The sequence below is a fragment of the Parambassis ranga genome, chromosome 2 (assembly GCF_900634625.1).
Source record: "Parambassis ranga chromosome 2, fParRan2.1, whole genome shotgun sequence".
NCBI lineage: Eukaryota > Metazoa > Chordata > Actinopteri > Ambassidae > Parambassis > Parambassis ranga.
Window position 1 is genome coordinate 30,910,011 of NC_041023.1, and position 70,233 is coordinate 30,980,243.

Consider the following 70,233-nt stretch of genomic DNA (forward strand, 5'->3'; position numbering starts at 1 on the left):
GTGCTAAGTGCTGTAATAATAGTGAGCATGTAAGCTAAGCCTGCTAGCTGTAGCTGGCACTGTTGTTGGTTATTTCATAATATTTGCTGATAAAATACAGTTTTTTGCAAGCTTTTAGGTAGCTAGCCGTCTATTTGTGTTAGCAGGCAGTATTAAGATATCTTCATCTGGTTATGACAGCCTCTCCTCATATTTTAGAGTCAAAACAGTGTTTCTAACATGTCATATACTCCAGCAGGATGTAAAGACAACAGCAGAGGATACACCTGAGCATCATCAAGCCTACTTTCTCTTTAAGATGTCCTTCAAAGACGGCGTGCTGAGAGTGATTTCCAAGTCACAGACAGGTGAGTGGAGGAGAGACTACACTGAGAACTACAGCTGCACATGGTGGGAAACAAATATGATCCATTTCAGACTATAACTGTACAAAAAATACAGAGGTGATGTTAAAATATATTTCATACTCTTAAAAACTCCACTGGTGATGTTGACACACATGGAGAACGGCTAAAATCTCTCCAGCAATGCATCATCCCTGGGACACTGTCCTGATTACCTTCCCAGAACCTGCTGACAGCAGCTTTCAGCCGGGCTATTTATGAGGATAAAAGAAGAGTTTTATGACGAGAAGCCGTGTCTCAGAGAGTGATAATCACTTTTGTTTTGATGTGTTTTTTTAAGTAGACATTTTGACAGCTGGAGAAGTTGTAACTGATAACACTAAAAACAGATCTGACTTGAGGTGATTATGTTTGATGGAGCTGAGCCATCGTTAACAGAATTAGTTCCCCCTGTGTGCTTTCTGCTGCCATGAAGCCAGATGTCTGCTTTAAAATAAAGAGAGACGTTTACCATAAGCAGAACTAACACCAGGGGTTAGGCTGAGTTTCTCTTTTTGTTTACAGTTAACAACTCACACACACTACATTTACTAATTTAACACACTGAATGAAATTTAATTATCTCTATGGTTGTAACACTTTTAGTGTATAGTTTAAGGGCTAAATTGTGTTCTTACCAAAAAAAAATCATGGGGGGGGGGGGGTTACACACTGAAATGATCGTGTGATTCCTATCTTATCCATAATGCCGTGATTGGTGGAACTGGTGGTGTTACAACTTTCCACATGTTACAACCATACCCGATCTCCCCCACATTATGTTCTATTGGGAAGATGTAAGTTCCTATGATTGGCCACCAGATGGTGCTGTTGTCTCTCTGCAGCTGCTTCTCAAAGCTCTGATGGGGCCTTGAGGTTTAAATGCTACTGTAACATTTTGACATATTGTATTGTTTTTAGATACCTCCCTCTGAAAGTCAGACTCAAGAACCTCAATAAGCAGCATTTCCATCTGTGTGTGTGTGTGTGTATGTTGCATGTTGTGCGTTGGCTGAAGTGATTAGAGTGGCACAATCATATTCCTTGCCCCCCAAGTGTCATGCAGGTTTATGAATCTGCAGGTCCTGTTACCATGACGACTGTCCTTGAATGTGTCAGTCTGAGTGTTTAAAATACTTCACTCTCAGCTGTATAAAGAAGCCGTAGCTGTCTTGACCATTATGTTGGAGGGTTTTATTACTGCCATCTTTGCTTCAGGAGAGCTTCTCCACTGTCTGAAGTGCTTTTCTCTACATGTCTCCTCTCATATCTGCTTCTCGGAGCTATGTTTTTCTGTTTAGGGCAGATTTTGTTATTTTCTCCTGCTGAATAAACCAACAGTCAGGCCTTTAGTGTTATCTGCTGCAGAAAGCTAGAGATTATCAGGGTGTTTATGTGACATTATACTCAAGTTGTCACATCTAATAAGAGATTTTGAACCTTCGATCTCCCCACGTTGCATATGCATCTCACTCCTACCACATTGTGAGTTCATGCAGACCCATAGACTTCAATGGAAATGCTGAAAATCATTTCCCTCATCATCCTCATGTTGTGTTAATATGATATATTAAGACTATGGAAGAAATGTATTTGGTGATCTAAATAAAGTCTCCTGTGTCCCACTTGTGTGCCCTCATCCAGGCCAAGGGACATGGCTAACCAGTATAGGCCTCACATGCAGTAAAGCCACCTTTTGCATTTGAGTTATGTATTAATATTTTAGCACATAAGCTGACTAAGGGAAGGATTCAGTGAGCAGCAAGCAGCAGCTAACTGGTTACATTCTTTATCATAACACCCTGTTTATGTGCAGAGATAAAAGACACCAACATATTTTCATATTGCTTTAGGCTAAACACACATTATGTTAAATGAAGTACACGATAAGTGTGTGTGTGTGTGTGTGTGTGCGTGTGTGTGTGTGCATTGGACGCTGCTCACGACTCTTGAGAAGTAGGCTCTGCCTCAGAAGCTGACTCATTCTTTTTTGCCCAGAAGCTAGCCCAAGGGATTGTGGGAAATCATAGTCTGTGGGCAAAGGGAGAGAGGGGGAGATCTAGGTCAACCACAGGACAGAATAGCAGCAGGCAGCTGAACTCCTCCCAGTCATCCACGGAGGAAAACACTGAATGTACAGTGTGGTATCTCTGCCTGATGTCAGAGCTATAGTGTGCGTCCTTTAAAATGACAATATGAGTGGACACCGTGATGATCCAACCAACAGCCATCAACAGCAGCTAAATGTATTTTTATATTTTTACTCTGGCAAAAGCAGAGATGGAGAGCAACCGTAACCACAGTAAATGTAGCTGCTACACTGGTATCAAAATTGTTTGTGCAATTACTCACTTCACCAGAAGGGGGAGTTCAAGTGTCCACACTGTATCTTTAAAATATGTGTAATATCATATAGGCTAAGTATTATCTGATACGTATTATCACACAGAATTACAGTGTGTGAGCTGTGATGTGCATTTGATTAATCGTTGAATGATCTGATAATTAGGAACCCTGCAGGTGAGTGGCAGCTGCTGCAGAAACCATGGCAACCGGGGGAGGGATCTGATGCAGAGCAGCTCTCCATGATAGATGACATTTTCCTTCAGGACTGAACCCCGCTGTGTTCTCCAGGTGCAGCTTTCTGTTCTAAACACACTGATTACATTTACTCAGCACAGTCAACAACAGTGTATGAAAGCATTAAACTGCATGTAAATATGTTTTGGCCAATGAATGATCCAGTTGTGTAAGTACCCAGATTTTTGAAATCATTGTGTATTTTGTTCTTTTTTTCACAATAGTAACCTGACAGATAACTGTGCAGAGTCCAGCTGGATCAAGTAATAATATCACTAAACAAGTCACGTTCGAGACATTCAAAATAGCGTCACTTGCAGCAGAGGTGTCAGTTACAAAACAATACAATACAATAAAAATACACTGTAATAATATGTATTTATTCATTTATTGGTTGGTTAATTGAATTTTGCCAAACATTTATTTTTTATTTCATAAAAATACACACATCTTGCACCCTCCATACTCTTTATTTACTTTGAAAAGCAGTCAGTCTGTCTTTCACTTTCAAATCCTTGTGACATAATCAATGACTTTGTCTCACCGGGGTTTGAACACAGCGCCCTGTGGGAGTGCTGTTTCTCCGCCTGTTGTCAGGAAGCAGTGATTTATTGCTATGATCCCGCCCCTTCAACACCGAGCTACAAGGCTGGGAGTCATGAACAGAGGCACCTTACACGCAGCTGCACAGCCAGGCCTGTGTGTAGACGTGCAGACGTATGTACACCAAACACACTCCACTCACTGATTGCTTGGGATTGATGAGGTGATCAATGACCTATTCCTGTCTGTGTCTCTGGAGAGAATACTGATTCACACTGAAGGGCTGCAGTGTTACGTTCAAGGACTGCCAAAGCTCTGTGGTCCAAGCGTTGCCTTGGCAGCATTTACAAGCCAGGGAGACAGTTTTATCAGAGCTGTGTCAGTGTTTAGAGAGGCAACCTGCAGCCTGTGAAGACAGCCGGCTCTGGAGTATTTTATGTAACTGCCTTGTTCCATAATGCAGCATGTTTGTGTGTACATGCATGTTTGCCTTCAGTGTGACTCATCTGTGTTTGGTCTGTCTAAAACACAGGGGACTCTCCCCTCCGCCACCCCCTTCTGATGACGCCACACTCTGTGACGCACCACCTTGACAACAGGTGTGTGTTGTTAATGATTCATGAACCCCAGGGGTGTGTATATGACTTGATTGGCATTCAGAGCTACATTACGTTGACATTATCTCTCATCCCTCTTTCTAAAATGAGCATTTCACTCTTAGTATTATTATTAGTATTAGTATTAAGCCATTTTCTTTCAAATCAATCTAATCAAACTATGAAGCAAAACAACTTATTATAAACTAAACACCTTAACCAGCAAAAAAACTGACATATACAATGTGTCTCATTTCAGACTGTCCTCTTAGACTCACATGCAGGGCACCCTCTACCTACTTGTGCACCATGTGTCCTGAAAGGTGTAGTTGTAAGAACTCAGAAATGATGTTAGCAGCTACCGAGCTAACATTACCTGCTACAGACATACTTATCTCACAGCATTGCAGCTAAGCATTGAGTGCTAAGTCTTATGCTAAGCTAAACTAGCCAGGCTAAACTAAAGGCTAATATTGATCTCAGCAGACAAAGATCCATTCACTTTTTGTGCTTTAACTCAAAGTTTTCAGCATGTTTTCCCTCTAGAAAAAACAAAACTTTCCTGTATGTTTCCATTTCTGACTTCAGCTTGTGTGAAAACGCGCCGCTAATTAGCATGAGCCACCGCCTCTATTAAACAGACACAGAAATGACTGCTGTACTTGTGGGAATTCACACTTTCAAAGAACACGACATCAGAGTGCTGTCAGACGAGAGATCCCCGGGAAGTGCAGAGAGGGCTGAGTAGAAATAGTGACTAATGAAGGGTGTGGTTTAGGTATGAAGCTAATTATCACAGATGTAATATTTATACCTCACTGTTCCCCCTGTTTCACCTGCAGGCTGTGCATGCTGTAATGGCTTTGGAAGATTGGCTTCCAAACAGTGACCAGCAAATCCTATTAACAGTCTTGTTACCAGTTAAAGTCTCCTTCCCTTGCCCTTCACCCACACACACACAATCCATGACATCCTCCTTGAAACAGATCCTACACATGCTCTGTTTCACTATCCAAAAATGAGCTGAAATCAGTGTTGTAGACAGACAGGAGGAGCGTGTGATGCAGATGAGGACAGGTGACGACACTGCAAAGCCTCAATAGTGGCTTTTCTGCTAATGTTGTTCATATTTCACACCCTGACTGATTAAAAAAAACACAGATATCAACTCTTTTTCGCACACATGCGCCTCCGTTTCTTTGTACTTGTGCTGCTGTGTGTTTGTATGAAACAAAGGGACTTATATAACTTCGACAATGTGTTGAGTCGGGTGCCTTTGTGCGTCTTCAGTGAGCTTTATTCAGAGAATTTAGCTGGAAGGAAGCCGCTTCAGTGTGTCCTATTTCTCAAATCATGTATGTTTTCTGTACTGTTGCTGTTATGTCTCCCTCTTTTCTCATTTTTTGGATGCTGAACTCAACAGATGGTGGTGTCAGTGCAGTTTTTGTGGCCAAAGTACAAGTATTATAAGAGTGAATAATTGATACTGGAGCCTTTTTTCTGCTTGTTTTGCACTGCCGGTGAGTTAACATGACCCTCAACTGTGGCACACATGCACTACAAGAAAACAGCTTACAGTGCAGAGCAGAGCAGAGCGTGATTGGCCTATCTCTCAGAAGTAAAGAGGATTAGAGGCTGCTGCTTATGTCTTTGTGTGTCCGTGCCGGTGTTGGGTTGAATGAGTGTGTGCGTTGGCGGCAGGTGCACCAACGCACGCCTACCCTTGTTCACGCATGAATGTTGGGTAGAGCGAGGAAGGGAAAGTGGCTGCTGTGACTTTAAAAATATTTTTAGTCGGCCGTGTCGAACCGACCAGGAGGAAATTGGCGTTGAGGGCGGAATTAAGGCACGGGCCAGGATGCTAATAGGGATAAAGAGAGGCTCAGTCCTAATATGCCAGAAATTAAACGTCACTTGCAAGTACATCGTCACCTGGGAGCCATTTCACCTCACACACTCTTAAGACATAGGCACAGACACACACTCCTGCACGTTAAAACAGGTATGTAACTTGTTTGCACTTCTTTCTGATGAAAGCAGGGGATTATGGACTTTTAAGTTCTCATGGGAATGTTCTAGTAGTTTGTTTAGACAAGGGGAAAAGTAGTTGTGTACTCTCAGAGGTGTCAGCCTGTTAGTGTGTCTCTCAGTGCTGTTGTGTTCTGGAAGTTGTGGTTTTTTTTAACCAATGTGCCACCAATTTCAAGTGCAAAAAGAACTTGCCGTCTTTAATGTCTCCGCCTCATAACCCTACTGAGTATTCAACTTTAATGAACACAGCGCTGTGTGTGTTATCTGGTTACCGGACTCAAGTTACACCAGCGAACCTGCACAGCACAGACACACAAACACTTCTCTTCAGTGACCAAGAAAGGACTGCATGTTAAATGTGCCAAAAATATGCATACAAGGTCAGTTTAACCCTTAATATTTGACCACCAACTATCTATTGGAGTCTATTGAATATTTTCGCCAAGGTGTTATTTATAAGATTGTGGGACACATTTTTTTGAGGTCACAAGGACTTTGACCTTTGACCTCCATATTTAGTTGGACCTCAGTCTGTCAGTTTGTTTTTCAGTCCAAGCATGCATTTGTACAATACATGCATCAACTACTCAGGTAAGAATAACAGAACTTAGCCTTAAGGGCCTTAATAGCACTGTGGTGGTGAGTCTACACTGTGTGTGTGTGTGTGTGTGTGTGTGTGCTGGGTTTGTACATGCCTCAGAGAGCTTTTCCTCAGGCCTGTGTTTGATTATGTTGTGCCTTTACACCTGTGTGTGTGTCTGTTGGTCTGTCTGTCTGTCTGAATGGCTAAATATTTCAGTCAGTGGGATATACAGAGAAAAAAGAGAGAGAGAGGGGGAGAGAGAAAGAGAGCATGCATGTGAGAGCTGCTTCCGCCTCACAGCGTACAGACAATCAGGCCACGCTTCAGTGCTCAGTGGGAAGAAGAGGAGGAGCGGAGCAATCGCTACGCTGCCATCGTTTATCACTGTACACGAAAAACTCACCTCTGCCTACGCGTACTCATACACTGAGGCAAGCAGGAGGAGGAAGCGAGGGAGGGAGAGGGAAGGAAGGAAGGAGGGGAGACAGCATAAAGTGGGAGACGGCGATGATAACACGCGGCGTATCTATGCAAAGGAAGGAAATATGTGCAGAGAAAGAAAGGATGGTGATGGTGAGGCTGAACCCTGTGGCTGCAACACTCACTGTGGTCAACAGTGGAGTCACACAAGCCCAGAGTATTTCCCCCATTTAAAGAAACAGTGTGACATTCTGAGCATTTGATTTTTTAATGCCTTCAAACACCATAAATAATTTTACCATTCCACCCTGTTCCACCCAGTCTTTGTGCTACTAAGCTAAGCTAACTGGCTGCAGTGTGTCTAATCCCATATGTTGTGCATTTTGTATCACACAATTCCATGACAGGCTGCAGTGATTTAGCATGACTTGCACATATACATACACAGATTCCTTTTGTTATATTAGGGCAGAGCCAGACTAGCTAAGACCTATTGTCTCTGTGCAGAAGTGTTAGCTGTTCACACAGCGTGTGTGTCTTATTTTTGCCACTTTTTGGTCATTTTAAAAAAAATTAAATTAATTTAACATGGAGGTCAATAGGGATTGGGTAGGGATCCTTAGTCAGGGCCCCACTTAGTCAAACCTATTTTATAGAGGAAATGACTCGATTTTTGCATTTAGCTGTTATGCTAAGCTAAGCAACATCATGCATGCTCTGACACAAACTGATAGTTCCTTTCGGGTTATTGTAATCACCTATCTGTTGGCCCACAACAGCTAAAAAGAAAAGACAGAGGACAGAACGTTCCACCTCCAGGGGCTGTTATCACATCTGAAATGTAGCTTGACTGATAATCTGTGATGTCATCGTTTCAAACAAACTGGTGCAAATGTTAAAATGTTTTCAGGTTTGCACTGCTTCATAATCCCATCACCCCCGTCTTCCCCTCCGCCCCTGCTCAGGTAGTGAAGGCACTGAGTCGAACACATCGAGGACACATGTGCCCCTGAGCTCCACACACAACATGGCAAATGAGCACTTGCTGTCATATCACAACACATCTCCTTGATGTGCAGCAGAGCTGACGTATTTTAATATCCTACGAGCCGGATGATCGTGGCTGCTGTGTGTGCATTCTCAGGGCGACCGTGCCTAATATACTTGTAGGTTTGATTTGCAGCATGTGGGCTGATGTAATTTTGTTTATGGGTTCACATTGTTGTGTCAGTGTGTGATATTGTTAAAGATGCAACAGTCCCTGTGTTGTCTTTTCATTATGCTGCTTTCACATTACCCTCATTTGATCGCATGCTGTGTTTTCTATGATAACAGCAGCAATCAAATCTTCACAAGAGGAGATAAAGAATCCACTGGAACTTATCTGGCTGCTGTCTGCCAGCCTTCAGCTGCACATTAACATATCTGAGAATATGAAGGGTTTGGATAGAAAAAGAGGCATCGCACTGAGAGGAGAAAAAAAAACAAAGCATAAGAGATATTATTCATGTTGTGAGTCATCTGTAGACCTTTGCAGAAGTCTTATTGATGTTTTTAACAGCAGCAGTTTAGCCTAAAATTAGCTGTATGACATTTAGGACTGTTTCGGTGGCTCTCTGGATTGAATGACTTGTCCTGGATGATCATACAGTATACAAGAACATCTACAAGCAACAGATACTTGACCCACAAACATTATTTACAACCCTCTGCTTTGGTTTAACCTGTTGGGAAGAATCATTGTAAAGCACCACAGCTCCCCTTTCCTTCCACCTGTCCTCCATCTTTCCTCTCGGCCCTGGACTCTTTAGACAATCAGAAGACGTTTAGTTGAGTTAGTCCCCTTTAAAAACATATTTTCCTCCGCTGATGTCTTCGGATCGCCTGTCAGAGGCTGCGCATGCGCGGTGGGTAGTAGCAGGTTGGAGTATAACTGTCAAGAGATCCCCAGTTGTTTGGAAACAAAGCGGAAGTTAAACATTTTCTTTCAATATAAAAGCATCAATGTGTAATTTTCGCAGATTTTGCTTATTTTTAAGTCAAAAGGAGATTTTTCCTGTCATCATCTTGACATAACAAAACATTTATCTTACTACTTTTTTGCTGTAAACATTTTTTTGTTTACAGTGAGATCACAAAGGATTTATGTTTACTTGAGATGAGAAACAAACAGCATTATCACGGATAATAATCATGCATAGTGTACATTTATTCGCTGCTTGTCCCAATCTATATATTTTCATAGTGCATCTGCTCATTGTGCACTTGAATGTCTGCATACAAGCAGAGGCCTACCACATGCCAGATAATCATTGGGATTTTATTTTGTAAGCATGTACCGGAAACCACCATTGGTGGCTGTGAGCAGTAGTAAAACGGAGACCCCCCCTCACGGAAAAACTGTGGTAACTGGTGTACAGCTGCAGAGATGAGAGGCTCAGAAAAACATGAAGAAATGAGGGAAACGAGACGACAGCACACAGGAGGACAGTAACGACCGAGTCTAAACCATCTGAGATGCTTCTGGACACCGAGGAACTCCGTCTTCTCGGCGCTCTTTGGAGATAAAAACGCGGATCGCGCATTGATCCGAGCACAGAGGGGGGACGGGAGGGGTCCATCATGGGGAACGAAGCGAGCCTGGAAGGAGGCGAAGGGCCGCCGTCTGGGCTACCGGAGGGGCTGGCACCTGACGGGAAAGGCGGCTTCGTGCGGGTCTCCGATGGAACTCCGGTCAACCTGAGTGAACTGAGCGAGGAGCAGAGGAGGCAGCTGGCCGCGGCGATGTCAAGGGCGCAAGGCAGGCAGCCCGGAGGCGCAGCCGCTGCACGAAGGCAGGGAATTTAAAACTGCATTTTATTTAAATCACTCGAAACATCCAGGCAGCTATAGCTGTGTGTGAGTGTGTGTGTGTGTGTGTGAGAGAGAAAGGGGGGTGTGTTGTGGTTGTATGCAGAGCAGAGAGCGCGTTCACGCCCATTTTTTTTTAATCCTGCAAAACGCACTAAGGAGCGAATGCATTCTTGGAGCTGAGTGTAACATCTGATGATCTGCATGAAGCTCTGATCCCCACTGTGACAGGCTCTGTGTGGCTAAACGGACTGAACTGGGTTGTTGTTTGTATCGGCCGTTCTGTGTGAGATCAGAGACACACCTCCAGTATTTGTGCGAAATTTCCGAAATGCCTGCTGGGTAAAAGAATCGCCCGGTGTTTTTTTTTGCCTCCATATCATCCACATTTTTTTTATCATCTACGATCAGATATCAGCAGAGTTTCCGACTTAATTGGATATGATCAGTTGTGTGGTGGATTGTGCTGTGTTGTCAATAAACACAACATTCCCCCTTTATGATATCAATTCTAATTACAAAATAATTTAACATGTTCTTAATCAGATATTAAATGTCATTCTCTGCTAATTAGCTTCAACTAAATGGGGGGAATTGTTATTTATATCCGAGCTAGAAATTGAGGGGGAGGGGTGCATCAATATTAATATGGCTATAAATAGAACAGAGGCGTTAATGTCATCACTCCTTCTGCTGTAATCTGAGTATTTGTGTTATGTTTTGTAATATGTCAGATTTAATCTCTTTTGCGTGTCGTGGACACGTTGTGTTTGGAGGGTGTCTCTGTCCGTGGTGCTGAAATCCACCGCCGCTGTCCGTGGTGCTGAAAGGCGCGCTGCAGTGAACTTTGCGCTGCAACAGCACTACTTCTGGTGTTTTTTTTAAGGCTCCCTACTGTAAAAGAAACTATCAGATGCTGTTTCTATTGCAGCCTTTAAAGCAGGACTATAAAGCATCAGCTTCATAAACAAAAACATAATAACAAACAATATCCATTAGAAATGTTGATGCATTTCCAGAGGGCTTCTATGCAGGTTGTTGTTATCTCTCTGTTGGCCCAAGCTAACAAAGACATCTCAGACATATCAACAGCATACACTTTCCTGTCAGCTTTACCCCAGGGCTGCTAACTATTACTGTTCACTGATGTGTTGAGCAGGCCTAAGAAGGCTGGTGCTATGGTCTTAGCTTGTATTATTAGCACTGTGTGGAGTTGCGTTAAATGTTTAGAGCAGTGTTTTTGTTAAAATATATCAAAGAAAGCAGATCAAAGATGGACGATAACTGTCTGTGTCCCCAGCAGATGAACATTTTTCACCATTGGTGTGCATAAAAAAGATGCTATTGTTCCTTTATGTCAGAAAAACAAACTGAACAGTGTAGCTGAGGCATTGAGTGGAACTGATAAGAATCACTGTAAATGTGTCAGTGCTAGCCAAAAGCTAATTTTCAAATGCTGCCAGATCCTGGATTATCTATTAATAGTCTTTTTTGGGAACAGTTGGTGTTGAATTCACACTTTTGAACACAACAGCAGTGATAACAAAAACTAACTCTCCATTCTCTCTGTTGCAGACCTTCAGAATCAGATGCCCAGCAACATCCCCAGCAGGTAGGGGCCTCAAGGGGCCCGACAGGTCTCAGTAAAAGCCGTACCGTTGACGCCTTCAATCAGGGACCACCAGGCAAGCCCACACCTGGCCGCAGCCCCTCATCGCTCAGCCTCTTTGAATCCAGATTTCGGCAGGAGCCAAAAGACCCCGAGACCAAGTCATCCGGCATGTTTGGCTCCAGCTTCCTCAGTGGGGCCAACCCCCTGAGTGCCGTATCATCTATGACATCCTCTGTCTCGTCCTCCATATCCTCAATGGGCGATACTGTCAACATGCCCAAATTTGGATTGTTTGGGGATGAGGAGGAGGGAGACGCCGCAGCACCACCTGAGTCCAAACAGGGAGGAAAGCCACCAGGGAAGGGCCCACAGCAGGGGCCAGGTACAAAGGGACCACAACCGGGAGGACCCCAGAAACAGGGGCCTCCTGGACAGGGGCCAAAACCAGGGCAAGGACCACCTGGTCAGGGACCCAGGCAGGGTCAGGGACCACCAGGTCAGGGGCCTAAACCAGGTCAGGGACCTCCTGGGCAGGGACCCAGGCAGGGACCCAGGCAGGGCCAGGGACCACCAGGTCAGGGGCCCAAACCAGATCAGGGACCACCTGGGCAGGGACCCAGGCAAGGTCAAGGACCTCCAGGCCAAGGTCCACCAGGACAACAGGGACCGAGACCAGGGCAAGGACCCCCAGGTCAAGGTGCACAACAGGGTGGGCCTCCTGGACAAAAAGGAGGCCCGCCACAGCAAGGACTTGGGAAGCCTGGATCCAAACAGCAAGGGCCACAAGGCCCTGCAGAGCCAGCAAAAACTGCTGGACCTCCTGGTCCACAGGGAGCTGGAAAACCTGCAGGTGGACTCTGCCCACTGTGTAAGACCACTCAGATGAATGTTGGATCTAAGGACCCGCCAAATTACAATAACTGCACTGAGTGTAAGAACCAGGTCTGCAGCCTCTGTGGTTTCAGCCCTCCAGACTCAGCGGTAAGAAATCAGCCACTCTTTCTGGTTTTGGTTGTTTTATTTGTCTTTTTGTTGTTTTAAACAAGATCCCAGACAGCTAGTATCATATCCACATATCGTCATAATAGTCTACAGTAGAAGTATACTGATGTTTATCTGTTAATTCACAAAACTGTCCATGATATTGATGGCTGAGTGTGGGAAAGATCATACATTATTGTATTATCTGTGTGTGAAATAACAAATTATCTAGGGATTGTGCAGCACATTACATAGCAAAAATAGAATCCTCACTGAAAATAAAAAAGAGCCTGGCATGACTCAAACATTTTAAATTTAATGTGCAAAATAAGACAAACCATCTCGTTAAGCTGCATGTTTTACAGTATAGCTGAGCCTGGCAGACGAAGTGCATCTCTTAAGAGTGGCACACACACGATTTTGAGGAACAGAGGGACCATATGGACCCAGGGAATGTTGATCAAGGTGACTCATGTCATGGCCACAGGAAGATACTGTGCCAGCCAGTGAGGACACTCAGTCACACATGAACTGTAAACGCTGGTGGGCCCTGATTATAGCACAGCAGAGTGACCGGTTCCGTCTGCTCAAGCCTCTTCTCAAGGTTTGGTGCTGTGCAGATCCAGGTCAGGGAAGCAGAGTGGTTTTAAAGAAAAGTACAATTACAAATGCAAAATAATACACCCATTGTTTGATTCTTGCTAGTGATCAAAGTGTCAATATTGGCCCCTTTTACACAGTATTTGCACACAGTGGAAACCAAGGAGATATACAAACAGTGAACAAAGAACTGTGTGTGGTGTTGACTGTATGGTCAGAACAAAGCAACACAGACAGAACCTACAATAAGAGATAAACTGAAAATTATACATACATCTTTTAACATGCTATGTTTGGTGTGATTAACTCTTAACACATTTTGTTTTGGCTCACAGGGTAAAGAGTGGCTATGTCTGAACTGTCAGATGCAGCGAGCGATGGGAGGAATGGATGCCCCTGGCATGACCAAGCCCAAGCAAGGCTCGGCCCCACCATCGCCCCAGAAGCAGGCACCTGGCAAGCCGGGAAAGCTGCTGATAAAGCAGCAGAGCATGACCGATCAAGGGTTAACGCCACCAACCACACCTAGGCAGAAATCTCCTGGTCCTGCCTCACCAGGACCAATTTCCCCAGGAGGGTCCCCCAAAATCGACCCCAAGACTGGTCGCCCTGTTCAGTCTAGTCCCCAGCAATCTCCAGCTAAAGCCAAACAGGAGTCCAGCTTCTTTGGTGGGTTGGGTGGTATCAGTTTAGGAGGCCTCACAGATTCAGCTAAGTCTCCTGCAGCTGGTTCACAAGCTGCTGAGTCTGTAACAGGAAAGTTGTTTGGCGGGTTCAGTGGGTTGATGGACTCACCGAAGCCACAAGCACAGACAGCGCCAAAACAGGAAGAATCCATGACAGGGAAGTTGTTTGGAGGTTTTGGAGGGAGAACAGAAACAGCTAAGTCTCCTGTTGGCACTTCTCAAATGTTCAGCTTTGGATCTTCCCTCTTGAGCTCAGCCACCAGTCTTGTCACTGGGGAGGATGAAAAAGCAGCAGATTCTCCACCTGGGTCGCCGCCAGATTCCCCTGCGGACTCTGGACCAGGTTCTCCACCCGACTCTCCTTTCTCTGGTCCTGGCTCCCCCCCCGATTCAGATTCTGCTCCGGAAACACCACCAGCTAAGTCCAAGAAACCGGCGAGAACCACTTCTGTGGAGCAGAAAGAGAAGGCTGAATCTGCTCAAGCTCCTGCTCTAGCTCCAGTCAAGAAAGGCTGCCCTCTCTGTAATGTGGATCTGAATATTGGATCGGCAGACACACCTAACTACAGCCTCTGCACCGAGTGCAAGAAAGATGTCTGCAATCTGTGTGGATTCAATCCTGCACCTCACCTAGGAGAGGTAAGAAGCTGTGTTACTTTATTCTCAGCTTCCTGTGCTTTCAACACTACCAGTAATTTATGCACTCTGTTGTGTATAAATAGAACGCCAACATCCTCTAGACGTTACGTTGAAATAGGTCACTGTAGAGATACAATCAGGGGTTTTCAGCTGTGCATTTTCCCTGCTAGCATCTGGCGAATGATGTTATTAGTGCATTTGTTTAAACAGTGTAATGACATTTGCATGTTTGACCGCTGAATGAAGATTTCTTTAGATGTGATCTGAAGATAAATTAGGTTGTTTGAATGGAGGTCTCATCATCAAAGAGCACTTGAAACAATTGACACTTGACTCTGAAACTGAACACTGTGTGTGTGTGACCATGTGTACTTGTGTCTCCACAGATGCACACTTTCCTTTTTTTTAAGGATGCATACATGTTAGCATGGCTTGCCCCCGAGGTGTGGGGCACTGGTTTGTGGGTGTTTCCACAGTGTGTTGTCTCATGTGGAAGCACCATCACAAGACTGTGTGGAGCAGATGGTGCTCTATGGTGTAGGATCAGTATATTATGGGAATCGGGGCCAAAAAAAGTGCTTTCAGCTGAGCAGCTTCTCAGCACGAAGGATAAACATATTCCCATACACCCACTTTTTATTCCACGTGAAGCATCCTTGTTATTGTCCATATAGTGTGTGACTCATACTTTTTACACTCACATTAGACGTTAATTGAAAATTATGAGGCACACGTGGTTAACTTAACTGCAACCATCGGTCACTCGGGACATTCGATTGCATCCCCTTGACATGGTCTCGCAGTTCAGGGCACAATCACGTGTTTGTCAGCAGGCGGCTCGATCCTGGCTTCACGTGTACTTTGTTAGCTGGCGGTTTAAGTGCTTCTTTGGTAATCTTGTGTGTATTTCTGGCTCTATGAGGAGCCCCCTCTACCTGTGAGAGGAATTAAGCTGAATCTCTGAAATTACAAGAACAATATCACAGATAATCTGCTTCTATTAGGAATTTGTACAGTCTCACATTTTGCACGGGCCATTAGAGTGTAGAGCTTTTAAAGAAAATAGTTGCCGAATTATGCTTAGTCACTCTCTGGTGGAGAGGTAGATGAGAAAACTGATACTTCTCTGAAATGCGTCTGTTAAAAAAGGCTTCAGTCAAGACAGCTGTTTATAAGCTGAGAGTGCTAACTTCCTGCCGTCTGGCATTAACATAAAAACAAGGAATTACTGTTTTTATATACAGCTTCCTGTACAGATTTAAGACATGAAACATGTTATATATATATATATATATATATATATATATAATGGGCTTTAGTAGGCAGATTATGTTTTGACAGCTAATCTGCTCTCATGTCCAGTTTTACCTTTAAAAATGAGGAAGAAAGGAAACTTAAGCTATTACCTATTTTACTGTTGCATTTGCGCTAAAATATTAAACTTATACACTGGTGTAAGTGTCTATGCCATATGTATGGTATATTTAAAATTGGAGGAACCACCTCTGTGTCACCAGCTATCATTGGCTAATTTTAGGCAGTTATGGATACATATGACATATTGTAGTAAGAGACGAAGAAATAAAAAGTCACAGTTGAAAGCGCTTTATAAACTTGCAGGCAGTCAGTCTAGCTAGCTACATAATTAACATGTCAATAGGTTGTTTTTGTAGTTTTGAACGAAGAGCTACTTCTCAGCAAATGCAGGACTTTAAGGACTCCTAAGCTAAACTAACTTAGCATTGGTAAATGAGCCTGCCATGTACACTTTCTTACACTGTTTGAACAGTGTAATCTTATTAAACAGAAAACAGCCCCTGAATTGAATCTCATCCACAATCCGTAGCATTTTTAGTTTAGTCTAAAAAAAGATGAATCCTTGCAAGATCTCACAACGTGACAACCCCACTTCTAACATTTGTGGGGGACACTATGGTGCTGAATCAGTTATCAGCATGGGAAAAAAATCAATTATTTAGGAGATGGGCATTCAAGCCACTGATAATTTAATTAGGTATAGATTAGCTTTCAAACATCAGCTCATCTGGACTCCACAACTCAGTTTTGTTAATAAGATTAATTTTTTTCCCTTTTTTGCTTGAATAAATAAGATTATTATATGGAGTATTCTGTTGAAAATTTTGTACAAACACACACACACACAGCACCTTGCTTGAGTCATCAACCCCCTACTTTGTGTGCCTTGGTTCTGTGTCATTCGCTGTCATAATGTTGCCTGTCAGCAAGGGTTCAGCTCCTGACGCATGTGAGTGGGTCATATTCTGTGTGTGTGTGGAACAGCGATGAGGATGGTTGAACACTATGTTAAATTTGCCGGTTTATAAGAGTTATTGAATGTGACATTAGACCGGGGTGCGTTCGTGTGTACGGATTTCGGTTCTTTGGGGTTCATAGGTCGGCGTGTCATCGTGTTGGAGGGCAGGAGTTTAACACGTGTGTGTGTGTGTGTGAGCATAATCTCTGTTTCCTAAAAGGATTTAAAGGGCAACAGAAAGCCTGTCATTTCTATTGAGGCTTGATCCTAGACTCAGGTGCTACTACTTAATCCCCATCAATATGAGTTGTGAAAACAGGCACCCCAGAAGGAAAAGCACTCACCTTAATGTGTTTTCTCTTTCCACCCATCGCAGCTCTCCATCTTTGTTTCTTCTTGCAATCATTTCTTGCTGATTTGTGTGTTCTTCTTTCTGAGCATCCTTCCATCTTTATAAGACGCAAAAAGAACCTGTCAATTAGGGTACTTATTCTCCTTTTAAACACAATACTTTCCATTGTCAGACCCTAGCTTTAGAGGTGCTACCCTCTGCTTTTCCCCTTCTGTCGCTGCCTTTGATGTCAGGAAAGTCTGCAAATGTGTGTCTAGTGCTACTGCTGAGAGATGTTACTGTAGCTCAGGCTCCATGTCATGTTGCCCTTATCAGTAATGAGTGTGCTCGTTGGAGAAGTCTTACGTAAAATGGGAGAGGCACCACTTTCCTAACATGCGCAAATCAAAGAAGGAGAGGAGCTGTGAGCCTCGGTATTACCTGCACAGAGGAAAACAACTAAGTTTTTATCTGAAACTCCAGAGAAATCTGACACAGGATTTTAGCAGTGTGAACAGACAATGCTGCTGTCATTGACTAGCTGTTGTCATCACTATGAGAGATGTTTTGGGTCCAGCTTCTTTTAGAAAGGCTGCCGTGCCTCTGATGATCATCATCATAATCTGATAACTCGTAAACAAATAGCTGCTTGCTCTTTTTACTAAGTGATTTCACTATCCACTGATTATTTATGCTAACATACATGGATTGTCTATGCATCTATTAGCTGTTGTTACATTTAAAATTGACATTTTGTCAACAGATGCTGTGTTATGGTGTTAGCACGAGGGCTGTCCCGATCCGATATTGATATCGGATATCGGTCCGATATCAGCCAAAAAACAAATATCGGATTTTATCGGAAGGCATCTAAAATCTCCGATATCAATGCTCTGATAAAAGTAGGTGACGCTTCACACTCCATCACAGTAGTTGGCGGTAGTGCACCCGTTGCTGCCGCCCACTGAAGAAGAAAAGCGCGCGGCTCCAGCATGTAGAGATCACGTGATCACAACAAGAAGTGTGTTTACGTGTGCGACTGTAGCAAGGAGAAGACATGTCGGCTGTGTGGCAGTATTTTTCCTTACAGTTGGACAAAGACATTGCAGCTACGTGCAAAACTTGTCATGGTCACATTTCCCGAGGAGGCACAGAGGCAAGGAAGTTTAATACGACCAACCTCATCGCACATTTGAAGCAGCACCACAAACAACAATGTGCTTGATGACCAGCCCCTGTCTGTGGTGAGTAATGTCAGGTTCAAACGCTTACTTGAGCCCCTCGAGCCTCGCTATATTATCCCTAGCTGCCACTCCATTGTCGACAAAACTATGAACTAGATGCATGAAGAAGCTAAGACGTTCATCGCCAGACACGTAGAGAAAGCTAATGCTGTTAGCTTCACCACCGACATCTGGACCTCAAGCCATTCTCCGCTGTCCTTATTGAGTCTGACTGCGCACTGGATAGACAATGAGTTTACATTGCAGAGAGCAGTGTTACATGCACGTGAGTAACACTAATAGCGTTAACAGTAAGAGTAGTCAGCAGTTTAATAACTGACTGACATTGTTTTCTGCTCTTGTTATTAGAGAGGTGTGTTTATTTTGTTTACACTATTTGTTTAAGACTAAGAGCAATTACCACATTGTTTTGGGCACAGTTAGTAAAACTGGAGCTGTGTGGACTCTTGAGTTTGAGCAGTTGGACAGTGAACAATACTGTTGTTGGTTTTGTGTCCCTGCTCTCAGTTGTTCTCACCATAGTGAGCTTGCCCCTTATTTTTTTTACTTTTGTATTTTATTCAATTGTTAATAAATGGGTCTTTCTCATACCTACTGCTTCTGACAATTTATAAAGCCTTTTCTAACATTCCACTCTACAAAATTTGTAATTAAAGTATGTATGATATGTGTTGATTTAGTGTTTAGTGAATATCGGATCAATATCTGTATCGGTCGATATTCATGGCTGCAATATCGGTATAATATCGGAAGTGAAAAAGTTGTATCGGGACAGCCCTAGTTAGCACTGTAGTTATCTATACACACTATGACAGCAGGTCATTTATGCACATAGCTAGAAAAAGTGTTATGCCAGTGTGTTTATGCATTGGTTGGTGTTTCTTGTCTCTAAAGCCTGATGTGTTAATGCTCAGTCACTGCGTGGTAGTTTCCTGTGTCCTCCTTCCTCATTGTTATTCTGTGTTTGTGCCCACACCTCCTCCCACAGTCTGAACCCTCCCGAGCCTGCATTGGCAGATAAAGCCTCAGATACATGGTCATACAGGCAGAAGACACTCTGGAACAGCCTTTGGCATCATTGAACTGTCACCCACTCTTAACTCGCAGCCTTGTGTGGTTGGTGTTAAATACATCTTGCAGATCTGTTGTTTAATGTACTCTGATTCCTGTTTGACTCGTGTGTGTGTGTATATATATATATATATATATATATAGTATATATAGTCCCATATACAGCCTCACAGCTGTGCCATCACTTGGCCAGGAGGCTTGAAGTGTACAAAAATAGTCACCGCCACAAAAGGGAGCCACAAATGAGAGAGAAAGAGAGAAGGGAGAACACAAGCAACTGCAGGGCAGCCCTGCACTCCTCCCTTCTCCTCTCGTCAAGTCTCTTTTGTGTTCCCTCTTTCATATTTCCTTCTTTAACGTAGTCTTTTTACCGCACCAGGCAACCCACAGAGTCCCCCGCACAGCCACTTTGGACGGTCTGAATTGGGTGGTATTTTTAGAGCGTAAGGTGATTGTGTGTGCACTATTTTGGTCTTTTGGCTGGACAGGCATTTAAGCTAATTTGGTAGCATGGATGCTGGCACCTAAATAGGAATAAACTATTTTTACATATGACATAAACATGTTCAGAGCCTGGTACGAAATAGTATTGATAAATTCCTGCTTTTTATTTAAATTATGCATAATAATGGACAAGACCATTTTGAGTGACAGGTGAGTGGCATGTGGTGTGAGCTTCCTGCTTCCATAACTAATGCTCCACCCCTATGCCTGTATTTGGAGGCAGGCTGTGTCACTGCCAACACTGTGATGGCCAGAGCGTCCCACGGACCATTAAGAACAGCACTTCAGAAATCTATGAGTGACATCATGGGAACTCTATAGTTATATACTGTCTATGGTTGCATGCTAACATAGTAGGATGTGTTGGCTGTTATTAGGGGCGGAGACATCATTGTTCACCTTGAAACACAAGGCAGAATTCTCCCATCTGCTACAAGCTTTTCCACCATTTTCTTTTTCCCAATCTGCAGATTAATTTACTACATTTACACGAAGTTTAGAAAACACCATGATTCCAGACTGGGGGAAGAGGCTGGTTTGCAGGCTGTGGTCGTACATGGATAAACATTAATACTGAGAAGCAGGTAGGGGGAACACCCTGTCATACCCTGTCAGCTTGTTAGTCAGATACCTTAAACAAAGCTGTTGTTGGACTTTTAAGTCAACAGGCACTCTGGATGTTTGCTAGCTACTTCAGAAACCATTGCCCCAGATGTGAAGTCATCTATGAGGGATTTACCAAACAAAATTTCAGTGTCTTAAATAACCTGTCCTTAGGCAGTGTACACAGCCTTTTATCTTCTTTTATATACACAACTCCCCCTTCAGCTTTCCTCTAAAATGATTTCCAATCATCCTCTTTCTAATTTATTGTCTTTTGCAGGCTTCACAAAGGCCACATTTTAGCCACTAGATCTTCCAAGAAAAAAAAAAAAAGAAAAAGCCAAGACGTCAACGTGTGTGCCAGCACAGAGCCATCGTCTGATATACAGGGAAGGACAGGCGGGCACACAGACACTGGAAATCACACACATTCTGGCACCGGCCTCATCTAGTTAGCACAGGCTGTTGTTCTTACAGCTTGATTCTTGCTGCTTTCTCTCTCTACAAACACTTCAGTAGCAGACTTCATTCCTAAAAAAATGATATTCAGATGCTGAGGCCAAGCTTGGATTAGGCTTCACCCCCAAGAATAATTTTTGTAAATTTAAAAAAAAAAACACCCTGAAAAGCAAGAGGATTAGCTTTTAAAGTGTGTGCCTTTCAGCTGTACTGGAGATCATAGAAACTGGTAAAGGGTATGTAGCTAGGCGGAACATATGCGATTGACAGACTGTTAGTCTGTTAGTCATCTTCATTTTTAAAAGTCAGTTCACTTTAAAATTAGGTTATTTTTAATAGGTTCTACATGGTTAAATGCCATTTTTGTTGAGGTGAACTGTCCCTTTATGTAGTAAGCCGTGAAATTTAGCTAAATGCTAAATAAATAGTGAATAAGATGGAGGAGGAGACAAGAGACAAGCTAGGTGGAGGAAGATGAGGAGGAGGAAGTGTGGAAGGGTGTCACAAAGTATATAAGCGCCCGCCCCTGCTGCCCTTAGCGGCGCGGACGATGACATCCTTACTATTGTGGTTGGTTTTAGCACGCCAGTGAGATGCATTAGCAGAACCTATAGGCACAAATTCAGGCAGAAACATCTGATGGAGCCAGAACTGTGATGTGATGCAGTGAATATTGCTGTGCTGATTTATATGATGCTCTGAGGCTGACTTTTAGATACACTGAATTCAATTTGACGGGAGCTATCAGTGCATGGTGCGGACATTTTTCTGGCTTTTGTCTTGAGTTGTGTCTGTCTGTCATCTGTTTAGCCATTTGCACCAAATAGTTAGAGTTAGAATTTCAGTAAAGTGTGGTAGCAGTACTGAGAGCTCTAAACACATTACTTGCAACCCATTAAGCTCTTAGTTTTCTGTATAATTTCATGGAAACACATTTTTTGCATCTTTAAAACAACAGCCAGATCCCAAATGTTTCTGTTACCTAAAGCCCACAGCTCATTAGGCTTAACCTTTACTCTGAATGTCCCCGTTCTTCTCCTGTCTCTCTTGTCCACCTGCGCTCACATGGGTGGCAGAGGCAGAATAGAAAACAAACCTATTTATTACCAGATGATGAAGCAACACGTAGTTATGTATGAGGTTGCTAATCGCTCTGACACAGATTCCAATACGTTGATCCATCTAAAGCTGCAACAAATGCAAAGTAAGCTAACAGAGGGCAGAGTTATATTTTTGCTACTTCTGCCTACTCCTGAGAAAAATATCTGGGTCGTTACCTGCTAGATTATTTACTACTTAAATTGTTAAAGCAGCATTTATTTCCTTTTTCAGGACACACTGATGTATTATTGCTGTAGAAAGTAGAAAGTTGTTGTGTCTAAAAAGTGTGACATATTTGTGTGTTGCTGTTTGTAATGTTTCTGGCCCCTTTGCTTTTTTGCCCCTGCCATGGAGAACTGGGCGAGGAATCACAGTATTTTGTGGTGCCACAGGGAGTCGTCTGTGCTTCTTCATGTTTTCTTTTTGTGTTTTGTGTCTGTATCTGTACTGTATTTTTGCATATATTCACCCTCAGAGGAGTGACGTACGACTGTACACAGGCTTGTCACCATTGCATCCATGTTGGTTGAATTTCCATAGTTCTTCACTGTGCATTGACAGAAAGCCATCAGACACCAATACAGAACCAGCACCATTTGTAGATTTAAAGTGTAGATTTAAATAGATAGAAAGTGAACCTGAGATCTGATTACCATTGTGGTCTTTCACATACAGATGGCCACTGTGTGACATATGATATGGACAATGACTAAGGGACAGGAAGCCTGTGCTGTACCTACTTAAAAAAAATAAAATCCAAGACACCCAAGGATTTTTTTAAAAACCTTGAGTCTCTTGTGCAAAACTCAGAGCTTCTATTTTAAGTTGGAAGCTGACGCATGCTGTCGGTTTATGAAGTGGGCCGTAGACAAACAGAAAGGCCGATAGAAAGAGCCCCAAAACAAACGTCTCTCTGTCTCTCTCTGCTTAATCCCAAAGCTCAGAATATATATAGACACCCTCTCACACCTCTTCCTTTCTGTCAAATCCATTTAAAAACAGACTTACATGCCATTGCCTTTCTCTCTTCTGCCACTGTTTCCACTCACCTGGCATGGGAATATCAAACCTCAGCTAAGAAGAGAAACACTGAGGCACGTATCTGTTATTTGTCAGGTAAAAGATTGGTACATAGAATGTGATCATTCATTCAGGGAATATCCTGTCCTCGTAATGCTGGTTATTATGTCATTAAAGACAACTGGTCTTGAGCCCAGTACTTAAAACTTAAGGATACTTCTCATTCAAATCAACACATGCACAAAAAAACAAGGTGAATACAGCCCATTCAGTCTGTGATGGTAACGTCTATAATGCCGCAACGTTTATTAGGACAGAGATGTTTCTTGGCTTGCAGAGGAGCTGAAGCTGTGATGTTCTGCTCGCAGCTGAGTGCATTATAATTAAGTTGTCCACTCAGGAATGGTCATCAATGAGAAAAGGGCAGCAACATCACAATTTTAATTTCAGCAAAAGCTTCAGCACTGAAAAGGTGAGGTGAGCCAAGCTTAAGAAGGAACACTAGTCTCCAATCTGGTCATTTTTCATTACAGATAGCAAAGAGTACAGCTCTATGTGATACGGCCTCAGAATTAACACTGGAGCTGGTGGAAGCTAATTATAATAATAATAACAATAATAATAATTGTGTTATTGCAGTGAAGCTGCTGGAGGAGTGCTGTTTGTTTCCTCATATGTACATTACTTCCTTTAGCTAAGGAGGTCATCCCTTTCAGAAAGCACACTCTGCTCTGATTGGTCAGCCCCTGTGGCCTGAGCAGGCCACGCCCACAACACAGCATCAACAATGCAGTGCTGCTGGTGAAGAAGAAATGGAAGGATACTGAGAAAGCATTTAATTGAGAACAGAACAGAAACTTTGCATCCAGTCCTGAGCCTAACATGCATCAACATATTTTTAAATGATTTTAAAGAAAACCTTTAGTAATAGTGGTGTATTTGTATATATTGATGAGGTTTTACTGGGCTGATATCTTGGGCATTTTTTGGGTGGGTGCAGTAGGTACTCAGCATTTTGTCTGACAGTTTGTCAGGCAACCTAAGATTCTAGGTAACAGTTAGCAGATTCTGGTACCTTCAGACAGGGCCAGGCCAGGCAGTCTGTTTCCCACTGTTCCTAAGCTAAGCTAATCCACATGAGGGTGGTATAAACTGTATATATCCTATATATATCGGGATGAAACTTATTACTGATGGGAGAAGTTTACGTTGTAGCTTGTGTTTGATTGTGAAAGGATTTATTCTTCTAATACCAACCTCAGTCATTGTAATGCTGAAAAAAGGTCACAGTGATGAAGCAAACTTTCATTTGAAAATAAATACGTAATCAAATCAAGACATTAACCTGTAAGTGGGGCAGGACTTTGTGTCATTTTAAATTTAATGACGTCAGCCACACATGTTCAACATTTTAAGGTCATTCTTGGCAGTCATCATGAACTGCAGCTTGCCCTGACTTCCTGGCAATTGATTTGCAGATTTGCAGGGTGATAATGTTAAGCTTGTTGGCAGTAGCTGGTGTTGAGTCACTTCCAGTGATCATTAAGCTCCTTGCCTTCACCATGTCCCTCACTACATTATGTTCGTCTTCTCCTCCTGCCTTCACTTCTCTTTGCTTCTCCTCTCCCTCCTACTGCTTTCTTGCCTGTCACACACCATTATCACACTTTTTTTTCACGTGTTCACATTTCCTCTCCTTCACTCCTTCTCCCTCCTTTCATCTGTTTTATCCATCTGTCCCATCCTCCTTTAGTTCCTCATTCAAGATAAGATAACACTTTATTGATCCCTGTGGGGAGAATTAAGACATAGAGCAGTTATGCAAGTGAAGAAGTATAGGAACATTAAAAAATGTATTATGTGATACAGATTTGCAAGTATAAATTATAATAATGAAGTGCTGGCAAAAACAGAGTGAATTCACCCACTGTGCCAGCCAGGCACTGTCTAAATATAGATGAGTAAAACCCTCACAGAGTCCTGTGTCTTAATCAAAGGGCTGAACCGACCTTCACAACACTCCCAGATGGAAACAATAACCTAACATTGGGCGAGGCACATCTCATCCCAATATCTGGTTGCCGTCTGCGGTTTTCACTTCGTCTTTTTTCTGTGTCCTTGGAGGAAGCTTCAAGAAGATGGGAAAGTTTGCAGCTCTCGCTCTCAATCTGTCCTTAGTCACTCAATGTATAAGCTTGTGTTTGTTTAGAGTGTCACATAGGGAGAGGGAGCAAGTTGTCATCTCCTTTCAAGGTATTTCATGTCTTTTGTCGAAGTATGTCATCAACACCGTCACAAACTCATCTCCGTGGGTGTTGGTGTGTATCAGCTCTTTGGTGTCTGTGCTCATGTGATGCGTGAGAAAACCTCCTTGATGGGGGGATGTGAGGGAGCGACTCCTCCTGATTTTTATGAATCATCCATGCTGCTGTTTACAGACACCTCACAGAGCCTTGCAAAGGCATGTCACATTTGAAAGTTGCTTCAGTAGGAAAATTCATTAGTTTCATTTTGTGTTAAATCCACAGCAAGCCCGCAAAGATGGAAGGTACCATATTTTGCTAATTAGGATACTGTCATTTCAAGCTATCAAAGAAACGTGTGATGGGTGTGCTGGTAGTCCCAATCCAAAGGACAGAAATATAAATTATAGACTTTACAAAGCAGCAAACTCTTAAAATCAAGTCTGCATGGAAGTACACAAATGTCTGTGTTACAGACAGGGGTCAGTGTTGTGATGCACGCTTCAGATGACACCAAAACAAACAGCAACTAAAAATGGCAATAACGTGGAAATGTTGGCTGCTGTACATCAGGAAATCTATAGGTAAGATTACAGAGTGTATTTTTGTCTTTATACCATCAACGGATGTTACACAAAAACGACAAATGCTGTAAACAACCATATTTTGTTTTCTGCTCCGACGTCATGACTGCCAAAGCTGCTTTGTCTAGCTTTATACAAATCTGGGAAGACTCTTAAACACCTCTGTTTCAATAAGGATTAACCCATGGTTTGAAAAGGACTGTTTTATTTGTTTTGCTCCTCAGTGGCAGTTGTAAGAATTTATCTAGAGTATTTGAGAGGGTAGCTTGATGTGACGTCTGTAAAGAGTCTGAAGCCAACCCACTGACCGAGTAGGCTTTCAGCATTTTCTATCAGCGGCCATCTCTCCAGCGCTCAGTCCCTGCTTTTTCTGGTTTAACTGATATAGCCGTCAAGCTGGAGGAGAAACTCCCATCCCAGCAGGGACCGGCAGAAGAGGTCAAGCTGATAAGGCGTGCTGGTTCAGGCACATAAACACACACGCAAATACACCAACGTCTGTGCTGTGTCCATCATCAGGTTTGAGGATTAACTGGATTCCTGTCAAGTCGGGGATGTAACGGCAGCAGACCTTAGCCACAGAGGGAGCACTGCCTTATATTTCTTTCCCTCCTTCTAGATATCAAGTGAAGTCATCTCTTGAGTTGCAGGTTTACTCAGCATTTGTGGTACCGCTTCATGGATAACTGTGCAGGTGCATGTCTGTCATTCTCTCTAAGCTTTCTGCTGTTAAGGCATGGACTGAAACATGGTGGCTCATGCCTTATTAAAGCTGACTTTGCTGCTTCAACATTCCCTCTGTCATCTTCTTCTACCCTCTTTGTGTCTCCCTGTTTCTTCCTCTTCCTCTCTCAGTCGGTGTTGGGAGAGAGGTGGTCTGTCTGCTGTATGGCTTAGCATGCAGGCTGTGGTCTTGAATTTAGCATAAACCCTGCTGTTAAGCCAGGCGAAGGCATTCATAAGTGGGGGGTTGATTTGTTTGTGTGTAAGTGTGGTTTCTATAATACGTGTTCAAGGGCTGGTGCCTACACATTGAATAGATGTGTGTTTTCTCTCTGGCTATTAAAGTCTAATAATAGCTGAAGCTTTGGAATTCTAGCTCCCCATAGAGCCTTCTGTCTACATACTGTACGTTTCTCTTGAGTTCTCTGTTTAACTGTGTACCTGGGAATATACAGCCACAGAACCGTGACAGGAAAGAATTAGCAAGGCTATACCACAAATGTCTCTTTACCTAAATGTTATGTCTCATGTGACTTTATGGAGGGAATTACTGCAAAATATTGTAATTGTAGAATAAAAGGCCTTTGGCACATTCTTTGAATAAACTTGTGTTCAGATAAGATGTTCAGGAAGCAAATGGTCTTGGGAGAAACAGTTACAGTTCACTAAAGCAGGAAGTGCTGATTTTTTCACTCTTGAATAGACACTGAATTTACAGTGCAGGGTTTTATGTACATGTTTGAAGCCTATGTGTCTCGTGCTTATCATAATAAAACACACACACATTAAAACATGCTTTTTGTTGGGTTTGCCATGTGAAATGTCTGCACAGGTCACCCAACCCTCTCTGACATGCCTTAGTAAACCCCTGTCCCATTACCATGCATAATGCATGCACCTATCTCAGTCCCAAATGTAAAAGCTCCTTGAAATAGAAGAAGATAACATGTCACAGTGATGTTTTAAATACATAGAATACATTTCCAATTATAGTTATTGTGATGATCATTCAGCAGGATTGTTGTCATGTTGTGCAAAGGAAAGAAGGATGTTCACACATTGTTTGGTGTTACTCAGTCACAGATACTTTCTTGGTAGGATGGGTCCCTTAGAGATTTAGGGAGACTCTGTCTTTCCCATGTTTCACACAATTTACAGTTTATAAGTGTGCATTTGTTTGTCATTTATGTTTTTGATTTGCTAGTTTGTGCCGTCAATGCCAAGCATCATTATGAAGAATCTGTGAAAATTCTATAAACTAAGGAGTCAAAGATTTGAGGTTCTACATCAAAACAGAGTAGTCCTTTATGCGATTTGATGATACAGTGTTCTTGCAATGTGTATGTTTAACAAACAAACAATATATTTACAGTACAGTGTGTGTTGTTTTAGTATTTCTGGTTATAAATTAACAAGTTCTTCTCATCTTTGTTTTACAGAAAGAATGGCTGTGCCTCAACTGTCAGACCCAAAGAGCAATGTCAGGCCAGCTGGGAGACATGCCACCTCCATCCATGGCTTCCCCAAAGAAACAACCACCTGCTCCTGCTCCTCTTCCCACCCCTGCCCCTGCTGCTGTAGATAGCAAACCTGTAGTAGAAGCAGCAAACCAAACCCCACCAGAGACCAAGGTAGAACCCTCATCCATTTCTGCCACCACACCTGATCTAAATCCAAGTACTGAGAGCAGTGCACCAGAAACACCACAGTTAAATGAACAAAAGCAAATATTTGCTAATGAGTCAGAGCTTGAGGATATAAATCAACCTCAGCCAGATTTGGCAGCCCCTCCAGCGGAGCAACAGCAGAGCAACTCAGAGAAAGTTGCAGAAGATATTAAGCCTGAGACAGAGTCATGTGATACTGATCAACAAGAAAAGAATGCAGCTGCTGGTGAAATCCCAGCAACTGAGCAACAACAGTGCAGCTCTGAGAAAGCAGCAGAGGGCCATCCTGACACAGAGATGTCTAATGTTGAGCAACAAGCACAGAGTGCACTTGTCATTGAAATCCCAGCAGCTCAGCAACAACAGACTAGCTCAGAGAAAGCAGCAGAGGACCTTTCTCTCTCAGTGGAAGGTGAGGCGCAAAATCTATTGACTAATACAGGTTTAGACACGACAACGGTCCCTGCTGAGGTAGAAATGGAGCCAAATCCCCAGATTACTCAGGCAGCAGCTCCCCTGACAGAAAATGAGAAAGTAGAGCCCACTTCAGAAAAGCTTCCAAAAGTGACAGCAAATTCAGATGAGCCAAAGCCTGCAATGATCCATGAAGCAGTCACACATGAAGTAGCTCCAGTTCAGCCAGATGACACTCCTATAAATGAAAAAGAGAAAGAAATAGTAGAGATTTCATCTGAGATCCCACAGCTCCAATATCCGGTAGCTCCAATACAAGCAGATACAAAAAATGTGGACCAAACTGACATCAGCACAAAACCTGAGGCTGACAATGTAACACCCACTAATGTTACTGAAGAAAGAATAACAGAAGTGATTTCTGAGGCTCCTGTTGACAAAGTTGATCTCCCTGAACCTGACAAGACTCAGCAGGAATTAAACCCAGAATCAGAAAAATGTGTAGAATCAAAAAGTGTCTCAGTAGTGTCAGAACAACCTGCTCCTACAGAAGACAGTACAGTGGTTGACAAACCAATAGAAAAAAAGGAAGAGCCAACGACACATGATATGGCAGATAAAACACCTCCTGTTGCTTCACATGAAGAAGAATCCAAATCTCCAGAGAAAATAAATGAGGAAAGTAAGGTTAAAAATCCAATATCTCTGGAAGTTGTTGATTTTGAGAAAACAGCTAAGCAGACAGTGCCGGAAGGTGCTGATGAGAAAACCTCAGGTGAGATGAAAATGAATGCAGCTGCAGAGAGGCCTGCTGAGGTAAAAACTGATGAATTGAAAGCTCCTGAGCAGGACGCAAATGAACAAAAAACAGTAGAGGAGGCAGAAGACCAGAGATCTCAGGAGTATAAGGCTAATAAAGCAGAGTCAACTCCAGCACTCAGTTGTACTGAATTAGACAATATTTGTCCTGTACTAGAAAAGAAAGAATCAGTAACAGCGGTAGAGTTAGTTCCGACTGTCCCTGAGGAAATGCCAAAAGTGGAAAAACAGATGCATAAAGAGACAGAACCAGAAACAAAGTCTGAGCCTGCTGGGGAAAGCCCTGCTGAGACATTATCTTTGTCAGAGAAAGCTGAAGAGAAAGAAAAGTCTGTGGTCGAAGCAGAGAGTGCATCACAGACAGAGGAAAAGCAGACACCTGAAAAAACCTTGTTGAAAGCAGATGACAAAACTGACAAAGCAATGGTTATCACTGCTCTCCCCCCTCCTGATTCTGAAGAGCAAGAAAAGGTCAACATCGAGGAGCCAGTGCAAAGTGTAGAGACAGTGTCATCCTCAGTAGTCATTAGTGAGACACTAGCCGAAGACAAAGCCTCTGAAGACAAAGTCATCCAAGACAAGACAGAGGCTGGTTCACAAAAGACAAACACTACTGCTGAAAATCAACATGAGGTAGAGAGAGAAACATTAGTGCTGACAGGCAGCGATGAAAAACAGCTTGAGAAAGTTGTTGAGCTGTCAATCGAAAAGAAGGAAGCAAAACATGACAAAAAAGAGGATGAGTCACAACCTGTTGCAGACAACATCCAGGAAGCTATTTCAGCATCAGAGGAAAGCACATTGCTGCACAACAAAGATGGCACTGCGGAGCTCAGTGTAGGAGACAACATAATATCAAAAAAGGATAAAGTATCAGAGACACCTTTTAAAAACAGAGAAGTATCAGTGCCTTCAGTCCCTGTAGCAGAACCTGAAATCCCAACCTCTGCATGTAGAGAGCAGGACAGAAGCCCAAAGGAGGCAAACGTGGAGGAGAAAGAAGAAGCTAAAGCTCCACCTATGGAAAAGTTTAATGATCAAGATGCAGTCTCTGAGGTGACCATAGTATTTAGCACATAGAAGAAGACTGTAGTTTTACATGTGGTGGCCATAGTGTTTAGAACATTTAGCAGTAGATTAACTGGCTGTGTTGTATCTTGATTTGTCAGTTGCACTATTTTGTGCTTTGTCTACACATTGCAGTGCTTTATTACTAATGCTATGAATCATATTTTAATAATATTTTCTCTTCTGTTTTAATCTAACAGGTAAAAACAGTGGAGACCTTGAAAGAGCCTGGAGTAAAAAAAGTGGCAGCCAAGGAGGGCAGTCCCACCAGCCCATCAGACCTAGCTAAGCTAGAAAGCACAGTCCTTCCCATTCTGGAGGCCCAGGCTGGCACAAAAGACGAAGAAAAACAAACAGACACTCTAAAGACCAGGCGTAAATTAGAGGTACTTCCTCTGTCACCTGACTCACCTAGCTCAGAGGAGGATAGAGAACTTTCTGAGAAGAACGCCAAAAATACTACAAAGAAAAAGCTCCTTGTGCCCATGGATATCAAAGCAGACTCCCTGGAGGATAGCAGTGAAAGTTTTGGGAAAGAAAGCCCAATGTCTGGAGATGATGAGGAGTTTATTAGAAAACAGATCATGGAAATGAGTGAGAATGAGGATGCTTCCCCATCTGATGAGGAGAATCTCATCCGGAGAAAGATCAGAGAGGATGAGAAGAAGAAATCTGAGACTGTAGAAAGGAGCACAGCAGGAAAAGCCAGACGACTTACCAAGAAAACCACTATAAGTCCAGATGATGAATATAAAGAGCTGAGAACCTCATTGGATAAAGAGGAAGCACCAGAACTTCAGAGTGGCACTGCAGTTCGCAATTTCCAAACTATGGAGCTGAATACGACCAGCAGCCCTATATGTATACCTGATGATGGAGAGCCTGAAATGGAAAGCCTAACAGACTCTCCAGATGATCGATCTAGGGGTGAGGGTTCATCCAGTCTACATGCATCCAGCTTCACTCCTGGAACCTCCCCAACATCTCTTTCATCATTGGATGAAGACAGTGACAGTAGCCCAAGCCATATACGTAGTGGTGAGGGTAAACAACAAAGAAAAGCCAAACATAGACAGCCTGGTCAAATGCTGCCGACAATTGAAGACTCTTCTGAGGAAGAAGAGTTGCGAGAAGAGGAAGAGCTGCTCAGGGAGCAAGAAAAACAGAAAGGCTCAGGGAAAAAATCCAAAAAAGACAAAGAAGAGATTCGATCCCAGAGGAGGCGAGAGCGTCCAAAGACACCACCAAGTAACCTTTCCCCCATTGAAGATGCCTCACCAACTGAAGAACTGAGACAGGAAGCAGAAATGGAAGAGATCCGACGCTCATCCTGCTCTGATTTTTCCCCTAGTGTTGACTCAGATCCTGAAGGGTTTGAAATCCATGCTGCAAAGATTGCAGCAGTCCAGAAAACATACAAACTGCCTATATCAGTATCTCTTCACTCCCCAACAGATAATCAAAACATTGATAAACCTGAGAAAAAACCTCTCAAATCTGCAGATGAAGCTTATGAAGAAATACTCCTAAGGGCCAAATCTCCAACAGCTGAAAAAGATGAAATTCAACCACTAAAAGAGTCCCTCTATGGGGGCATGCTCATCGAAGACTATGCCTATTCCTCACTCATTGACAATTCAACATCTGATCTGGGAGAGCCAGAAAAGATTACTGTTCCTGCGCAGCCTAAAAAACTGAGATCACCAGATGAAGTTTACGAAGACATGTTAAAGAAGAGAAAGGAATTTATGCAGTTGGAGGAGGAATATCAAAATATGCAGCCCAAAAAGGAAAGCAGTTATCCAGAAATAGTTTTGCAACCTGCTGACAATACGGTCTCTCCAAGCAAAACAGTAACAATAGGCAAAGACGGGAAGCCACTTTTAGATGCTGAAACTGCCTATGAAGAGCTCATGAAAAGAGTCCTGACTCCTGGAACAAGTCCAACTCAGCAGGAGCCAGAGGTGGAGGCTACTGCATCTAGACGGGCACTGCATCCTATCCCAGACTTGAGGGTGACACAGTGCTCTTCAGGAGAGTTGTCTTCTGATGAAGAGTGTATGATCAAAAAAGAAGAGGAGACAACACCAGTACCAGACATGCCAGCAGCAACAGAAACTGAGCAAGTGAAAGAGTTTTCTGAGTCCTCACCTTCTTCAGTTCAGCAACCTCACAGTTCAACCACACCATCCCAGGGTGAAGCTGTAGACTTATCTAGTACCTTTCCAATAACATCAGCTTCTGTGATTGCCAGTGTATCACCCTTGCCCACAGTCCCTCAGTACACACCCAGTATACCCAGTGTTGTGTCAACTGCTCCACCTGTGCCCCCCAAGCCAAATGTCCTGCGTAGGGCTAATTCTCAGGAAAAAACAGAAGAACCTGTTGCACCATCACTGCCTCCTCCCACCCCACCAAAACCCACTGTTTTCCCCAGGAAACCCCCAGTCCCACTTCCACCTCAAGCTTCAACAATTCCAGTAAGGCCAGAGCCAGTGGGTATGACTACAGCCCAAGGATCCCCAACAAGACAAGTAGTTACCCCAACATACAAACCTCATGTACCCCCTCCTGTCCCCCCCAAACCACACATTCCATCTGGGATTGGGGACAGCCAAAGACCAGGTCATGGCGTCAAACCACCAATTGCACCAAAGCCTGGCTCGCAGCCTTCTTCACCTGCCCATGCCCCATATCCATCAAGACCAACAGTACTTCCTACAAGTTCTAATGAAGTAGCCCTGAATTTGAGTCCCTCTTATGAGAACAAGCAATTTCAACTCTCACCAAAGTCTCCCTCTTCTCCAAGATATGCCAGCAATCTTCGTGACACATATGTGGTCATCACACTGCCATCACAGCCTAGCTCTCCAGTCGACAGTGTCACAACTCAAGCTCCTACTAGCCCTGGCCCTGCATCTCCATCCCGCCAAGCTCAGCCTGACAGTTATCACCAACCACAGTCCCAACCCCAATCATATTCTCAACAGCAGCATCAACAACCAGTCCCTCCTCAAACAACCAGGATGCCTCTGGCCTACACACGAGTCACAGAATCCATCGAAAGCCAAGAGATATGTGGCCCAGAAAAACATGTATCTAGTTCTTGTCATATAATTGAGGCAATATCTGCCTCTGCACAGCCACCTGTGGTCATGCCTAACCTGATCTCTCAAGTTGTGACTACTGAAGTCCAAAGGACCACTGTCTCTGTTGTTCATGAAAGGCCACCACCACCAGTGCCAGCTCCAAGGGCCAATGGTATACCAATCTCAATGGAAAAACCTAAACCCCAGCCAACACAGAATGGACAAGTCTTTCAACCTTCTGAAGTGGTGGATCTTAGGACTGTGAAGGTGGATCCAGATTCAAACATGAATGGTGTGGATCTGTCTGCTGGCCCTGACTCAAGGTGTCAGTCCTTTGCAACTGATGTCAGTCGTCACAACAGTGCAGTGCAGTCATCTGTGGTCAACCTCAGTGCTGAATCATCCACTGTGTCCATAGTGACTGACAGCATCACCATAGTGACCTGTGCTGCCACAATACAGCGATGTGACAATGTAGACAGCTCTCAGGTATCTTCGGTGCCCCTTCAGCTGACGAAAAACAAAGCATTTGAGCCAGTTTCTCAAATTATATATCGGCCAATTGATTCTCAGCCATCCACTCATGCTACTACAGAGATCCCTATTAACCTCTCAGTTGGATCGAGCACAGGTGGAGGAACTTTTCAGACCGTCCCTCTCAGTATGGCACCCGCTTCTGTTCCAAATTGTGTTGCCAATGGATTATCTACAGGTACAACCACAGTGGCAGGAGCTGTTGACCTCAGCACAACAAAACCATTCAACACTGTGGTATCAGTGGATGCTGCATCTTCAGAAGTGGTTACTGCTGTAATCTCAGATGATGGCAAGCCAGTGGATCTAACTGCAGGAAAAAGAGCTGTGTGCTGTGATGTTGTGTACAAACTACCATTTGCAGGGAGTTGTACTACTCAGCAACCTACCACACCCCTGCCTGAAGACCGCTTCGGATATCGTGATGATCATTACCAGTATGATCGATCACCTTACGGCATGAGAGGTTTTGGTGGAATTAAACCATCAATGTCTGACACTAACCTAGCAGAAGCTGGCCTTTTCATTTACAAGAGTAAGAACAGCTATAATTTCAGTGGCACAACAGAAGGTGCAGTAGATCTAACCTCAACAAAGATTTCTGATGCAGGTCAGTGCAGTGACATTGCAGACCTGTCACTTAAATGTCCATTTGAACTGCTTCCACTTATTCATGGCTAATGTAAGAGTTTTTGTTTTGTTTTGCATGGATTTTTGTTTTGTTTTGTTTTTTTTTCCTTTCACCACAACTTTTTGCATGTGCCTGCATGCTGATATGCTTTTTTTCCTAATTGTTCCATAATTTGGATATGGTATGGCTTGCTTCAACATAAATAAGTCTGAACTATTGGGATTGAACTGCTATTTTTGACTTTTGACAGGTGAAGCTGTTGACTACTCCAACAAAGGGACTTACGCAGGAATGACAATTCCGTCCTATTCACAAACAAGAGTCACAACTGCAGTTGGTACACTCTTTGGTACGAGCAGTGTTTTGAGGTCATCAAATGGAGTGGTCTACTCCTCTGTTGCAGCACCAGTCCCATCTACATATGCCATTACCACACAGCCTGGGTCCATATTTAGTACAACATACAACACTCTGTCAGGTATGCATACCAGCGACACAATGCCTTCCCTGTCCAACCTCCAGAATATGCCACTTACTAGGTCCCACAGTTTTCTGTCCACTATCTCCACAACTGCAAGAGAAGAACAAGGTGATGCCCCTTTGAATCTGGAGATTTCTAGAGGGGGTGCCACTGCTGTTGATACTGCCACTACAGCAACAACTTCTTTATCCCTTGACACATATACTGATGCATCCCTGGAGGCCATAGCTGCTTCGCTCGAAGCTCTGTCGTCACCCATGGTTCCTGGGGATGGCCAGTATCAGGTAGAGCGTGAGAGGCTTGAAATGGAGAAACTCAAGCAACAGCGACTAGCTGAGGAGTTAGAATGGGAGCGGCAGGAGATTCAGCGGTTCCGTGAGCATGAGCAACTCCTAGTACAGAAGGAACTGGAGGAGTTGCAGGCCATGAAGCAGCAGATATTGACCCAACAAGAGGAGGAAAGACAGGCTCACCTTCTGATGCAAAAAGAAACATATGCCCAGCAACAGCAGCAGCTGGAGCAGATTCAGAGACTCCAAGAACAACTCCGTTTGCAGCTGGAGGAGCAAAAGCTTCGTCAGATGTACCCAGGGGGGGAAATACCAGGGCATGGTGTACAGGAGGCAATTGTCTTAGGGCCCGATGGCACAGTACTCTCCAGAAAGATCACAGATAGTGGGTGCCAGACAGACGAAGAGGATGAAACAGTCAGCAAAGCTTACACAGCAGGAAGAAAAAAGAGAAGTGCTAAAAAGAGTGTTGATAGTTGTGTGCAGACTGATGACGAGGATCAAGAGGAATGGGAGGCTCAGACCAGAAGCCGACAAAACAGGCCACGTACTGCCAGGGGTGACAGGGGTGGACAGTCGGATATGTCTCTTCAAGCCCACACTGAGATTTCTATACAAACGGATACGGAAGGGAACATCAGAATGGACACCAGGATGGAGCTGTCGGACTCTGAGAGGACTTCGCCTAAGAAACGACCGACCCCCTTAGAAATAGGTCAGTCTCCTAACTTAAAAGCTGATTCCTCTATGCTTCAAGCCCCTCCTAAATCCCCCAAAGTACTCTATTCCCCTATATCTCCCTGTATATCACCTAGCAAATCCCTTGAGTTTGTGTCCTATGATAAATCCCTAGGTGATACAAGTCCACAAAAGCTTAGGGGGAGTGCAGATCCATCAAAGGCCTCTCCAGCAAGTCCCAGAGGACCGAAATCCATGCAGAGATCCATGTCTGATCCTAAGCCCATGAGTCCAACAGGAGAAGAGAGAGCAGCATCTGTCACCCAGTATGGTGATGGATATAGTGTGAGTACCATTGTGTTTATTGACATGAATATAAAGATACACAAAACAAAAGTTTACAACAGTTTAAGGAGGATTTATTTTGTGTTTTTGTACCTAGAGGTATTTCTAGGTTTAGCCCTTTTGGCCATTAAATACCAGGGGTATGAAAACCAGTTTTCTGCTTGGGCAATTCACTACTAAGACTCTCATACATACATAAACAGATGGGAAATAAGCTAAGCTTGCAGGAAAATACTGAGCTGTCAGGAATCAATAGTCATAATGTGAATAAATTACTTACATTTACATTATAGAGGATAGTCTACTGGTTAGTCTTTAATGTAGACTTTATTGTAGGGAGAAATCTTACTGTGACTCAGGAAAGCTGATCAATAATCTGCAAATCTCCCAGGTGTTCCCTTTATTATGACACCAAAAGTATTCAAATACACCTTGTGGTTGCTGAGATATACTCTATTTATTTTGGGCATGCCATTTTCAAGCTGATGCCTTAGAAAAGACGCTTGGGGTAGAAGGGGTTAATAATAATAATAACTTTCATACCCTTAAAATAAACCGAGTGGACTTGTTAGGAATTAAACTGCATGAAATCCTATGTACTAATCTTTTTTTCCTGCAGGGAAAAAGCTCAGGTGGCACACCAACAGGAACCCAAAAGAAGGTGAAGAGGACTCTCCCCAATCCACCATCAGAGGAGGAGTCAACAACCAGTGGTCAGACAGCATACAGCACTGGCTCTGCCCGTCGAAGGATGTGCCGTAATTCCAACATGGCACGTGCCAAGATCCTTCAAGACATTGATCGTGAACTAGATCTGGTAGAGCGTGAGTCCTCCAAGCTTAGAAAAAGGCAGGCAGAATTAGATGAAGAGGAGAAAGAGATTGATGCTAAGCTTCGATACCTTGAGATGGGCATTAATCGTAGAAAGGATGCATTACTAAAGGAGAGAGAGAAGAGGGAAAGGGCTTACTTGCAGAGTGTTGCAGAGGACAGGGACTACATGTCAGACAGTGAGGTTAGTAACATCCGAGAGACTAGAGGTGGGCGTGGAGGTGGTGAAGATGAGGAGATTGAAGGTCATGGTCTTGAACGACCAAGGACAGCTCCTCAGTCAGAATTGGATGACTTTGTCCCACCTCAAACCAAGCATGAATATGGAAAATACTCCCAGTACCAGTACCCTCAAAGCCAATACCAGCAGTCTCTCTACCAGACTCCCCAGTCCTACCAGTCTCATTCCATCTACTCCTCTGTCCCTTCACTCACCACCTCACAGCAGCAGAGTTACCACCAAATGCTTTTGTTACAGCAGAAAGCTGCCCGACAAGCAGCTCTCCTCTCAGAGTTGGATGCAACTAAATATGATGTCATTAGCCGTCAGCCTGATCCCACATCATCAGCTTATCTCGGTGTCAAGTATGACAAATATGGCAACCACCTTGACCTCAGAGCCTTGGAAGTTGGAAGTATAGCAGGCAGCCCAATGTCAACTGTCTCTGATTCCTACTACACAGACGTAGATCACCATACACCTCGGAGTTACATGCTGCTGGAAGATGCTGCAGAACTAGCTAAGACTTCCACAGGTCTGTCCTCATCTTACAGTCTAGCTGAGAGGGAGTTGGCAAAGGCAGAGAAGCTGTTGCGTAGGAGTGCAGCAGATCTGGGATCTACAGACTATCTGGGATCTACTTCTAGGCTCCATACATTTGGCAAGACCCCTGATGAAGAGGATACAATGGAAGATCCATATGAACTAAAACTTTTGAAACAGCAACTCAAGCAAGAGTTTAGGAGAAGTACAGGTGGGACAGAAAACCTAGAACAACTGACAGGTCTATCCCAGCACTATTACACTCCAAGCTCTGGCATCTCTAGTTACTCACAAAGACACTATCCAAAGTCAGAGAAGTACAGCATCAGTCGGCTTACACTTGAGAAGCAGGCAGCTAAACAACTTCCAGCATCAATGTTGTACCAAAAACACAAGACTCCACTACTAGATCCAAAAATCTCCACCAAGTATTCCTCTATTACAGACAGCAGAGGTTTGGACACAGACTATACCAGCTATCTGGGGTCTACCAGTCCATCCCCAAGATCCAGCAGGCTTATGCAGGATGAGATTACCTTTGGCCTTCGTAAGAATATTGCAGAGCAACAAAAGTACCTTGGGTCCACCTTGGGTGCCAACTTGGCTGGATCATTAAACTTGGGCCAGACATTGGGTTTGGACTCTGCCTATCCCAGCGGTAGTCGCTCAAGACCTTCATCCAGGCCCACGTCTTGCTATGGGTTGGACTTATCTATCAAAAGGGACCCTTCTAGCTCTTCACTGAGGCTTAAAGGAGACGGTGAAGCTACTGGAGATGGGCCAAGTTATCAAACCCCTTCTGGTCGCACCAAACCCACTAGCCTTCCCATTGTGCAAAGCGGGCGTGGTCGAATACCAATAGTGGCCCAGAACTCAGAGGAAGAGAGTCCACTGAGTCCTGTGGGGCAGCCAATGGGCATGGCCCGCGCATCTGCAGGACCTCTGCCACCCATCTCAGCGGACTCAAGGGACCAGTTTGGTTCTTGCTTGTCCCTGCAGGACTCCCAGCAGCAGCAACATATCAGGGAAGAACCAACCAGGGGTAGGGGTTATGTGCTGCTAGATGACCTTCAGGGCACCATGTCAGATAGCGAAGGTAAAAAACAGACTTGTTGCACTCTTACTCTTTTCCTGTTCACTGTTTCTGGTTATGGTTTATCTTGCATGCATTTATCTCTAATGGGGGAAATATTTAGTCTGTGTTTATTAACTCGATGTCTGCATGTGTCTTTTGTGTTTTCATATTTTACTGTAACTTTGGTTAATGTATCTTTGTATGTACTGGTGTGGGTGCATTTAGTCAGATTTTGGGATCTAGTGTGCATGCATGCTTTTGTTCATTTTCAGTTATGTATTTTTATGCACGCATTCCTAAACCGTGTGACATTTTCAACATTATATCAAAACATGACAGTCTAACGCTCTGTTCCATACAATAGCACTTTCACAATTGAAGCAGCATGTTGTCATTTGTAGGTGAATTTCAGTCTTCAAACCCTGCTGTGTTAAGGATGAAAGGCTTTGTCCGCTGTTAGCACAATAATCCTTCAAAGCATATTCAGAATTTTTTTCTTCCAAATATGATACACTAAAAAAAGTGCCTCTGCCACTTGCACAATTTGCAAAATTGGTCCATAATTCTGTCTATTAAGTTTTCTAAAATGACCTTTTAATTGTCTATAATATTACAAATGCAGTAGTACATGAAGTATATCTTTGGATAGATTATTGTAGGTGTCATGTGCATGTTATTTTCAGATTAAATATAGTTTTCTAATCAGATTGTGTGGGTTAAAATGTTGATAGCTGTAGATAAAATCAGATTATTGCCACCAAAAAAAGTTATAAATAAAGTTATAAGTCGACACAGTAGAGGGATCATGTTCATTTTATTTATTTATTTAATTGTTTGAAATGCATGCTTGTTTGTGTGTAATAAATTTCAAACTATAACTTGCATGTCTTGTCTTGAATGTTTTTGTAAACAAATGTTATCATGTATTTTTTTTTTGTTTTCGGTTAATTTCAAACTGCAGTTTCTAAAGGTGTTACTGCCCTCACTTTAATCAACATGAACACACTTTATTGGTGTTGCCCTTAAAATGCAAGTTGTCCTTGAATGCAGCATAAGAACATGTTAATAGATTCGTATGGATCCCGTTTATAAACCCGTTTGCCTTGATTCCAGCCCTAAGTGATTCCCTGATGGCTTTGAACAGAGACGATGCAACCACTGGTAGAGTATTCAGTTCTCTGAATAGTACTTATATTAACATGTTAACCTGCATCACAGATAAATTATGACTTAAGATGTAACACTGTACTAATACTGTCCTATTCACTCTTTAAGAGCTTTGTTTTGCTGCTTATTTTACAATTCCTGTCAACATGTGTGGCTTGGCATCCTTTTTTATCTGTTAGCAAAAAAAGTAAATGATGTTTTTTTTTCTTTAGCATTTGTGCCCCTGTGACATTTCTAACCAAAACACTTAATTCACTTTTCACACTTTAATGACGTGTAATAGCTTGTTTGTCTCTATTCCTGTGAAGCCTATCACCTTAGACGAGAAGAGACAGACTGGTTTGACAAGCCAAGAGATGGACGGGCGGAGAACGGACAAGAGAAGAGACAGGTGAAAGAGGAAGGAACATGACAACACATTTGCTTCAAAAAAATTCCTGCACACATGGTAACGCATTGTGTCACTGTCTGTGGGCCACAGGGAAAAGGTCCATACTACCCCTTCTCTCACCTCAGGGTCAAACTGCAGAGAGATCCCAAAGACCGCAGTGTCTCAGGTAAAAGTCTAATCAGCAGAAGCATGCTGTGTGTGAGGACAAGCTACATTCAGAGACATGAATGCTCATTATGAATGATCAAACTATTCAAAAAGACAAAGTGGTAAAATGTAGGCTGCACATTCATATGGACCTGATTACAGAGCATGACGAATGTGCTGCATGTGTTGTGTTTGAAACTCTTGCCAAAGCCAGACCGGTGAGTCATTCCCGTGACGCTCCCTCACACCATTCCTCTCGGCTCAGAGCAGGCAATTACTGAGCGGCCTACAAAAAAATTTAATATTAATGAAAAATCAAAATTAGCAAAAGTAGTTAGCAAAAATTAGCAATTAGGAAAAAATTAGTTTTTAAGCTAAATAGTTAGCCAAAGCTACATGAAACATTAGACATTTTATCTACTGGTCATAGGTTTTGTTTGCTTATAAAAATAAGCAAAATAATATATCATATAGATAGTAATATATCTACACAGACGACTATGCTACCAAGCTAGTAGCGTGTTTTCACATATTTTTTAAGGCTAAGGTTTTTCCTCATTTAGTTATGTGGACTGACAAAATGTAGTTCATCAATGAAGATTTTTTTTAGATTAAAGGTTAATGTTAGGTTATTTAGTGAAAGTTCCCTTGATAGCTGTCTCCTAAACTTACTCATTCTCTATTACAAGCGTTACGGTAAATTACAATGTTTTGTTTTTTTTTTTGTTGTAGTTTTTTTTTAATGCCATCTGTGTGTCATAAAGAAGCAGAAATATGTCGCTCACCAGTGTTTGTTTGCGGCCCAGGAAATGGTCTGGGTATCCGGGTGGTTGGAGGAAAAGAGGTCCCTGGCAGTAATGGAGACATTGGAGCATATGTTGCTAAAGTCTTACCAGGTGGAGCTGCAGAACAATCTGGAAAGATTCTTGAAGGTAAGGTTTTTAACCATTTAAGGTCAAATACAGTGCATATACGACTATAGCCACTGAATAAGCTTGTTAGCTACTCAACATGCTAGCATCACTAAAACTCACCAGTGGAATACTTTTACTTTACTTGTGTAGTGTCAATTTAAAATAAAGAATTATCAAGGGTTATGTGCTTGGCCATGTTTTTTGTGCAGGAAAAGCATACATTTTTGTTTTGAGGTTTTTTGTAGCTAAGATGTCTTTGTGCTAAGCTAAGCTAAGCTAGGGCTGCTAGCTAATACAGGCTGACTCACAGCAAGGATTTTAACTATTCCTTAAAGGTGGGGTTCAGGTGCTTTTACATTCATTTACAGCTGTTAGACTTACACAATGTAAGAGCTGGGGTGATGTTAAAAATAGGTCTTAATTTGCACATTTTATCACCTCGAGGCAATGGACTCTATGACTCACATTTTCATCATGAGAAAAGAGAACAGCTTACAGGTGTAGAGTGCATAAAGCATCAGCAATTTAATAATACTAGATAGCCATAACCAACACTTAAATCTTAGTTTACTTCATCGCAAATCATTTATTATCTGAAATGTGATGTAAACGTTTCTGCTACTGTTTCACCTATTATGCTCCAACCTACTTATTTATTTCACCTCTCACTGACACCACATGAGGATAAATTGCTGTGTGGTATATTAGAAGGAACACATTTAATGAGGTGTTATTGATTTCACACGGGGGAGTCAGGGAGCAGTTAACCCTCTCACCTTCTCGGTCCATGTGGCCACTCATATAGTCACGCCGAGTGTGTCGGACAAATGGTAAAGCTGCAGCCTGAGCCTTTTTAAAGCGCGCCACACTGGTGATCTGTGGAGAAAACGGCTCAGCTCTGTTTGAATGCGAGTGTGTGCAAACAGTCTGTGGGTCTGAGCTCTGTGGATGTGTGTGTAGGCATTTGAGAATGTTCTGTTCTAGTTTTTGTCTTCTTCCACTTTCTTTTGTGTCCTTTTATTCTTTCTCTGCAACCAGTGAAAAGAAACTGCCTCTACTGTAGCTCTCCTGCTTACATTTGTAACATTTAGTTTACCATATAAGAATGCCAAAATGTTGCTTTAAAACCACTGCTGTTGCCAGTTAACCTGTTGCCTCCCAAACACATTGGACAAACATTGGACTCTATCATTTTTGTTCTCCAGCCCTTCCTATCCTCTGCTTGTCTCATGTATTTCATTCTAGCAGAGACAAGTCTGTGGTAAAGCCTTACACTGTTAGTGATTGCTTCCGTCCAAGAGTCAAGATGCATCTGTGGTGTTGTTAGCTTCAAGGACAACTCAACCATGATAACACCCATAACCTTGTCATCAACACTGAGCAGAATGCCTGCAAAGTACTTTGGTTCTGTTGCCAGTGGGAACGCAGTGTCTCACTCTCTTTGGTGTGAATATGGAGAAATGTTGTCAGATTCAACAGGCGCAGAGGATCAGAGTCACAGAAGCAGTGTGTGTGTGAGTGTGTGTGCATGCGCTAAAAATGTCAATCCTGTTTGAAGAATATCCATTTAAAACTACACTGTCACTCACACATGCAGCACAAGAGTATCGCCGCAAACAGAGGACCCTGCTGATGAGCTGCTTCAACCTGTGTAAGTCCTGCCAGCGTGCAGGGTGTGCTTCGAGGGGTTGCTGTGCTGAGTGGTCATATGAGCTGTTACTACAACATTAGACTGAATTGGAAAAAAAGGGGGGCTGATCAGATTCTGTTTTATTCCAGCCCCTCTAATGCATCATGTCCTGCAGTGGGGCCATTTTTGAGTTCATTTCGAAATGCCTGAATGCTTCATGAGCAGCTTTGTCACACAGCTGCTGTTTGGACTGTCACAGGCATTAGTTCTGGCTTGCAGTGTGATGCTGACACATTGGAATCAAAGCTTGTTTTCTCACCAGAGACCGCTCTCTGCTCTGTGAATGGACCCTGAACTGGTCACTTACGCTGGCCAACATGAATGGATTGATCCATTCCCTTGTTTTTAAAAAGCTGGCTTTGATTCCTGTACCTGTATTGGTGTGAAGTGAAATGTTTGTACTGTACTGTGAAAGTTATTCCTGGTTGTTTACCTGCGTGTGTGTGTGTAAACCATGTGTAGGAATGCAAGTCCTGGAGTGGAACGGTGTTCTTTTGACGGGGAAGACCTATGAAGAGGTACAAGGGCTCGTCGGACAGCCGTGTAATGAGGCAGAAGTGTGTGTCAGACTGTGAGTACAATACTTAGAATACACTGCTGTTATTTCATTTAATCTCCTGCCTTTGTCTGTGGTACAATATTACTTGTTGTTACTTTAAAAAAAAATAGAAACTTTTATCAACAAAATACAAACATGGGGCGTTATGTTATAAGCTCAGTTTGTATTCAGTGTGCTTATCGCTTGTTTACAGTGTTGGGAAGAATACTTTTAAAAAGTATTCAGTTACAGAATACAGATTACATGTCCTAACACATAATTTGTAACGTATTCCGTTACATTACTCGGTCTGAGTCACATATTCTGAATACTTGGATTACTCACACATTGAATTGCATTTTAAGTGAGTGAATGCAGCGATCAGGCCCTGCTGACTACAGAGGACACTATAAAACATTCAATAAAACATGTCCAGACTGTTCCAGCTGACTGCATTCACATCAATGTTATTCTATGTAGAGAAACATAAACAGTGATGATTTCAGAATAATATATATGTTTTTAAACAATGCAACCAACGGTCATTTTACACACACAAAACCTGACTGCAAGCATCTACTTAACTGTTAATCAGCCTCTGTTTTGGAAGAAGTTAGCTAGCAGCTAACAGCTAACTAGTTCACTCCTTCAAGTGATGCTAACAGTGTACCAGCACTATGACTGAAGAGCATTAAGCACGCAACGCTTCATCCTCAGACTCTGACCCCCATCAGTCCGGCTGCATTGTCCTCTCTGTCGCCAGCAGCATGCAGCTTTCTGTCCAGTTTGCTGACATGAACCAAACACTTTAGCTTTGATCAAAGATTTTGTATTGATAAGAGCTCTCACTCCAATGACTGTTCACCGTCATACACACATATATAACCACACATGAGACAAGCGATCAGGAGAGTCAGACATCTGCTGTAAACAAGATCTTTGTTGTAAGAAGACAGTGAGTTTTATGTGACTTGTTTTTATCCAGCAGAGAAAGAAGAAAAACAGCGCTCCCCTCTGGAGATGTCACCCACCTCTGTACTATTATCATCAGAATTCCGTTTCTCTGTTCAGAAATGAGTCATATTAGCTATTCTTGATTTAGTTTATTAATATCTGTAGTCATTTATGTATCTAATTCTTGTGTATCCTGTTTTTGGTGGCTTATCATTCAGCTTTGCAGACTTTTCTAAAATATCATTTTCTTATCTTTCAGTGATCTCAACATGCTTGCTGAGTCTGAGGAGTCCCAGCACCTGGATTTCCAGGACAGCAGTAAAGGTGAGTTATACATCTATGCCTAACCTATTCAGGTTTTGTGCCTTTTGTGTCTGATGATTGTGTGTGTATGTGTGTGTGTTATCTTTCTAGGGGACAGACCTCCCCGGTCTCCAGGCGTCGATCCCAAGCAGTTAGCAGCAGAGCTGCAGAAAGTGTCTCAGCAGCAGGCTCCAGCGTCCACCTCATCCTCCGGCCTGCCCACCACCTCTGCGACCTCCAGCCCCGGTCAGCCAGGTTCCCCCTCCATCAGCAAGAAACGGCACAGCAGCAAGGTGAGTCCACAACTAAACATTTAGAATGATCCAGGTTTACCATTTACCAGCTGCATAATGAATATTGAAACAGATCTGAGTATTTCGAGCCTTAAGCTCTTTATTAAGCACCACAGCAGAGCAGCATGAACACCCACCCGCTAAGGCAAAGTATCCACCTACAGATGTTTGGCTGGTAGTATCTAAGCATGCTGCTTTCATCTCTTACAGACTTCAGAGGGAACGAAGATCCAGTCCCGCCCCATCTCTGGAGAGATACAGGTCTGTAAAAATGCAGCCTTAAGATGTTAGAATGTGATCAGTTCATGTCTACTCAAATGTTTGAAATTATTTCTAAAAGCATTCGAATGTGTCATATTTCTGTTTGCAGCTTCAAATCCACTACGATAAGCAGCTCGGCAACTTGATCGTTCACGTCCTGCAGGCCAGAAACCTCGCCTCGCGGGACAACAACGGCTACTCCGACCCATTTGTTAAAGTGTATCTCCTGCCAGGGAGGGGGTGAGTCAGGAGTGTGGGAAACTACTACTTAAATGTAGTTCAGGTGGCACACGACAAAAAAAACTTTGTTAAGCTAATTTCCATTCATCTTAAAATTGATTTAGTATTGATTTCAGCCCATTATGACATCTTTGAATGTGCAGCACATGACCAGTCCATTAAATGTTGTGTTATAATGGTAGGACTCCTTGCTACAGGAGCTTCATAAACATTATGTAAATAACATGAGGCCGATGTACTTGTGTTGTTCTACTGTAGGTGTGAGTGCAGTCAAAATCAATAGTTCTCATATTTACTTGCAATACAATCCACACTCCCTCTGAGGTCCAGCTCTCCCTCCTTTCTCGCTGTGATTGCACTGTAATGCAATTGACTCCCCCACCTTCTCTCCTGTATGAGATGAGGTCCCTCGAGAAACTGGGATAATTTCAGATAAAAGCAATAAAATATGGCCGCTGGCTTTTCAGCCTCCACTCGCACACATGCTCAGATGTAAACAGCACTTTTGAGTTTTAGGTGGGGGGGGGGCTACATTTAAGGAGGCTGTGAGAAAAGCAGCCCTACAGCCAACTAACTAACTGCAAGCAGTTATGGAAAACATGTGCCACATACCCGTGTATACACACTCTCTGTGTGTATACATGGACTCTCACATCTATCAACACCAACTGCAATCCATACAGAGGCTTTTCGGTTGCATAACATATTTCCTGACAACCACATGGAGGTCCTGTAAGGGCTGAAAAGCTACAAGCTACACCGCCTATACTGATTCGTCCTATACACAATCATTGTCCTATAGCTTGATTGGACTGAAAGACACCAGCACAGATGATGCAGAATGGTGAGCAATGTCTGCTTAGGTCTCTTTACCTTTATGGACTATACTGTTTTACATATGGAGAAACAGTGTACTCTTTACCTCCTTAGCTAGCCACAATAGCTTTTGTTCAATTCAGTTCAATTCAATTTTATTTATATAGCACATTTTACAATCAGAATTGTCTCAAAGAGCTTCACAGAGACCCAGAGCCTGAACCCCCTTAACAGCAACAGTGGCAAGAAAACTCCCCTTTAACAAGAAGAAACCTTGAGCAGGACCCAACTCATAAGGGAGAAGAAGAGGGAGACAGGACAGAGAGGATGAAGGAGAGAGAGAGAGAGGAACAAGCATGCAGCAAACATTAAACATTAGAACAAACATGACAGGTTGTTGATGTTGACAAGCAAGATGAAACAGTGATTATATCATAATGGATATCTGTATCGTCAGTCAATAAATAGTAATAGTAATTTGATAGTAATTTAGACAAAGATGAGCAGCAGAGACTGGTGTAGTCAATGAGCACTGGAATATTCAGTGGCCAGACTGCAGGTCTGCAGGCAGAGAGACCTGCAAAGAGAGAGAGAGAGAGAGAGAGAGAGAGAGAGAGAGAGGCACAAAGCTACCAGAAAGACAAACACAGTTTATGACACGAATCACCAGTTTGTTCCCTTTGCAGCATGTAAATGCTCTGGATAATGATGTTTTTTTTTTTATATGTATTATAGCACTGGTGGTTTTCCATCAAATCAATGTATATAACACAAACTAAATTTTAAGGAATTAGGTTTTTCAGTGTGGCTGGATCTCCACTGTGATTGCCAAAGGATGCTTTACATGACCTGAAAGTCCTCTTAGCACACATACATGCAGTTCATGACACACCACAGCACCGTTTCAGTCCCTCTGCGGCAGCACACCACAGTGCCTTCTGCCCCTTTGTCCAAAACACACACCCACACACACACTTAATAATCACTTAACTCCCCTTTGCACATAGTATGCACACTGTCACAGTCCACAGACAATCTTTGACCCCCCCACCCTCCCTCTGACTATTGTTTCTGTATGTTGTTCTCTATATTTAATGCATGCTGGACCCCCTCAGTCAGGTCATGGTTGTCCAGAACGCCAGGTATGTGACTTGACCACTTTGGTTCTGTTTTGGTTGAAAATTGGTGTCAGTTTGGTGAAGTTAACAAAAACGTCCATGTGGAAACCCGCCGATAAAAGATGATAAGCCCAGTCCCACTAACTCCTGTTCACCCTGGAATATCTTCCCTTAGTCTCCATTTCTTTAACACATATAAACAAAACGCCCCCCCTTTCTGCTCTTTCCCTGTTACCTTGCCTTTTCCTGGTTGATGGTCTCCTTTTAACCCCTTTAGTTTGTCCCTCTTGTTGTGACTAAATTCCCTCAGTAATGTCCTACATTGTACCCCGACATTGTACCACTCCCTCAGTGCCCTGCCACATTTAACACACACCCCTGTTGTTTTGCACTGCAGTCCTTATTCATTCCATTGTTTCCAAAATAGACTAGCTCGTTCTTGTCTTTTCTGAACTAACTATTACAGATTTACTCATATCCTGCAATCTAAAGTCAAACTTGATACACTGCAAAAAACATCCGTCTTAACAAGTCATTTGTTCTCCTCTGTTAGAAGGAAAAACGTTTTCAAATCATCTCAAAACAAACTACAAACTTTAAGGATTCTTTAAATTGTATATTTTTGCAGATGTGGTTTTAGTTAATTTAAGGACAAAATGACTTGATGGACTTCAAAATGGACTTTTTTGCAGCACGCCCTCACATTGTACCCTGCCGTCCGTGCACGTAGGCTCATACATTGTTGCCATCCAAACAATGTGAATCACATTCATTCTCTTCTATTCCTCACATCGTGCTCTGCTCCTCCAGTATCTTGTCCTCACTACAGTGTTGGTGGTCCACTAACCTGCACGGTGTCCATTTGCAGGCGTTCTGATCAAGTGTACTTTGTTGTGATGTGTTCCTTCAGTGCTGAAAACAAGAGGAAGTCCAAACACGCAGGCAAGAGTATCAACCCTGAGTGGAACCAGACGGTCATCTATAAGAACATCCACCTGGAGCAGGTACTGAATGCCTTTGTGTATACACACTATGTAGAAGCAGTGAAGTTGGAGGCTTCTTGGCACTCATGTATCATCTCCTGTAGCACTTCCATTAGGCTAATGTGTACTGATTGCATTGACATAAAAAGTTTTTAGGTCCCCAGTGAAACACTGAAATTGTCAGGGGTTGTTAATGAGGTGGACACAAATGCAGACAAAAAGCCAGTTTACGAAGGCAAAATGACACAAAAACTCAACAGAGAACAGTTGACTTTCTCTTTTGGCACATGCGTTTTATGGCTGTTGGTTTTCAGCACAGCAGGCGGAGATGCTGGTGGGATTTGATTATATCATTTCAGATCCCGTTTTAGATTCTTTGGGCTCACATCAGTCACAGTGAATTTCTCTGTTGTGTTTTAAGCTGCATGAATGTCTGAACCTGCTTAACTTGAAGCCCAGATCATATTTTACTCAACCAACAACTAACTGTGTGTGTTTTTCAGCTGAGGAAGAAGACCCTGGAGGTGAGCGTATGGGACTACGACAAGTGCTCCTCTAATGATTTCTTAGGCGAGGTAAACCTCTTTGACACTTTCACTTACAGCTTAGACTTTTGTGAGTCAGTTTCTTAAACCTGGTGTGTTTTTATTACCAGGTCCTCATAGACCTGTCCAACACTACCCAGCTTGACAACATCCCGCGGTGGCTCCCCCTGAAAGAGCAGAGTGAGGGAGACCACCACCGACGCTCCCACTCAGGCCAGGGCCGACATGGTTCTTCTAAACCCTCTTCGCAGCACTCCTCCCCTAAAACCACTGGTTCCTCCTTACATGATATTCAGGATTCTCCCAAATCATCTGTCATCAAGAGCCGAAGCCACGGGATCTTCCCAGATCCAGCCAAGGGTAGGAAACAATGAGTTCCCCTTTCACCTGCTTGACCCACTCACCGCCATCCACCAACAACCCGCTGCTGCTTCTCTGCTGCTTCTGTTCTCCTCTCTTTTATGCTGTCTCTGCTTCTCAGTGTCTTCTCTTTCTGCAGTCTCATCACCTGTACTACCAGCACCTTCTTCTGCCCACCCATTGTAGCTTCTGCTTCATGCTTTTTGCTTTCTCGTGGTCTGTTTTCTTGGTTGCCATGATGTCACCCCAGCTCAGAGGCCTAGCCTTAGCTTCCCTCGATCTTTCCTCCAACAAAAAGAGGGCAGCATGGCCGAGGAAGGCTTTGAATGCTTCAATAATTTAGAAAAATAATCAAATTTATGACGATAATAGCAATCTTAATAAGGCAGTTACTATGCTCGCTAGATTCAGTATCTTTCTAGCCAGCAAACTTAGTCACCACAGGTGTAAACAACAGGTAACAGCCGCTAACTTAAAATAAAAGGTATATTTTTTTGGTAATTTGGTGAATCTGGTTGTTTTAGACACGCAGGTGCCCACTATCGAGAAATCTCACAGTAGTCCTGGCACATCGAAGCCTTCCCCGTCCGAGGGCCAGAGCCACAGCCACGGACACAGCCAACACTCTCGCTCGCACGGTGCTTCACGCTCCAGCAAAAGCGCCACAAGGCAACACCATCAGGAAACCGGCAATGGAAGTGGCGGAGGTGCTGCCGTAGCAACGGGCAATGCCCAACAGCAGTCGCATCAGCAACAGCAGCAGCAGCCGCCGCCTCAACGCCTCCAACCAAGTAAACCAAGACGCAAATAAAGCCTACGCAGCATGGCCTCCTCGCACTCATCTGTTCTACCTTCTGTTATTTGTTTTTCCTTTAGTTCTACTTTCGGTTTCCCTCCTCGTACTCACAATGTGTCAACCCTTAATCACTTCTCTTCTGTATGTATTCACAAGCGTGTAGAGACAGCACCCCACCTGTACAGAAGCTATTCCTCAGTTTTTACTTTTCACTGAACCCAAAGAGGCATAATGGTGGCTTAGAAAAGGCTAGTTTAAAACTAAAAATATACATATACATGCACAAAACTGTAACTCTAATGTGGAGTTAAATAGAAATAATGGCTTTAGCTTTGGCTGAATTAAGATTTTTTTTAAGTTTTCAGATGTAGCTTATATACATATATATATATATAACAATGAACACAATAGGTTAATTAGCAAAAAAGTAAGATAAGAATCTACCAGAGGCTAACAAATGATTACAGAAGAAAGTCCCTCTCCCCTCCCTAAAGTATCATTAACCTCTTTTAGTATTTTTTTTTTATTATTATTTTTTGAGTTCTTTATGATTTCCTGATTTTTTTGTAAAATAAACAATGACCAGCTTTTCGGAAGCTCTTCCACTGAGTTGGCTGTGCATGCAGACCACTACACCTTCCACTCTTTTTTTTTTTTTTGACCAACTACCGGACCCACAATGCACCTCAGTAGATGCTGCACACCCCACCCCTTTAGTGACACACTGGAGGGGGTGAATGTGCACTGCACACTGTGGCTGCATGTGATTGACAGTCAAGCTGGTTGCCGTGGTGAAGATGAGCCGCTCTCTGAATCTCCATCTTGCTCCTCCCTCCTTCCATCTTGAACTTGGACTCCTCATGACCTTTGTTTCCTGGCGTTGCCCCTCCCTGCCTCCTCCTCCCTTTCATCCCTCCCTTTCTCCCCTCCTCCTCCCGGTGAAAACAAACCAGGCCAAAGAGGCCGCCTCTCACTGAGGCACCAGAGACACAGTGTAGAGGGCGTGCTCACCATTCAGAGAGTGCAGTCCGACTGGCTGCCTGCCCTGCCATCGTTTGTGTCGGCCAAAGGGAGCAGAGCAGACGGCAGACACGCGACCCTCAGGAAAACCATGTCAGAGGAGAGGCCGCAGAGCACCGGAGGTGAGAGTTTGCCCAAGAGTCTCCTCTCTCTGTCGTGTGACTGAAGCACAGATGGAGAAAGAGAGAGTGAGAGAAAGAGAGGATGCGATGCTACTAACGCACACCTGCAGAAAGAAAGAGGGGAGTCTTATAAAAGAGACAGGAAGACAGAAAGAAATGTGCACATCACCAGAGATCCATGCAGCGAGACGCACTTTCCTGACAGGCCACCGACACAGTTCACTAATACCAGAAAACCTCAGACTGTGATATGATTCATTAACACTGACACATCTGCTGCAAGAAAACTCTCCCATTGCTCCATTGAACTGTTATTAGTGAGCTTTTTGTGATACCGTGTCGGGTGGCCCCAAAGGAAAACGTGTCGGCATAGATCCTGTTCTGCACCGCATCCACACATCTGACATCATTCATACTCTTATCACAGCTGTTTTGGCGACAGAACTCTGACACTATTAAACCTAAACATGGACGTCCTTAAAGGATCACATCTAAAATATGTTTTCTTGTAAACAGGTTTTTAAACAGGAAAAAGCTGCAGTCATAAACATCCTTTAAAGTTAAAATTTCAGTTTTTAAACTAAGCTAAAGCTAAGCGTGAGATACTAGGGCAGTATAAATATTCATATAGATGACTAACAATGTGAGCAGGGTCTTTGTGCCTCTCGTTTAGTCTGCATAAACATAAATATGTGAGATTTCTCTGGGTTTATTTGTTTTATGTCAAATCTCTACATGTGACTTATTACTGTCTTGTCTTTGTTGATAGAAAGACTGTAAACACACTGTTTGTCCATATGCTTCTTGCTAGTCCTCAGTGTTTGTGCGCTGTTCATTACAAACCAGTCCTGTGTGCCTTTTGATGGGCATAATTGACCCTGATTATGATGGTTTTCTAATGCTGCAGATATTAACTAATGCTTCTTGGCCCTAGTTCTTGACCCTGGCAGAGGTGCTGCTTTCTTTCTTCTTCTCTTTTGACGGGTGTGGTCGTTTTTTCTGCACAGCTCGGTCAGGCTACAGATCCGGTGACGCTCCGGTCACAGCGGCCTCCTTGGACAGTGGACTGAGTGGCAGCGCCTACAGCCTGTTGGACGAAGAAGTAGAGACAAACGAGGTGGACAGTGCCATCTTCCAGGTGCCCCGTTTGTAAGTCAGCTTATCCTTTTTATTGGGATGAAATTCCACATTTTCCACATTTGGAATATATGCTTATGTGACATTAGATCTACAAGGATTTCCATCTCCTTATACCTTAGGCCAGCGGTCCCCAACCTTTTTTGCACCACGGACCGGTATCATGTAAAACAATACTTTCACGGACCGGCACAGAAAAAAAAGTGCATAAAGAGACAACTTACTCTTATGCTTAATTAGTGGGAGCCTTTGAGCTTTCTCAGCAATGAGGCGGTCCCATCTAGGGATAATGGGAGACATAACACCCGAAGTGTGTTTCTTATGTCCAGTCCACTCCGTAATTCTGTTTTGGCCGTCATTAATTGCTTCAGTCGTTCTTGTTCATGTTTTCTTCCATGGCTTGTCTTTTAATGCAGGGTGCTCGGTCTCGCAGTTTTGAAGGCTTCGTTGCCTCATTTGCGAGTCTGTCGCCACATCACTCAGAGCGGACTTGGTGTGTGAGAATCACCTGTTGCAATAAATCCGTATTTTAAATAGGACTCCTGATATAGTCTTTTAAATGCGGGTTTCTTTTTCTTTGAAGAGGTAGGCTCCTCTTCTTCTGTCTCCTCGTTAGGCCTTTTCCCCTTTCCGAAGAAGCTCTCCAAAGACGTTTGTTTTTTATTCATTTTTGCTTGTGGGCTTAATTTTGGGGTGCCGTATCCCGTGACCGAGACAAGCGTCTGGGCAGGTGCTTAAAGGCACAGGCGGATGAATCTGATCGATTTATAAATGAAACGGCTTTCAGACTCAGATAATGAATAATATATGTTTTGCTCAGTCTTTCTGTGCGGCCCGGTACCAAATGACCCACGGACCGGTACCGGTCCCCGGCCCGGTGGTTGGGGACCACTGCCTTAGGCCATGAACATAGACTGTACATAATGATAGATGAATCGTCTGTGACATCACACATAGGTTATTATAAAGAGGCCGTTGGAATCTTAGCAGGGCCTGACTCCATCCAGCTCTTAGTTATTCCAAAAGTGGACAAAGATACCAGACCATCTTGACAGCTATCAGCCCACATGTCATTTAAAGTTGCATTACTTTAATATTAGCTTGGGAAGACATATTGTTGTCTGTAAACATGAAGGTTTATGGCAATTGACCAGGTTTTGAGACAATCTTCAAGCAGCCTTTGGAGGTACTGCAATGTTTGGCACCTCTGCTACAGTTTCAGCTGTTGCCATAGAGATTGCAATCACTCCTTGTACACCCTATCTATAAATTTATGTTTTTATTTTCTTCTATCTTCAGTGGAAAAATCCCAAATGGAACTGACGTGATGAAGTCATCAATGGGACACGGTGACACTGAAGGTTGGACATTTATATGTTTTGCTTTGTGTCTATATGTGAAGATCGAACATTCCCTTGAGCACAAGTCAAATATTAAAAAATACACTTCTAAGTATATAAACTGGGGGGGGATTCATTCACAAATTCATTCTTTTCCCTTTTCAGCTTTGAGCTAGTTTTTTCTATGAGTATTTGACAGGAGTATGAGTCACTTTCAGGTGATTTCCATCACTGTGTCCTTATAAATGAATAAAATAAAAAATAAATGTCATTCCTCCTGCTTCCTCGCTATGTTGTGAGTCATGTACAACTGTAATTATGACTAATACAGAGGTTATGTTAAAAAGATGGAAAAACTTAGGTTTATCTCACTCACAGATTTACAACAAAGTGTGAGACTAAGGCTTAATATACACACACATCTTTTTATCATGCTGTCAGTCTTTTTGTGTTCGTCTCTGTGAAACACACACACGGATGTTCCCACAACATGACTAATACAAGTGGATTTACTCCTGTGGGTTACAGCTATGACTTGCCAGGGTTTTGTTGACCCAGCTTTGACATTTCCATTCAGTTGCTACGGCAACTAGAGGCCAGGCACAGCGCTCATCATGACTTGTCCTCATCCTTGTTTAACAAATAAATATGATTGCTTGCAGACCATATTCGGTGTCATTCATTATATTAGAAGACATGGAGTCCAGTAGAGGGCAGAAAAAACACTGTACAAGCAGCCTACATATGTACTGTGTATTTGATTTGTGTGTATTTAGGTAAGACCCAGGTAATGGGGGAGATAAAGATTGCTCTGAAGAAGGAGATAAAGACGGAGGGTGAGCACCTCGTCCTTGAGATTCTTCAGTGTCGCAACATCACCTACAAGTTCAAGTCACCAGACCACCTGCCTGGTAATGAAAAATACCTCGCCTGCACACATGATGGCACACATTACACACTGCTGTACACATTTGTACACACAAATTGTATTGTACAAGCTGTTGTGACGTAATCAAGTTTGCTCCTGTTTAGCAGATTGTTCCTTAATACAGCGCATATCATATTTTTTGCCAGCTGAGAAGCCCACACAAACACTTGTTCTGGCATCTGACATACCACTAAGTGTTGCCAGTTTTTATAGATGACAGAACAAGTGTTTGTGTGGGCTTCTCAGCTGGCAAAAAATATGATAATATGATATATATATATATATATACGTTACCTCTCAAAACACTGGATATACTGGCTGTGCAAAGCAAAAAAATACTAGTCAAATGTATCTATAGAAGTAAAAATGCAAGTAGGTATGTGGTATCATGTCTTAAAATCACATGCTGTTTGTGAAGTCATGTCTCTCACGGCAGAATCCTTCTCTCTTGGTAAGGCACAGATTGCTGTCCATCTAGCCTTCTCTTGTAATATTTACATCCTAATACCCATGCTGCCTGGCACTTGTTTGATTTGTACATGCTTCCAGATGGGACCCACACACAGGGCTTTGTTTCCATTCACATTTAATACTCGTATACAAAAAAAATATAACGCAAATGCTAATGGAAATTGTTCCTTTTCCCCACCTCCTCCCACACCACTAATATCAGATTTATGTGATGTGTGCCTGTGCCCACAGATCTTTACGTAAAGCTCTATGTGGTGAATATCGCCACCCAGAAAAGGATCATCAAGAAAAAGACCAGAGTGTGTCGGCACGACCGTGAGCCGTCCTTTAACGAAACCTTCCGCTTCTGTATGAACCCTACCGGACACTCCTTACAGGTAATTACTGAAAAACCAATACTCCACACATACTTCTTTTACACATGCAGCAATCTCTTCTTTCCTTCTTAAAACATTCTTCTGTTCTCTTCACAACAGCTGTTCCTGGTGTCAAACGGCGGCAAGTTTGTGAAGAAGACTCTCATCGGGGAGGCCTACGTGTGGCTGGACAAAATCGACCTACGCAAGCGAGTGGTGAGCTGGCACAAGCTGCTCGCCAGCACTGCCCAGATCCACTCATAGGAGACTAAAACTACAAAAACACTGAGAGGGCAAGGGGTGTGTCACATCTGAGGTCAAACATCTGTAACCACTTGTCTGAAGGGTTGGAGGATCGGGGATTATCGGTGAAAAATGTCTTTCTTCAATCTTCATTTCAGGGCTCAGATAGATTTTGGATGATTTTAGGAAGGTAGAGTGGTTTACAGGACACAAACACATGTTTACAGGATGTAGAGTGTATATTTAATTGTATCCGGGGCTTAGGAGAAACACACAGTTCAGAGGTCAAGAGCGGGAATCAACCAGGTATTACACAAACTCACACACACATACACGGTTATTTTTCATTCACACAGAAGAGAAACTTTAATAGATACAGGGAATGGACACACAGATAGATTTATTTAGATGTTTTATCCATTAAATCCATAACCTGCAGAGTTCAATTGATTTGAATGAAATATTGAAGACCTCTTATTTATTTTTGTATTATGATATTAGCGTAGAGTTCTATCATCATTTGACTTCTCCTCAATTATTTAAGTACTTAAAAAAGCTATCCTGAAAAAGGAAGTATATTTTATAACACACTACCTACCTAGCATTCCAGGAGATATTAAAAATATATATTTCAACAAGCACGTTTTTGAAAAGAAAAACTACTTGTTCCCCTCCCTTTTCAACTGACTTTTATCAAAAGATTATTATATGAAATCGGACACTATTTATTGTGCGCATGAGTCTTATCTATTTGCAGTGCCACACGTTCTGCACAGAAAAAAACACCTCCACTTTGTACATAGTGACATGTCATAGCTGGACAGTAATGATATATAAATAGATATAAAGATATCTTTATCACAGACAATCGAGTCTCGATGATTGTGACGTCTCATTCATCCACAATGCCCCTTTAGAATGTGAGACATCTATCAGATTTAAAGCATTTCCTGTTTTTCTTTGTGAGATCCCAGAACATGACGACTCTTAAAATATCGGTCTTGCTTTCGTTCCTTAAGGGCAGTCAACTCAACAACAACGTGCGCTTTTTTTGTGATATTTTGCACTTTTTCTGCTTAGAATGTAAAACTGACATCATCATCCTCCTCCTCATCATCAATAATGATGTTTATTTTTTTTGAGGCGTGAAAATAGAGAACAAAAGACAAGAAACTATTCACAAAATATTAGCACTAGCACCATCTTGCTGTCACTGTAGCATGTTGATGTTCGTCCCATCTTCTTGTCATGTCCTAGATGTCTTGATGTTATAATAACTTGTCACTGTCGTTTTAAAGGTACAATTTGTAAACAAAAAAAAAAACTCGGAACTGTCTCCCATGGGTGGTGCTGTTGTTTCTGTTTGGACGTGATGCTATTTGCTGTTGTGGCATTACTTTCTGTCATATTTAGGGCACATAAACATCAGAGTGTTTGTGTCTGAACTATTGCTAGACACTGCTTCAGTATAAGAAATCATTCTTTTGAAGTTGGCCCTCCAGGCCCCTCACAAGCTGATGGGAGCTGATGTTGTATTGTAAGCAGTGTGCAGGGAAGTAGACGTAGCAAGAAGTCCGTGCTAGTCAGCTTTCCTATTTTGTCCAGCCGTGGACGTGATGCTACAGTATGGGTCTGACTCTAGCTGGTTAGCATGCTAACTTACATTGATATCTGTGTAACATGTAACAGCTGTCATTTCTTATTTACTTACAGATTGTACCTTTAAAATTCAGTAAAGCCCATCATGTCCTGACAGAGGTCTTTATGTGTGTTTAATGGGGGGGTCAAGAGACAGAACAGCTGCTTCATTCACTATCTTAAGTCACACGTTTTAGCAGTGAAACTACACAGTGATTTCTATGCAACATCTAATGGTAGTAGCTGCGTCTTGACTTACCGGAAATGTGACACATTAATTCGTTTTTTTTTTTGTTTTTTTTTTCACTGCTGTGTGTTCACGTTCTTCACGAAATGGTTACTGCTTTAATATATTTTTTTCTCCTGATTTAAAGTGTAAATTTGTTTTGTATTGCTATATGAATCTTTATTTATTGCCTGTGAGACTATTTTACATGTTGTATTATATTTGTTTTTGGTACATATCAGATGTACAGGGGGAAAAAAGTAGGTTTTGTTTTTTTATACACAATGTAGTGCTTGTTTACAATGTTTAGAGGGCCTGAAACTCAGAGAAACAACTTTTTCACCCTTGTGCACACACACACACACACACTTACACACATACAACAACTCCGCATAGAATCAAGGTAATAGCATCAATTTAAAAACAAAGATATGATGCAATCAATGGACACGATACCTGAAACTATAGTAGTTTTGAGGTCGGTGTGTGTTTTTGTTTTTATTCATTTAACACCCATGTGCTTGTGTGTGTGTGTGTAGCATCTTCATACCAAGTCCATGCATGTCATTGGCTCTACTTTTTAAGTGTTGTCTCTCTATACACACTCTCCAACACACTGACACACACACACACACATATACAAACAGATGCCATCTCTCTATTTCCAACCTTGTAAATATATAGTTTTTTTATACTGGGGTTTGAGGAGCAATAGGTCTTTTAGCAGACAAACAAAACAAAGGGTGTGTGATCATAGAAGTAACAGGTAGTCGTTGTTTCTCTTGATCACTGTACAGCGGATAGACTGAGAAGTGAGGTGAGTCTGTATAAGGACCCAGATTTACCCGACCCTTTACACCAAACACCGAAATGTTTACCAGAGTCTCTAACACAGAAAGTCTTATCTTAACAACTCAAGTAGTTGCAGGAGAATTTAAATGTGCTCACACTGGATGTTGCATGTTTTCGTTGGTGGTTCATACTATTTTTGTGTCCAGATATTATTAAAAGAAAAAAAAAACAAGAATGAGGTAGAGACAGATATAGAACACAAATGTTATGGGGGGGGGGGGGGGGGGGGGTTATGAAGAAAACCTATAATTATTGATGATGTACGTATGCTGACTGTACAAAGATTATGCTTGTAAAACCTGTCTGGTTTTTCCACTTGTAAGTAAACAGAAAAAAAATCTACTGTCATGGTTTTGTGATTGTATACAGGAGGTATTGATAAATTATGCAAAATGTGCTGTAAAAATGGCTGTTGCCCCATGTCTAAATATTAAATATCAGTACAAATCAACTATTGTGCATTGACTTTTGTATAAAACACACTTTTCATTATTGATCACGGTTGCAATCTTCATACTACCTAAACCTCGCCACAAGATGGCACTACGCTGCCATCGGTTTTACACCAACTGCTGCACCTCTGAGCTCTAAGTTTGCAGACAACACTGCTTTCATTGGACTCATCTCAGACAGGGGAGTCTGCCTACAGGGAGGTGGACCATTTGGTGTCCTGGTGTGCCGACAACAACCTGGAGCTTAACGGCCAGAAGACTTTTGGTAAGTGAGCTCCATTGCTCCCCCTCACTCTGACAGACACCCCCATCTCCACAGTGGACTCCTTCCGCATTCTGGGTACCAAGGACCTCAAGTGGGAGCTGCCCATCAGCGTCCTCATCAAGAAGGCCCAGCAGAGGATGTTCTTCTCAAGGTGCCAGCTAAGATGATGGTTCTGTTCTACACGGCTATCATTGAGTCCATCCTCACCTCCTGCATCATCTTGTGGTATGCCGGGGCCGGTGTGGCCACTGTCAGGTACAAGCTGGGACAGACTGCAGCATGCTGTGCGCTCTGTTGAGAAGGTGATTGGCTGCGGCCTCCCATCCCTCCCACACCTGTACATCTCCAGGACTCTGAGTCAGATCACAGCAGGTGGGATCACAGCTGACCCTTCTCACCCTGGACATGGACTCTTCAGGCAGGAGGCTACTGTTCATTCAAACCAGATATTCACGCCACAAAAAAATCTTCTTTCCCTCTGCTGTTGGACTGTTGAACACTAATTAATCTGCGCTGTCACTTTAGTATAGTCACACCACCATGTTCCTGCCATGATCGACCTGCTGAGTTTGCACTGTGGACCTTCTAAATGGCAAACTGAATGAATTAACAATGACATTATCAGCATGTAAAGAAATTAAAAGAACAATCAAGTAATAATAGTGATGATAATAATAACAATAATAATAATAATAATAATAATAATATTAAGAGGAGGGTCAAAACAACCGGTAATCATATTAGATAAAATAACAAATGTTGTCTTTGGTGCTTGTTTAATTTCCAAATATATGTATATATATGTTTGTGTGTGAATGTATCAATGACGGACATTAGCTTAAACAAAGTTTAAGTCCATTTCTCCAGTTTGGTCCATTTCATTGTAGGTATATTTGTACCTATTGGTTCTGATCATTTTATTGGCTGGAGCTGCACTTCCATCTTTACTCCTACACATCCGGGCCACCCACGCAGCTGTCTTTCCTTATTTTGGCTGATTCTGCTCAGGAGCATGTGGGAGTCAGTGCACAGATGGGGCTTGTTGACACGTGCTTCTGTAGCGCCATTCACCCCATCTTCACGACAATCAGCGCCAGGTGTGTGTATGTTCAGGGAATTATGCTACCATTTGTTGGTACACGATCAATTTTAAGAAGTCAAATTTCCATAAAAGGTAGAGGGACACTTTAATTAGTCATGGTAAAACAAAAATCTGTGTATTTGGCAATCCCGGTGTTGACCAGTTTATGTTCATATCAATTCAGATCGTGAATTAGTCTTTAACTTTATTAGCAATGTTAACAATGTTAGCCTAACTTTGTCAACTAGCTTAACTTTGCTTGTTAGCATAATTCTGTTTGCTATCTAAACTGCTTTCAACATTATCTTTGTATGTTAGCTTCTTTATTCGTTATCTTAAATATTTGCCAACCCTGTTCTGCTGCCTAATTGTCGGTAACTTAGCTAAGTTGGCTCTCATCCAATTTCTACAACCTGATTGTAACATTTAATTCAAATTAATTGTAAATTTTATTCAACACTGGGTGCTGGAGAAACAGGTTGGTGGTGCTGCTCCCTTTTGTGGGTGGTGTGTGACTGTTATGTGACATTATGTCAATATCGCAATATAGCTACATCTCTGCATTAGTTTGTTTTCAGGCAACAGCATTTATTTTCACTGTGTTTGTTTTGGTGCTATAACTGGAGGAGGTTAGATCCAATATAACTGCTTTCACCTCTGTCATCTTGTCTTGATATTGTTTTGCATCATTTTTCCTAAATGCCCTAATGATCAGAAATCCAAATGTTTAACCATTTTGGTGGTCATTGTGCAAATGTTATGTTTGAATGGCATTATACCTGCATTTTTCGATTTCAGCCAGCAGGGGGAGTGAGACTCATTTTGCAGGCTGACCCAAAGGTCTCTTAATGTTATGGGTTTCATTTGGGCATTTAACTTTTAAGTATTCCCATTGTGAATTAAAGGGAAATTATTTGCTGTAACCATAATGCATTTTCACCGAATGGTGCGTTTTCATTTTGAGGCATGCTGACTGTGTGTGTTTGCAGACATGTCTGTGGATGAATTATGTGTGTCAGCACCTGCTGCATGTTGACTCTGCAGCTGCAAAAACCACCTGCTCCTGCCTGCCTGCCTGCCTGCTGAGTCTGGGATACATATGAGTTAGAAAAGCAGAATTTCTAAACACACTCAGCACCTTGAGACCCAAAAGACGTCTTCTTAGTTTGGGTACAGTACTTAGTCTGCCTGATGTCAGATGATGGTCTATTAGAAGTAAAAGCGGAAACATCTACAGCTTTAAAAGGGCATCATGGTGAAATATGGATCAACACCTTTATCAGAATAGTCTTGTATTGTAGTGCAGGATGATGATTCCCCATTGCTGGCTTTGAAATGGTGATAAACAGATGCTAATCTGTTATATAAGGCTTCTGACTAATACAGGGACTCTTCATCAAGGTTGATGATCTGGTGTAATTGTAATCTTTGTATGGACACCTGTTGCAGACACCATAAACGGCTCAGGGAGCAGCAGTACTGTACTTTTTATATATAGCTGTGCTTCATGCTCCTGCTGCCAGCTACAGTTATATTCAGTATATGTGATAGCTGTCTGATATTAACAGGGTCACAAGGTTCAGGAGTATATTTATAGTTGGCCGCTAATGTCCTTTTGGCTTTATGCTAAGCTAACAGACTGCCAGCATCATGTCCCATTGATAGTAAACTATTCTACAATAATGAAATAAAACTCAGGCTGCAATGATTAGTCGAGCACTCAAGTAATATTTGAGGGCAAAATGCATCGACAACTAATTTAGTAGTCGATAACTTGTTAGTGACGTCATTGCATGGCATGCAAGTGTAACACATTTGCAGCAGAGAATGATTCTCTTGCTTGTGGTGTAGCAGGATGATCAGTGTTTTGGGTGCAAGAGGCCATGGGTTCGAAACCCAGATGAGCGTTTTGTAGGTCGGTGTGGAGTAAGTTAGCTAACATAGCTACTGGCTGTAGCTTCATGTCAGTGGTAAAATGTAGCCATCAGTAACTGTAGTCACTATAGTCATACAAGTAGTGTAGTTGTTGGTGCTTTTTTTTACGTTATCTTCTAACGTTATCAAATTACCCATAATCCTGTGGTGTTTGTGAAGAGATGTAGAGCATTGAAGGACACTGCTTGGTTAAGTTCTCATGCTTCTTGCTGAAAATGTGCAGTGTTTGATCAAAACATGCAGATCCCGCTCTGTTGTCTACATTATTCCCTTTCTCTGTCCCCCTCTCATTTTATGTTCCCTGTGTTGTCTTTCATATTCGCACTCTTTGTGCCTCGTCTCAATAACTCCCCTCTCTCTTTTTCTGATGGATCCCTCAGATCCTTCACTTCTAAAGACGTGTTTGTTCCCCTGTTTTTGCCTTCAAAGATGTGGCCTGCATCAGATGAGGAGGGGTGAAGGGAGGGGTTGGGGCTGGAAACGTGCCGCTGTCGTCCTGCGTCTGTGATTCACCGAGCGCTGAGGTTGATCAAAACGACAGAGATCTGGCCAGGCCGCATCAGGCGACGTCATTCAAGGTTAGACCACGGTCACATGTCCATCGACTTCAGTTTTAGGGATTTATGGTTTGAATATCAGATTGATTTTATTTGAAATTTAGTACAGGAGTCCTTTGTCCACAGGGGATCAACTCCTATGACTAAATGTTTCCTTTCTGGTTCAAAAACATGTCAGATATTCATGTAATCAGTGGATTGGCTTTAAATGTGGACTTTTTCATCTTTTGTTTTGACCTTTGTTTTTGGGGAAATGTCCACTGTTGCTATGAAGATTATTTCAGCTATCCATGTATCACATCAAAACCTTATTTTTTCATGTATTGTAAATTCCCCTCAGCTTCATTTGTGTGTTGATAATCAGACAACCTGATTAACTGAGCATGAACATGATGTGCACTTAGACTACTAAACGTCAGCGTAAAGATTTTAGTGGGCTAACATTAGGATTTAGTTCAAACCTCCACTGTGCCTAGACAGAGGCTAACAGAAAAGCTATAGCATGTGGTCTCCAGTTTTAACTTTACTGTTCAGTTTACATTATGATTAAAGCAGCTACCAATCCAGTTATGTGTTTAATTTCCAATGTGTGCTAATTATGAGAATCTGTGTGACCTCACTGAACCTCTGAAAGTCCGGATACGCAGGCTTGTCCGTGATGCTTCCAGAGGACATTTTGCAGGGAAATTGTCCAAAGAAATGTTGGTCAGCACAAAATATACAACTCTGCAGATGCCTTTACAAGTAGAACCCAGGCGGACAGAACAACCTGTTGGGTAAATGCAGAACAGTTCAGTAAAAAAACATCTGGGTTTTAAATTAATGACCCAAATCTTTGTTTTTTTTCTGTTACGCTAAATTTGCTCTTTTCCTCCAAAATTGACATCTGGAAAAGTGCAGATGATGCACAGACAGGGACGTGTATTCACTAAGCGGTGACTAATGTCAGTCTTGCTATTAGATGAAGCCAGAGTCTGCAAACATGACTGTACTTAAAAGGAAGCCTGGCAAATGTTAAAGATGAAGCTGTAGATCATGACATGTGGCCAGAGTGGATACATTGAGGCGGAAAGCATATGTAGCGAAAATGAAAGAGTAAGTCATTTATCAGAGCCACTCGTTGCATGTGACAACAGCACATGTTGTAGTTTCATAAGCCTCACTGTAGAGATTTGTGATCAAATGACAAGACCCAAGATATTTGATTTTGTATGACAGAATCAAGATTTTGTAAGTTAAAAAATAGAACGGGACAGCAAAGACCCTTCATATCCAATCACCTCAGATCCCCCCTGCAGACAGCTTCCCATCACCCAATGCCTGTGTGTGACCCCAAGGCCCTCCTTCTCTGGGCCGTAACTTCTCCTCCTGACAGAGTAGCTTTCACTAATAGTAATGTGATCAGTCATTGCACAGAGGGGGCCGAGGTTGCCCCCGTCCCGAGTGAGACATCATATCGCACACACCCGCCATCACTTCTCACTCTACCCGAGTCAACAAGGTGTAACCACGACAACTGTCCCCACAATGGAGACTGCAAAGACACATTCTCAAAGATGTAATCATACATCTGCAAAATTAGCTTAGCTATTGTTAAATCAGGGAGAGAAGGTGTGAAGTGTGGTGTAGTGATTTGTCAGTGATGTCCTCCCTTTGTGCACTCTGTGCTTGCTGTGCACCAGCTGCCTGGCCTAAATGCATTATATTGCTAATGCTAAACTTTGTTGACGGGAATCATTAATTATAACTGAGGATCTCTTATTTTTATGCAAAGCTGAGTTTTTTGTGCACATATGTGTGTGTTGGGGGTGTGGCTTATTCAATGTGGCAAGCTGCATAAGCTACTTTGTCGAGATAATACAGTTTTTTCTGATTGCTTAAACACTAACAATGATTCTTATAGCACAATTTCTAAAACTATTAATAGTTATAACAAAATCACTCACTGAGTTTGCAAAACTAAAAGCAAAAAAACTGCTTTACACTCAATTTGCACTTTTGTAACACACAATTTGCAATTGTATAAATATAATCCACTTCACAGCACTCTTTTTGCTGAACTGTAAACACAACTCACTGCTTTACACACAACTTCCAAATGATCAACACACTCCTAGTCAAACTACACACATTTATGGCTGGTATTTACACTATTTTGTCAACTGTCTGGCTACACTGTCACATGTGAGAACTGTTTTACATCATTAGTTCACTTTGCATTCAGCATGAGCTGTAAATAAGCCACAGGTAAGCTTCAGTGTGGAGAACAATGGAGGGAGAAGAAGACTGAGAAGAGAGAGAATTAGAGGAGGATGAGGACATGAGGAAGCAGGAGGAAGAGGACGAGGAGGTGAAGAGGAAGGAGGAAGGGTAAGAAGAAATAGAATTACTGATGTCATCGGAGCTACAATAGTGGATCATGTGATCAACCATGGAATGACCCTGAGGGAAACTGGACAACGGGTTCAGCCTGAGCCGTTACACTGTAGCAAGCATCATGAGGACATATTGATGAGAATAGGTTAGTACAGTTCCTTCACTCTAAGTTTTGTAGGTGTACCATACTCTAATGAGAAAAACAACAATACTGTACATGTAAAACTGAAACTGTTACTCCACAGAATTACTAGACATCCAGCATCTGGAAGGAGGCATGCGAGGATATGGACCAGGCATCATGTCAGGCCTGGATACGGCACTCCAGGAGATATTTTCCCCGGTGCCTTGGACTAGAAGACATTGCATGCGACGTTGATGAAATTCTGTGGCCGGACCCAGAGAGACAATGAGACTGATTTTCTCTCTCTTTCAGTGAAATTGTATGTTTTCTTGTGTTTGTTTTGATGTGTGTGAATAAACATTCATACTTGAAATTTGAATCCCTGTGTGTTTATAGAACTATTTATGACAAAAGTTTGACCTCACATGGACATACCTTGTGCACAGAGAAAGCAAAAGCCAGATGTGTTTTCAGTTAATACCATCAGTGTGTAGTTGGCACATTGTGTGCTTAGTAATATGATGGTTTGTGTTAACTGTGTGGTACAAAAATACCATTTTTACAAAGGTTTGAAGAGTTAAGCAAGATGTATTAGCTTTTGCAAGAGATCTACAATGTTTTGCTGATTTGGTGTAAGGTTTTTTTATTTGTGTGTAGAGTTTTGCACAAATAGCCAATAGTTACAGAAATGTGCTTAAGCAATCAGAAAAAACTGTAAATCAAATGAATCATTCTAATGCCCCGTGCTGGCCATCAGGAGGAATGCATTACACCTTTCAGACCCACAACCTCAAAATACAAAAAAAACAGCAGCACCCTGGAAGCCTCCAGTTATCAGGCTTTAGCTACAGTATAAAGCAGCTGCTAGCATCAGCTTCACATTACAGTTTTTTCTGATTGCTTAAGCACATTTCTGTAACTATTGGCTATTTGTGCAAAACTCTACACACAAATAAAAAAACCTTACACCAAATCAGCAAAACATTGTAGATCTCTTGCAAAAGCTAATACATCTTGCTTAACTCTTCAAACCTTTGTAAAAATGGTATTTTTGTACCACACAGTTAACACAAACCACCATATTACTAAGCACACAATGTGCCAACTACACACTGATGGTATTAACTGAAAACACATCTGGCTTTTGCTTTCTCTGTGCACAAGGTCTGTCCATGTGAGGTCAAACTTTTGTCATAAATAGTTCTATAAACACACAGGGATTCAAATTTCAAGTATGAATGTTTATTCACACACATCAAAACAAACACAAGAAAACATACAATTTCACTGAAAGAGAGAGAGAGAGAGAAAATCAGTCTCATTGTCTCTCTGGGTCCGGCCACAGAATTTCATCAACATCACATGCATGCAATGTCTTCTAGTCCAAGGCACCGGGGAAAATGTCTCCTGGAGTGCTGTATCCAGGCCTGACATGATGCCTGGTCCATATCCTCGCATGCCTCCTTCCAGATGCTGGATGTCTAGTAATTCTGTGGAGTAGCAGTTTCAGTTTTACATGTACAGTATTGTTGTTTTTCTCATTAGAGTATGGTACACCTACAAAACTTAGTGTGAGGGAACTGTACTAACCCATTCTCATCAATATGTCCTTATGATGCTTGCTACAGTGTAGCGGCTCAGGCTGAACTTGTTGTCCAGCTTCCCTCAGGGTCATTCCATGGTTGATCACATGATCCACTATTGTAGCTCCGATGACATCAGTAAATTTATTTCTTCTTACCCTTCCAACTTCACCTCCTCGTCCTCTTCCTCTAAATTCACATCCTAGTCTTCGTCCTCTTCCTCATGTTCCTCCTCTAATTCTCACTCTTCTCAGTTTCCTTCTCCCTCCATTGTTCTCCACACTGAAGCTTACCTGTGGCTTATTCACAGTGCTCATGCTGATTGCAAAGTGAACTAATGATGTAAAACAGTTCTCACATGTGACAGTGTAGCCAGACAGTTGGCAAAATAGTGTAAATACCAGCCATAAATGTGTGTAGTTTGACTAGGAGTGTGTTGATCATTTGGAAGTTGTGTGTTAAGCAGTGAGTTGTGTTTACAGTTCAGCAAAAAGAGTGCTGTGAGGTGGATTATATTTATACATTTGCAAATTGTGTGTTACAAAAGTGCAAACTGAGTGTAAAGCAGTTTTTTTGCTTTTAGTTTTGCAAACTCAGTGAGTGATTTTGCTAAAACTATTAATAGTTTTAGAAATTGTGCTATAAGAATCATTGATAGTGTTTAAGCAATCAGAAAAAACTGTAAGCAGTATGAAAATTAAGAAAGTGAAAGAGCCCAAAATGTTACAATTGTACTTTTACAATCAACAGTTTCCTCAAATGTCCACTAAACGCTGGCACATATCATGTCCAGATCACCTTTTTCGATGTTTTTTTATGTCATCTTCTGTCATGTTCCATCTTAACAGTTGGAACTGACAATGAAGAATATATCTGTGTCAGCGTATGCGGAGATAAAACACATGTCCCATCGTCTTTGCCAAGAAGACACTGTGCGGGGGAGATGGTGATTAAACTTTAAACTTGGAAATCATTTGTTGCCATGGTAATGCACTCACCAAGAAGAATTAATAAATGAATTGTGCTTAGCAGCCTGTGTATACTGGAGTGTACAGTATAATGCATTTTTTTTGCATTAAGACAGTTTCTCAGCTGAAAGCACATCAATTTGTTTACAGAATCTTGAAAAAAAACATCTGACAGGTTGCGATGGTGACATTTAAACTTTTCTAGGCAGGAGTCAGATTTGACAGATGCTTCATCATATTGTATCACGTCTTGTGGTTTGAGCTGCTCGAGTGCGCTTACAAACAGATAGTAAAACTGATGCAGAAAGGAGCTAAGAGAAAACGGTGTGCCTTCTTCTACCTAAAGTGTAATCTGATGTGAAAAAATGGCCACAGGTGCATTTCAAATGAATAAAATGCAGTTTTGCTTTTCCCCTGCAAATGTGTTTTAATGAGGCTCTATGTTTATAGAAAACTCATTACTGGCACTACTACATTTTCTGTGCTCCTGTATTAAAAATGAGTTCATGAGAGGTGCTTGATTATTCATAGATTATACAGTATGGATGTGGACACATGGTTTAAAAGGGCAACCAAGTGTGAAATGGACATAAAATAGTTGATTTAAATTACACACTTCTAAATTTGTACTTCTAATTCCTCCTGTGGTATAGCCTGCATGAACACACACGCACACACACATGCATATGTATAATAGTAAACAACAGCCTTGTGGCTCGATTGTGAGAAGTTGGCGTGGAAGCGGCAATTGGGTTGCTAGGCGACGGCAGCCGGGCAATTCCCCGGGCAAGTGGGTGGGGTCGGGCACTGAGGATAGAGGCAACACCTGCTGTCTGCCAGGCACACACACACACACACACACACACACACACACACACACACACACACACACACACTGACACACACACACACTGACACACACACACACACTGACACACACACTGTGACTGACTCTCAGGCCAGCTGCTGTGGCTGCTCTGTTACAGAGAAATAATCCCAGAGTTCAGTCTGATTTACAGTCACTTTATTCATAAGCATGAGGTCATTTAACATGAGCCGAGACCACTTCAGGGTCAGTGGAGCTGAATACTGGATTCTGATTGGTCAGTTGCGTTCTGCCACCTCTTCTTTCTGATAAACAGAGGATCCTGACCAATCTGTGAAGTTATGATATTGAGGATGTGTTTACAGCAGTGATTCCAGATTCAACCCCCCAACCTGCATATGGCTGAACAGCTGTACTTCCTGTTTCCTGTCAACAGGTGTCCTTCAGTCCAACCAGACGAGCGCTCTCCTCCCATACACACACACACACTCTGACACACACACACTCTTAACCTCCTGTGTTTCGTGTCGCTGGTGTGCTGTGATGTTTTACCCATGATGCTGCTGGGTTTGTGGCTTTCAGGGCTGCAGTCAGACGTTCAGTGATTGGCTGCAGGAGAACTCCCTGACCATCATCGCCATGGACGTCGCCCTGCTGTTACTGCAGGTAGTAACACTGCACTGCCTGCAGAGGGCGCAAACACGCCTTTGTCACAGTCTGAGGGTTTGTGTGTGTCTTCACTGAGTCACCAGCAGATCGCTTTGACGTGTCAGCACTTCCTGTCTGCTTCTGATTGGATGGTTTTGAATCAACATGGCGGCCTGTTTGTGGTTATATGACATAAATATTTATTAAGGGTGAAGAAGAAGG

The 70,233-nt window shown here is 42.5% G+C and overlaps 1 protein-coding gene across 1 annotated transcript; it reads left to right on the forward strand.

Moving 5' to 3' along the window:
- The first annotated feature begins 9,758 nt into the window (after positions 1-9,758).
- Positions 9,759-59,410, forward strand: pcloa (piccolo presynaptic cytomatrix protein a). The gene is made up of 28 exons (XM_028399549.1): positions 9,759-9,970; positions 11,562-12,579; positions 13,515-14,504; positions 28,102-28,293; positions 30,831-34,863; positions 35,135-36,678; positions 37,298-39,368; positions 40,461-40,508; positions 40,823-40,905; positions 40,996-41,071; positions 41,859-41,984; positions 44,119-44,227; positions 45,408-45,472; positions 45,563-45,744; positions 45,955-46,005; positions 46,115-46,245; positions 48,177-48,203; positions 49,090-49,183; positions 49,666-49,737; positions 49,818-50,067; positions 50,592-50,782; positions 50,828-50,858; positions 51,817-52,005; positions 53,013-53,154; positions 54,442-54,503; positions 55,259-55,393; positions 56,113-56,258; positions 56,358-59,410. Exons 1-28 carry the CDS (start codon positions 9,759-9,761, stop codon positions 56,499-56,501), a joined length of 12,414 nt encoding a protein of 4,137 aa, XP_028255350.1. The 3' UTR covers positions 56,502-59,410.
- The last annotated feature ends 10,823 nt before the right edge of the window (positions 59,411-70,233 follow it).

Excerpts from the sequence above, each read along its gene's own strand:
- pcloa (XM_028399549.1), top strand. The coding sequence starts at position 9,759 with ATGGGGAACGAAGCGAGCCTGGAAGGAGGCGAAGGGCCGCCGTCTGGG. Across the intron at positions 12,580-13,514 it reads TCAGCCCTCCAGACTCAGCG|GGTAAAGAGTGGCTATGTCT; the intron begins GTAAGAAATCAG and ends TTTGGCTCACAG. Across the intron at positions 40,509-40,822 it reads CAGAGACGATGCAACCACTG|CCTATCACCTTAGACGAGAA; the intron begins GTAGAGTATTCA and ends ATTCCTGTGAAG.